Genomic DNA, 62768 nt, shown 5'->3' with positions numbered 1-62768 from the left:
CATGTGAGTTTATTTTCTTGGATTTATTTATTGGTTTACATAATATATTATTGGTTTACATAATATATGGACTTCATGATGGCTCAGACAGAAAGACTCTGCCTGCAATGCAGGAGACCTGGTTCAATCCCTGGGTTGGGAATATCCCTTGGAGAAGGGAATGGCAACCGACTCCAACATTCTTGCCTGGAGAATTCCATGGACAGAGGAGCCTGGTAGGCTACAGCCTGGTATGGGGTCACAGAGTCGGACACAACTGAGCAACTAACACTTTACATAATGTATTAAGTATAATTTATGTGCAGTTGTTCAGAATACTGATGAACCTATCCTTTTATCACTATGAAACTGGCCTAGTTACCTCTGGTAATACTCTTTGATTTCAAGTATATATTTTCTCATTTTCATATAGTCATCCAAGTTTCTTATATTTAGCATTCGCAAGCTATAACTGTCCAATTCTTTACATACTTTATTAAAATGTTTAATGAGATAACTGTAGAGTCACATACAGCAGCAAGAAATAATGTAATGAGAAATTGTCTGCACAGTACCCATTTTACCCCATAGAAATATTTGCAAAAGTATAGTATATATTAGTACTAATTTATTGATAGTGATACAATGCACTAACCTTATTCAGACTTCCCCAGTCAGCTTTACCTGTACATTTGTGTGTGTGTGGCGGGGGGAGGTACTTGGTACCATATAGCTTATCACCTGTTTGGCTTTGTGCATCCACCACCACAGTCAAGATACTAGAGATCCATCTCTACTGATATGCATATATATGTGTCCCTCTTGAGTATATAAATATACTCACCTCACACCTGCTCCTGTCTTTCCCTTTGCTATCTTTGGCAATTACTAATCTGTTTTCCACTTTAAAAATCTGTCATTAAAATATTGTTATATATGAATAAAAATATGGGGAAGTGAAGCCATTAGGATTGTGACATAGGTCATTCCTATCTGAGTCCTTCTCCATAGATTAGCTAGCAACTATCCTCAGACAAGTCATCGCTGTGAACATTCCAGAACTTGAGGACAAAGATGAAGCAATCTCTGAAGGACAAAGAGAGAGAAAAAACACTTAAGAAGAAGGACAAGAGGAGTGACTACACTCTGACCACATTATTCCTCCCCCCAGCCCAACACAGCACCACACCAAGAGGGCCCCCTTGAGCTTACAGTTTCTCTAGAAAGAAAAAAAGGATCCAAGTGGACATTCATCTGCCATAGAATTATGAGATGCTTCCCAGGAGGCCCAGTCAGGTCTGACCTTGTGGGAATCGCTAGGGGAATTCCCAGGCTCAATCACTGGGAATCAAATTGAGATGAAGAAGTGGGCAGAGCTCACAGTAACCAGCATTCAAGTTTTGGTGGGCTGCATTTCTGCTTGCCACGGAATCCAAGTAAAGAGCCCAGCCAGTGGTTCTGTTCATCTGCAGAACTGAGCTGGTAGCCAAAGAGCTCAGTTGGAAATTCTACCTTATTTGGATTTCCAGCCTACAAGCCATACTAGGCATGGTGCTGGCTTATGGCCCTGCCTGAGCAGGGAAGCAAATTCACAAGTCTGCCTAACTTCTGAGTATAGCTTCCATTTCCACCCAATCAGGAACCCTGCCCAGAGAAGCCACAGTACCCATCTGTGGACAGGAAGTCAAGCCAGAAGTTCTGCTCTACTTTTAAGAATAATTTCTGAACCCATATAACCAAGCACCTTGAACAGTGATCCTCAGAGCCCAATTATGGTACTACCAAGCTGCAAAGCCTAGAAAACAGCTTCACCTTGTATCACAACCCAGCCTATGACCCTGCCTGATCACTGAACATAGTCTGCAGCCTTATTCATCCCTCTTCCAAAAACCTCACCCAAGTGTAGAACATAGCCTGAAGCCCCACACAACAAGGAAGGTTGTACAGTGACCTTCCCTGCTGAAGCAGACCTTTAAAGTCTAGAAGAGGAGACTGTTTGCTCATAGCATAGATGCCAATACAAGGAATCAAGGATCACAGAAAATCAAATGGACATTAAACCACCAAAGGAATTAAAGCTGCAGGAACTGACCTAAAAGAAATGGAGATCTATTAACTGTTTGACAAAGAATTCAGAATAATCCTTTTTAAAAATTTCAATGAACTACAATAACATACACACAGACAGTTAAACTGAATTACAAAAACAGTGAATGAGCAAAATGAAAAATTCAATATAGAAGTGAGAATAACCCCCAAATAAAAATAAGCACATATCCTAGAGCTAACGAATACAACTGAACTAAAGAATTTAATACAGACCTTCTATATAAGACTAAACATTGCAGAAGAAAGAAACAGTGAACCAGAAGATGGGTCATTTGAAATTATCCAGTCAGAGGAGAAAAAAAGAAAACAAGAATGAAAAAGAGTGAATAGAAGCCGTGGGACTTATGGGACAGCACAAAGAAAACAATACATGCTTATGAAAATCCAAGAAGGGAAAGAGAAAGGGACAGAAAACTAATTTCAAGAAAAAAATGTCTTAAAAATTCCCAAGCATGGGAAAATAAATGAACATCAGATTCATGGGACCCAGACCCCAAATAAATTAAACCTGAAAGGCATTTACACTGAGACACATATTATTAAATTGTCAGAAGGCAAACACAAAGAAAAAAGTTTGAAAGCACCAGCAGAAAAGTGGCTTTAACTTAAAAGAGAGTTCCCATAACATTATGATCAGATTTTTTTTAATTTTCTTTCCAATTTTTTTGGATCACTTTATTAAGGCAGGATTGATTGGATTTTCAAATGTGAGTCCCCACCTTAGAGAACCAAGCCTGTCAATTTAGCCAGCAATGATTTTTGTCTCCCCCCGCCCCATTAAAAAATGTCATTTCCGATGTTGACAAACTCTGCTGGTGACTTGTCTTCAATGGATCACTTTTTAGACAATGAAATATCAATTCCTTGGCCTCCTGTTGATTCCTCTTTAGTGGCAAACAAAGCTGTCACCGAAAGGCTGCCTGGAGCTGGGTAGCTGACAGGATTTGCCAAGGCTGATGGACACTCAGCTGATTCTTTTCTGTATGCAGATTGTGTGCTGTCATGATAGAATGCAGATTTTTAAAAATTTATTGAAATGTAGTTGATTTACAATGTGGTGTTAATTTCTGTTATACAGCAGAGTGATTCAGCTGTATATATTTTTTCTCATTATGCTTTATTATATGATAATTTATTTTTACATCCAGGTGGGCCATATGCCTTGTGTACTTCCCAGATCCAAGCTGCTCAGGTTTCCAGGTGCTCTGTGAGGGCACAGTCCCAGGTGGGCCATGTGTCTCCTCAGAGGAGCTCGTCTCAGACTGTGACACTCCTGGCAATACAATATAAAGCCCAGAAATAAATCATTTACAAATAGACTCAACTAACATGTGACAAGTGTTAGTTGCTGTCATGTCTGACTCTTTGTGACCCCGTGGACTATAGCCAACCAGGCTCCTCTGTCCGTGGAATTCCCCAGGCAAGAATACTGGAGTGGGTTGCCATTTCCTTCTCCAGGGGATCTTCCCAACCCAGGGATTGAACTCTGCATTGCAAGGAGGAGATGTAAGAGATGAGGATTTGATCCCTGGGTCAGTAAGATCCCTTGGAGGAGGGCAGGCAACCCATTCCACTATTCTTGCCTGGGGAATCCCATGGACAGAGAAGCCTGGTGGGCTAGAGTCTGTAGAGGCACAAAGAGTCAGACACAACTGAAGCGACTTAGCATGCAAGCAATATTTGACAAAGGAGCTGAGAATATTTATTGGAGAAAACATAGTCTCTTCAGTAAATAGTGCTGGAAAACTGGATATTCATGTGTGAAAGAAAGAAACTGGACCCCTCTGTTATAGCACTTACAAAAAATAATACTCAAAATGGGTTAAGAACTTAAACACACAACCTGAAAATGTGTAACTCCTAGAAGAAGACATAGGAGGAAAGCATTTTGACATTGGTCTTGGCAATGAGTTTACTGATGATACCGGACTACAAGCCATATAAGCAAAACTAAACAAGTGGGACTGTATCAAATTAGAAAGCTACTACACATTAAAGAAATGATCCATAAATTAAACAGAAACTGTGGTATGACAGAAAATATTTTCAATTTACACATCTGATAAGAAATTAACATCCAAAATACTTAAGAAACACACATAATTTAATAGCAAAAAAAAAAAAAAATCCTACCAATATAAACAAAGCACGTGAATAGACATTTCTCCAAGGGAGATATTCAAAAGGCAAACAGATAAATGAAAGCATTTCAATATCACGAATTAACAGGGAAATGTGAACCCAAACTACAGTGAGATACTACCTCACATCTGTTAAAACAATTATCATATAATCATTAAAGAATAAGTGATAACAAGTGCCGGTAAGCATGAGGACAAAAATGAAAGGCGCGTAGACTGCTGGTGGCAAAGTAAGTTGGAACAACCACTATAGAAAACAATATGGAAAGTCCTCTAAATGCTAATAATATAACTATCATAAGATCTAGCATTCCTACTTCTGGACACAAAATTGAAAGAAATGAAGTCGCCGTCTTAAAGAGATATCTGCACCTCATCTCCAGTGTACATTACAGTACTATTTACAATACTCAAGACACGGAAACAGCCTAGCAGTCTGTCAATGGATGGATAAAGAATATGTGCTTTACATATAAAGTTCTCATCACAGAAAATTGTAGCTATGTGAGGTGTTGTATGTGGTAACTAAGGTTATTTTATTAATTATTTCACAATACATACATATATTTAATTATTATGCTGTACATCTTAAACTTACACAATGTTAATGTAAGACATATCTCTTACATTATCTCATGAAGCTGAAAATTGTAATTTTAACCAAATGATAATATTGTGTATAATATTTTGAAGTTGGCTTTCATACAAATCAACATTATACAGATATTCATTGAAGTTGCTATCAATAGCTTATTTCTTTCTGCTGCTGAATACGTGAAATGTAGATACGAATGTTAGTTTAATCCATCACCTGATGAAAGCCATCTAGATAGTTTTTCGGTTTTGTTATTTGTTTGTTCACAATTGAGATATAACAGATAAATAAAATTTATAAGATTAAGATATACTATGTGTTAATTTAATACATTGTATATTGCAATATGATCACCAACATAGTGTTAGTTAACACTTTATTCATGTCACAAAATTATCATTTCCTTTCTGTGGTGAGAACAATTAAGATCTAGGCTGTTACTAAGTTTGAAATTTATAATGTAGTATTATGGACTGGTTGCTCAGTGGTTAAGAACCCATCTGCCAATGCAGGAGACCCAAGAGATGCCAATTTGATCCCTGGGTCGGGAGGATCCCCTGGAGAAGGAATTAGCAACCCACTCCAGTATTCTTGCCTGGGAAATCCCACGTACAGAGGAACCTGGCAGGCTATAGTCCATGGGGTCACAAAGAGTTGGACACAAACACCAATCATGGACTATGAAAATCACTAACTGTGCATTACACCTCCAGAACTTATTTATCTACTAGTTGCAAGTTTATACCATTAAAATTTTCACGAACTCCCCCAACTTCCAGCCCCAATAACCACCGTTCTACTCCGTTTCCATGAGTTTGACGGGTTTAGATCTGACATCTGTTATACACAGAATGTGTCATTCTCTGACATCTCATTTAGCACAGTGTTTTCAAGGCCCATCCATGTTGTCACTAACAGTAAGATTTCCTTTCCTGGTGGGTAAACAATATTTCATCATATATATTAGATGTATGCAACTGACATGTGTGTGTGTATATATACATGGTTATCCATCACCAAGTGGTTGACATTTAGATGGTTTCCATATCCTGGAGATTGTAAATAGTGCTTCAATAAATGGGAGTGCAGTTATCTTTTTAATTTCCTCTTTTCATTTCCTTTGGGTGTATGCCAAGAGCAAGATCACTGGATCATATGGCAATTCTATTTTTAATTTTCAGAGGAAACTCCTTGCTGTTTTCCATAGTGACTGTACTAATTTACATTGCCATGGAGAGTGTACAAAAGTTCGCCCTTGTCCACATCCTCACCAGCACTTACTATCTCATGTCTTCCTGATGATAGCTGTTAACTAAAAATCAAATCAAAGGGGAAATAAAGAATTTTATTTGAGCCAAATAGAGGATTATAATCTCAGAGACAGTCTTTAGAAAGCTGAGAAGTGTTTCACTTGTTAGAAGTCAAAGGCACAGTCCTATACACTTTTGAGACAAAGGATCATACATGAAAATGACACAGACATTTTATGAAGTTCACAAAAAGCATCTAGTTCAGATCTGCACATTTGAAGTGAGAAGCAGGTCTCCATGATCCCTTACAGAATTAGGCAAACAGAAGTTAATCTTCTAAAGGGTTGCTGACATTGGAAGGAAAAGAAAAAAAAACACTGATGTTTATGATCAAACAGATTTTATCACCTTTCTGGAGGTCTGGTTAATGTATAATGCAGAAGCACATTGCACTATGGTTTGCAAATATTTTCCCATCTGTACTATGTAACATTACTTAGCAGTAAACAGGAATACGGTAGTGATACAAAGAAAAGCAGGCATGACTTTCATATACACTATACTGAGCAAAAGCCAAATGCACAAAAAACTAATTAGTCTGTAATTATATTTATGTAATATTATAGAATAAGCAAAAGTAATACCTACTGAAATATATAGTAGAGGAGAGATGAGGACTACGGGACAATTCTGACTAAAGAATGAACACAAAAGGTCTTTCTAGGGTGATGGAATTAATCTGCCTGTTTATAGAATTGTGGCTGATACTGATATATGAATTTATCCAAATACACTGAATTTTTTTTCTACTCCATACAATCCTGAACGTGCCCAATCTCATCAAATACATTGAATTTTGAACTTAGAATTCACACATGTGACCATGTGTGAATTTTATCTAATAAGGAACCATGAACAATAATAAAGTGATGTATATTGAAGTAATAACTACAAACATCTAGAGGGTGGTTTCTAATAAAATATTATTCTGGAGGGACAAATATGTGTCTTCTTAGTTACTAGTGTGTTACAGTTTGTAATTTTGATAGTAGTTAATAGCTACTATTATTATTATTTTTAATAATAATTTTTAAAAATACATATACACACATTTTATATACTTTTTTTTGAAGATAGTGAAGGAAAGGGAAGCCTGACATGCTGCAGGCCATGGAGTTGCAAAAAGGCTATAAAAAGTTAGATAAGGTTAGAGAGGTAAAGAGACAGAGGAGGCTAGATCTAATATTGAAGGTAAGAGTGTTGAATTTCATTCTGCATGAGATGGAAGCCACAAGAGATATTTGAGCTGAGATCTGGCATCACATGAAAAATTTTAAAAGACTTCATTGAAAAAAGATGTGTGAATTGGAGAAGGGAGAATAGTCCAGATGAGAAATGAGAGTGAATTAGACTTGGTAAGTAATAGTGCAGGTCGTTAAGGGCAGTCAGATTTTGAATGCCACTTGAAGAAGGTGGCTCAGACAGTAAAGAATCTGCCTGGAATGTGGGAGACCCAGGCTTGATTCGTAGGTTGGGAAGATACCCTGGAGAAGGGAATGGCAACCCACTCCAGTATTTTTGCCTGGAGAATCCCATGGACAGAGTAGCTTGGCGGGCTACGGTCCATGGGGTCACAAAAGAATCAGACATGACTGAGCAATGAACACACAAACATTTGGATGTGAAAATACATAAAATATTAGGATTTTAAGAAATTTGGTGGGGCCAAATGTATTATGTGTATGTCTGTGTGCTCAGTAGCTCAGTCGTGTCCTACTCTTTGCAAACCCATGGACTGTAGCTTGCCAGGCTCCTATGTCCATGGAATTCTCCAGGCAAGAATACTGGAATGGTTTGCCATTTCCTTCTTCAGGGGATCTTCCAGGGGAGGGAGTCAAAAGGGGTGGCCTTACAGATGTCTCCTGCCACCAGCTGACACCCAGGCATTATGAGACTTTACACTGGGCTTCCAGGGAAGGGAGGGCTGGAACTTGGCTCAAGCAGAAACCAGACCAGACCAGAACAGAATCAGAATTAGTTCTCTGACAACCAAAGGTGATCAGGCTCTGACCTTCATCTCAGGCTGAGGCCCTTTGACCAGACTCGTGGGTCCAGGACCAGGGCACTAGAAAAAATGGTAGGATAGAAAGGATTAAGAAGCTGAAAGAGAGAAGGAAGGGGAGAAAGATCAGTAAAGCCTCTTGTTCCTTACCCAATCAGGGCACTCTGGGGAGTCGTCTCCATTAGGAGGAGACCAAGGACAAAAGGATTCCAGTTGCATCCACTGGGCCTGGTCTATGGGCAGGTAAGCCCATTGTTGAGTATCCCAAGTGGTTAGGATGTCAATTGCAGGAAAGAAGAGTCCCCACCTGAGTCACCATTTGCTGTAGGAAAGGGAACCCCTTTTCCAGGGCCCGAAAGTAGGCTCTTATCTAACACTTGGAAATGAATTGTCTAAGGAGACACACAAACTGACAAAGCAAGAGGCTCTGTTGGGAAGGGGCAGCCGGGGGGAAAGTGGTATGATAAGGGAACCCAGGAGAACTGCTCTATGGAATGCATTTTGTCTGTGTGTTAGTTGCTTAGTCATGTCCAACTCTTTGGGACCCCATGGACTGTGGCCCACCAGGCTCTTCTGTCCATGGGATTCCCAGGCAAGAATACTGGAGTGAGTTGCCATTTCCTTCTCCAGGGGAACTTCCTGACCCAGGGATCGAACTCAGATCTCCTGCATTGCAGGCAGATTCTTTACCATCTGAGCTATAGGAAAGTCCTCCTGGGACTGAATAATTGAATGCATTATAGGAATGGTTAAAAATATAAATAGATGAGAAGAAAATGAGAAAGAACTTTTTTCTGTGAAAGAAATCCTGCCTAAGGACAGTCTTTGGATTCAACCTTCTGTTATCTTAAAATGTTAATTATGGGAGTAGACCTGGTCTTTACAAGGATGTATCTTGCCTGAGGACAGTGTTATCTTAAAATGTAAATTATGGGAGTAGGTCTGATGAGGTCTTTACACCCTCCAGACATTCTTTGGATTATATAACCTCATTGTTAACACTAGCAAGCGGGTACTCTTTCTGCCCTCTTCGATGCCTATGTCAGAAGCTTTCTCTATCTCCTTTATACTTTAATAAAACTTTATTACACACACACACACACACACACAAAAAAAAGAAATCAGAGAATAAGGCAGTAGCTGAAGAAGGAAGTGGGTTCATCAGAAGTTTATTCTGTTTTCTGTTTAAATTGGAATACCTCACTCCCTGTTTGTACATCAGGAGCCTGATAATTCTTAGATAAAGCTTATCTCATGATACAGAATTCTTCTATGTCCTGTATTTCCTCTGATTTCACTGATTTAGTAGAATATGTCTTTAGGATGAAGGCAGCATCTTTCTGGGGCATCTTTCTTGGGAAGCATTTTGAGGAGGCCTCAATTTTCAGAGCAGTCTTGCCTAATAGAAGTTTCTCATATTGTCTAGGTGCAGTCTGTCTCCACTAAGCAAACATAGATATGAACTCTGGTTTTGCCCCTTTATGCTGTTGAAGGCTTTCAATGAGATCAAATCAATGAAGTGAGCTGTAGCATATCAATGAAAAGGTCTTTTTGCATGTGTGGTAAGGTACTTTGATACTTTCCTCTTTATCTTTTTGTATCAACTGTCAGGTTTTCCTTTCTGATTACCGTAATTCTTGCATAAAATTTTTTCGAGTTTGGACAGTTTATTTTAACCTGATAACAATTAATTTGAATTGCATGCAAAAACTCTATGAATTTACTTGCCACAAACACATAGGCATGTGCTATTGGTGTCCGAATGTACATTTTCTTATTCTATATTTATAAAAAATTTATGGTCATGAATTTTTAATACTTTTGTATTTAACTTTTATGTCGAGGCTGAAAGGTAATTTACATACCACCATCCCAGTGTTATATTATTACTTGTCTTTACATTTACCTTTACCAGTGAGACTTGTCCTTTCTTATGTGTCTGTGTTGCTGCTTAGCATTATTTCTTTGCAACTTGAAGAGCTACCTGAACTTCTCTGAAACGATTATTTCGAATTATTTGTCAGGCAGTTCATAGATATTCATTTCTTTAGGGTCAGTTCCTGGAGCTGTATTTTGTTTCTTTGGTTGTATCATATTTCTCCAAGTCTTCATGATCCTTGTAACCTTGTATTTTTGAAGAAGCAGTCACCCTTTCCAGTCATTAGACTGGCTTTGGCAGGGAAAGTTTTACACCAGTCACCTTGGCCAGAAACTCTGGACAGGCCAGTTGTCAGGGACCCTGGGTGGGCTGCCTGATGAGGTCCACGGGCAGAGCCTGATGTCAGAATCCACAGACAGGCTTTCTCTTTCTTTCTGCCATGAAAGGACTTTTAGGCCAAAGGGATTTTTCTCAGCCCTGCTTGTGCTTTGTTGAGAGGAGAGTGACAGGAGGAAAGTGAAGCTTTTCTCCTTTCAAATGAGTCTTTTCTCATTTTTGTGCTGCACCAGGCTGATGAAACCTCTTGCCTGAATTCCGAGTATCTTAAAAAGGAACTTTCATCCATGGCTTTCATCCATGGGCAGTTGTTAAATTGGTGTTTCCATGGAATAGGAATGCTGGGGCATCCTCTTCTGCCATCTTTCTGATGCTGATCTTTTTTATCGTTTGGTCTTTCATGCCATGTTTAAGAAACCATTGACTAACCAAAATCATGAATATGTAATCCTATATTTTATTCTGAAAATTCACAGTCTTAGTTCTTATATTCAAGTCCAGGATTCATTTTGAAATTTGTTTGTTTATGGTCATGTCTGACTCTTTGTGACTCCATGTACTATAGCCCACCACGCTCTTCTGTCCACGGGATTTTCCAGGCAAGAATACTGGAGTGGGTAGCCATTCCCTTCTCCAGGAGATCTTCCTAATCCAGGAATCGAATCCCAGTCTCCCGCACTGCAGGCAGATTCCTTACCATTTGAGCCACCCAGAAAGCCCCATGGTATATGATAGAGGTCCTAAAACCTTATGTGTATGTATATCTTTTTCTTTAAGCATTATCTATGAAAAGTGCCTTTCTCTCACTGATTTTTCTGGTCCCCTTCATTAAAAATCAGTTGGCCATAACTTTAGGGTTTATTTCTGTTCTCTCAATTTTATTCCTTTATGTCAAATTCTGTTCTAATGCCTGAATCACACTGTACTATCAGTTTAGTTCAGTCGCTCATTCGTGTTCGACTCTGCGACCCCATGAATTACAGCATGCCAGGCCTCCCTGTCCATCACCAACTCCCAGAGTTCACCCAAACTCATGTCCATCGAGTCGGTGATGCCATCCAGCCATCTCATCCTCTGTCGTCCCCTTCTCCTTCTGCCCCCAATCCCTCCCACCATCAGAGTCTTTTCCAATGAGTCAACTCTTCTCATCAGGTGGCCAAAGTATTGGAGTTTCAGCTTCAGCATCAGTCCTTCCATTGAACACCCAGGACTGATCTCTTTTAGAATGGACTGGTTAGATCTCCTTGCAGTCCAAGGGACTCTCACGAGTCTTCTCCAACACCACAGTTCAAAAGCATCAATTCTTTGATCCTCAGCTTTCTTTACAGTCCAACTCTCACATCCATACATGACCACTGGAAAAACCATAGCCTTGATGAGACGGACCTTTGTTGGCAAAGTAATGTCTCTGCTTTTTAATATGCTATCTAGGTTGGTCATAACTTTCCTTCCAAGGAGTAAGCGTCTTTTAATTTCATGGCTGCAATCACCATCTGCAGGGATTTGGGAGCCCCCAAAATAAAGTCTGACACTGTTTCCACTGTTTCCCCAAAGTCTGACACTGTTTCCACTGTTTCCACTTCATTTCCCATGAAGTGATGGGACCAGATGCTATGATCTTAGTTTCTGAATGTTGAGCTTTAAGCCAGCTTTTTCACTCTCCACTTTCACTTTCATCAAGAGGCTTTTTAGTTCCTCTTCACTTTCTGCCATAAGGGTGGTGTCATCTGCATATCTGAGGTTATTGATATTTCTCCCAGCAATCTTGATTCCAGCTTGTGCTTTCTTCCAGTCCAGCGTTTCTCATGATGTACCCTGCATATAAGTTAACTAAGCAGGGTGACAGTATACAGCCTTGATGTACTCCTTTTCATATTTGGATCCAGTCTGCTATTCCATGTCCAGTTCTAACTGTTGCTTTCTGACCTGCATACATGTTTCTCAAGAGGCAGGTCAGATGGTCTGGTATTCCCATCTCTTTCAGAATTTTCCACAATTTATTGTGATCCACACAGTCAGAGGCTTTGGCATAGTCAATCAAGCAGAAATAGATGTTTTTCTGGACTCTCTTGTTTTTTTTCCATGATCCAGGAGATGTTGGCAATTTAATCTCTGGTTCCTCTGCCTTTTCTAAATCGAGGTTGAACATCTGAAAGTTCACAGTTCACGTATTGCTGAAGCCTGGCTTGGGGAATTTCGAACATTACTTTACTAGTGTGTGAGATGAGTGCAAGTGTGCGGTAGTTGGAGCATTCTTTGGCATTGCCTTTCTTTGGGATTGGAATGAAAACTGGCCTTTTCCGGTCCTGTGGCCACTGCTGAGTTTTCCAAATTTGCTGGCATATTGAGTGCAACACTTTCACAGCATCATCTTTTAGCATTTGAAATAGTTCAACTGGAATTCCATCACCTCCACTAGCTTTGTTCGTAGTGATGCTTTATAAGGCCCACTTGACTTCACATTCCAGGATATCTGGCTCTAGGTGCGTGATCACACCATCCTGATTATCTGGATTGTGAAGATCTTTTTGTACAGTTCCTTTGTGTATTCTTGCCACCTCGTCTTAATATCTTCTGCTTCTGTTAGGTCCATACCATTTCTGTCCTTTATCGAGCCCATCTTTGCATGAAATGTTCCCTTGGTATCTCTAATTTTCTTGAAGAGATCTCTAGTCTTTCCCATTCTGTTGTTTTCCTCTATTTCTTTGCATTGATCACTGAGGAAGGCTTTTTTTTAATCTCTTCTTGCTATTCTTTGGAACTCTGCATTCAGATGGAGATTGCTTATATCTTTCCTTTTCTCCTTTGCTTTTCACTTCTCTTCTTTTCACAGCTATTGTTAAGGCCTCCCCAGACACCCACACAGCCACTGCTCCTTGGACATGGGGTTGCTCCTCTCAACACTGTACTATAGCTTTGCAGTAATCCTTGAAATTGAAAAGTGGAAGTCCTCTAAGTTTTTCTTTTCCAATATTGTTTTGGCTAATATGTGCCCTTGAATCCATATTAATATTAATAACAAAGATATTACAAATTGACAATTAATGATATAATTGACAATTAAAGTAATTTTCTGCCCCAAAAATTCAGCTGAGATTTGGATAGAAATTGTGTTGAAGCTATAGATCAACTTGAGAAGCATTGCTTTATTGACAACACTAAGCTTTCTGATACAAGACTGAGAGCTATCTTTCCATTTATATATTAGGGATCTTTATTTTCTCAGAACACTTTTTTTGGTTTATAGTTGACAATTCTTACACTCCTATTAATTTGTTAACAGAAAATACATATTATAAAACAATGTTTGCTTCATGATGAGAGTAGAAGACTAACACTATGAGTCACTTAAAAAGTTCTGGAGCTCAGTCATAGAAATGGGATGAGCAGCTTTTGTATCACTCTGGGAGCACACCCTCCTGAGACACCCCATGCTCCTGCAGGACATGTGGGGCATAGCACACATGGGGAGCGTGTGGCTCAGGTCCTGCTGGAAGCCCAGGGAGCCTGCATGGTCTACCCAAGATGCTCTGGCCACGATGATCAAAGAGAAAAACCTGGGGTCAGAAGGGAATTTGTTCCTGGAGGGGCCAGGAAGGCTATAGCCTTGCCCCTCTCTATTCTGGAGTGTAGAAGAGTCTCCTGGGCTGATGGTCCTGGTTGAGAGGATGGTGCCCAGTGGCCTTATGCTGGGTTTGTTCCCCAGGTGTCTGTGCCAAGGAAAAGCTGAAACTTTTTCTAACATGGCCTGCCACTTCTCACTGGTGAGGCTGAAGTACCAAATGTATGTGTGGTCTCAGCATGTGAGGGCTGCTGGCTGAAATTTTTGTACTTTGCGTCCTGTCCATACTGGAGGAAGTGACCAGGGTTAGCACCTTAAGCAGCAGCTCTGAGCTACAGAAGAAGAGCAAGATGCTGTTCATGATGCTTCCAGGAGGATCACAGAGGTCTGCAGCAGCAGGTAATAGGAGGCCACCATGGTGGACAAGAAGGTCAAGACCACATTAATACCATGTGGCATCTTGCATTGGCAGAGACTTCCCTTTATACCAAAAAGTAGTCGAATTACTTCAGTTCCAAGATACAGGAAGAGCATCATCACATCCGGTACTAGGTTGGCTGTTGGAAATGGGAGCAGGAGATCTTTATACAGAAATACAAAGAGTTCTGGCAGGAAATAGGTAGCACAATACCATCCATTCAGAAAGGACAGGATTCCCAGGAGGGTGGAGGGCAATCATTTACCTCCACAATCTCACCTCATGGTACCATCTTCAGACTTCATCTATTAATTTTTTCTGTGTATTTTGTTCTCTGTGTTACTCTTTTAAATAGATTTTTATAAGATTGTTTTTGGATTGTCTATTGCTAGTGTGGGTCAGATGGTAAATAATCTGTCTGCAATGTGGGAGGCCTGGGTTTGATCCCTGGATTGGGAAGATCCCTTGGAGGGGGGCATGGCAACCCACTCCAGCATTCTTGCCTGGAGAATCCCCATGGACAGAGGAGCCTGGCAGGCTACAGTCTATGGAGTCACAAAGAGTTGGACATGACTGAGCAACTAAGCATAGCACACACATTGCTAGTGTAGAGAAATACAACTGAGTTTTACAATTTATTTAGTATTCTTCAAAGTTGGTAAACTCATTTGTTACTTCTGATGGATATTTAGTGGATCCTTGGGAATTTCTACATACAAAATTATGTCATCTACAGATAAAGACAGTTGTATTTTTTATTTTCCAATATATATATATATATCTTGTATTTATTTTCCTTCCCTTAGTTACCCTCACTAAAACTTTGAATATATTGTTGAATATACATGGTGATAGTTGACATCATTATATTTTTCCTGGATTTATGGTGAAGAAATCAGTTTTTCACCATTTAGGATGAGAATTTTTGTAGGTTCTTTATATTTTCTCTTAATTAGGGGTTATAGTTGATACACTCCATAATTGTACATCTTGTGGAGATTGTACATATGCATACACTTACAATACCATCACTACACTAAGGAACGAACCATACTATCTCCAGAAATTCCCTTCTGTTCTTTTGTAATCTTTTTAAATGAACACAACATAAGATCCATCCCTTTAACATACCATAAAATGCACAATACAATGTTGCTAACTAACTAACTAACTATATATATATCATCTTGATTTAAAAACTTTATACTCATTGGAAAATAATTTTCAACTTGCCCTATCCCTTTAGCTCCTGACAACTACCTTTCATTGTACTCTCTTCTTTTATGAATTTGACTATTTTAAAACCTTGTATAAGTAGAATTATGCTGTATTTGTCCTTCAGTAATCAGATTATTTCAGGTATCATAATGTCTATATGCTTATACACATTGTCCCAATGGCAGGATTTACTTCTTTGTTATGCACAAATAACATTGCATCTTAAGCAAGACTTAAACACAGACTTGAGACTCTAAAAATCTTAAGAAGAAAAAGATAGGGAAGTGGGGTGGTCCTAAGATGGTGGAAGAATAGGACGGGGAGACCACTTTCTCCCCCACAAATTCATCAAAAGAACATTTAAACACTGAGTGAATTCCACAAAACAACTTCTGAATGCCAGCAGAGGACATCAGGCACCCAGAAAAGCAGCCCATTGTCTTCGAAAGAAGGTAGGAAAAAATAAAAAAGAGACAAAAGAGGTAGGGACGGAGCTCCATCCCAGGAAGGGAGTCTTAAAAAGAGAGAATCTTCAAACCACCAGGAAACACTCTCACTGCCGAGTCTGTGGCAAGCCATGGAAGCACAGAGGGCAACATAACAGGGAGGAAAAATAAATAAATAATTAAAACCCACAGATTACAAGCCCAATGGTAACTCCCTCAGCAGAGAAGCAGCGCAGATGCCTGCACCCACCACTAGCAAGTGGGGGCTGGACAGGGAGGCACCAGCTGCATTGCTTAGAGTAAGGACCAGGCCTGAATGCCCCGAGGGCAGTCTGAGCGAACTAACTTGGGCTAGCAAACCAGAGCGCGGGATAGCTACCATGCGCAAAGCCCTAACCTAAAACACCGCCAGGCCCGTGCACAGAACAAAAGACTGAACAGAACTGCTGCTGTCCATGTCTGACTTCACTTCAGTCGTGTCCGACTCTGTGCGACCTCATAGACTGCAGCCCACCAGGCTCCCCCGTCCCTGGGATTCTCCAGGCAAGAACACTGGAGTGGGTTGCCATTTCCTTCTCCAATGCATGAAAGTGAAAAGTGAAAGTGAAGTCGCTCAGTCGTGTCTGACCCTCAGCGACCCCATGGACTGCAGCCTACCAGGCTCCTCTGTCCATGGGATTTTCCAGGCAAGAGTACTGGAGTGGGGTGCCATCGCCAGCTGCAGACCATCCCCCTCCAGTGACAGGCAGCCAGAGCCGGAAGGGGGCAATCACAGCCTCAGAGAGACATTATCTACCAAACTGCAAGCAGGCTTCTTTCCTAACTAAGACTTCTTGTCCTGGACATCAGCCTGTGAAGGTGCGCCGATTGTACACACAGAAAACCAAGCTGCAGGGATGGGGGAGGTGATAAGTTGCAGCAACCGGGCTCACCAAACACCTCATCACCTGAGCTGCTCAGACCTGGGAAGGGCACAAAACGCAGGCCCAATCAAGTCTGTGCCGCTGAGGACTACCTGAGTGCCTGAACCTGAGCGGCTTAGACCCGGGAGGTGCATGCAGCCCAGGGCCGGCCTTGGACGGTTCCCGGTGGAGCAACCTAGAGCCTGAGCAGTGTGGGCAGGGATGGCACACGCGCCGTGAGTGGGGGCAGGCCCAGTGTGGCTGAGACACAGAGAACACATGCCAGTGTTATTTGTTTGCAGTGTCCCTCCCTCCCCACAGCGCGACTGAACAAGTGAGCCTAAAAAAAATGTCCACCACCGCCCCCTTGTGTCAGGGTGGAAATCAGACACTGAAGAGACCAGCAAACAAAAGAAGCTAAAACAGAGGAAACCACCTTGGCAGTGACAGATGCAATAGATTAAAACCCTGTAGTTAGTCCCGACTACATAGGAAGGGGCCTATAGATCTTGAGAAATATAAGCCGGACCAAGGAACTATCCTAAAATGAACTGATCCCACACTGCCGACAAAGACAGCAGAGAAAATCCTAGATATATTTTTACTATTTTTACGACCATTCTTTTTTTTTTAATTTTTTCAAAATTTTAAGTCCTCTATTACTCCTTTAATTTTCACTTTTATAACCTACTATTACTTTGCAAAAAAAAAATACCCTATTTTTTAAAGCAAACTTCATATATATATATATATTTTATGATTTTTGTGACTTTTTTTTTCTTCTTTTCTTTAATATTGTATTTTTGAAAATTCAACCTCTACTCTAGAGTTTTAATCTTTGCTTTTTGGTATTTGTTATCAATTTTGTACCTTTAAGAACCCAATCTTCAGTACCCATTTTTACTTGGAAGCAAGATTACTGGCTTGACTGCTCTCTCCCCCTTTGGACTCTCCTTTTTCTCCACCAGGTCGCCTCTGTCCCCCGCTCCCCCCTTTCTCTTCTCTACCCAATTCTGTGAATCTCTGTGTGTTCCAAATGGTGGAGAACACTTAGGGAACTGATTACTGTAAGGATCTGTCTCTCTCCTTTTGATTCCCCCCTTTTATCCTCCTGGCCACCTCTGTCTCCTTCCTCCCTCTTCTCTTCTCTGTATAACTCCATGAACATCTCTGAGTGGTCCAGACTGTGGAGCACACATAAGGAAGTGATTATTGGCTAGCTTGCTCTCTCCTCTTTTGATTCCACCCCATCTCATTCAGGTCACCTCTAACACCCTCCTCCCTCTTCTCTTCTCCATGTAACTCTGTGAACCTCTCTGGGTGTCACTCACTGTGGAGAAACTTTTAATCTTTAACCTAGATGTTTTATCAATGGTGCTATATAGAAGGAGAAGTCTTGAGACTACTGTAAAAATAAGACTGAAAACCAGAAGCAGGAGGCTTAAGTCCAAATCCTGAGAACTGACTCCAGGGAACATTAATCGACAAGAGCTCATTAAACACCTCCATACCTACACTGAAGCCAAGCACCACCCAAGGGCCAACAAGTTCCAGAGCAAGACATACCATGCAAGTTCTCCAGCAACACAGGAACACAGCCCTGAGCTTCAACATACAGGCTGCCCAAAGTTACTCCAAACCCACTGACATCTCATAACACATAACACTGTACACTTCATTGCACTCCAGAGAGAAGAAATCTAGCTCCACCCACCAAAACACCGACACAAGTTTCCCTAACCAGGAAACCTTGACAAGCCACCCATACAACCCCACCCACAGCAAGGAAACTCCACAATAAAGAGAACTCCACAAACTGCCAGAATACAGAAAGGCCACCCCAAACTCAGCAATATAAACAAGATGAAGAGGCAGAGAAATACCCAGCATGCAAAGGAACAGGATAAATGTCCCCCAAACCAAACAAAAGAGGAAGAGATAAGGAATCTACCTGATAAAGAATTCCGAATAATGATAGTGAAAATGATCCAAAACCTTGAAATCAAAATGGAATCACAGATAAATAGCCTAGAGACAAGGATTGAGAAGATGAAAGGAAGGTTTAACAAGGACCTAGAAGAAATAAAAAAGAATCAGTATATAATGAATAATGCAATAAATGAGATCAAAAACACTCTGGAGGCAACAAATAGTAAAATAACGGAGGCAGAAGATAGGATTAGTGAAGTAGGAGATAGAATGGTAGAAATAAATGAATCAGAGAGGAAAAAAGAAAAACGAATTAAAAGAAATGAGGACAATCTCAGAGACCTTCAGGACAATATTAAACACCCCAACATTCGAATCATAGAAGTCCCAGAAGAAGAAGACAAAAAGAAAGACCATGAGAAAATACTTGAGGAGATAATAGTTGAAAACTTCCCTAAAGTGGGGAAGGAAATAATCACCCAAGTCCAAGAAACCCAGAGAGTCCCAAACAGGATAAACCCAAGGCAAAACACCCCAAGACACATATTAATCAAATTAACAAAGATCAAACACAAAGAACAAATATTAAAAACAGCAAGGGAAAAACAAAAAATAACACACAAGGGGATTCCCATAAGGATAACAGCTGATCTTTCAATAGAAACTCTTCAAGCCAGGAGGGAATGGCAAGACACACTTAAGGTGATGAAGGAAAATAACCTACAGCCCAGATTACTGTACCCAGCAAGGACCTCATTAAAATATGAAGGAGAAATCAAAAGCTTTACAGACAAGCAAAAGCTGAGAGAACTCAGCACCTCCAAATCAGCTCTCCAACAAATGCTAAAGGATCTTCTCTAGACAGGAAACATAAAAAGGGTGTATAAACTCGAACCCCAAACAATAAAGTAAATGGCAATGGGATCATACTTATCAACAATTACCTTAAACATGAATGGGTTGAATGCCCCAACCAAAAGACAAAGACTGGCTGAATGGATACAAAAACAAGACCGTTATATATGTTGTCTACAAGAGATCCACCTCAAAACAGGGGACACATACAGACTGAAAGTGAAGGGCTGGAAAAAGATATTCCATGCAAATAGAGACCAAAAGAAAGCAGGAGTAGCAATACTCATATCAGATAAAATAGACTTTAAAACAAAAGCTGTGAAAAGAGACAAAGAAGGACACTATATAATGATCAAAGGATCAATCCAAGAAGAAGATATAACAATTATAAATATATATGCACCCAACTTAGGAGAACTGCAATATGTAAGACAAATGCTAACAAGTATGAAAGGGGAAATTAACAGTAACACAATAATAGTGGGAGACTTTAATACCCCACTCACACCTATGGATAGATCAACTAAACAGAAAATTAACAAGGAAACACAAACTTTAAATGATACAATAGACCAGTTAGACCTAATTGATATCTATAGGACATTTCACCCCCAAACAATGAATTTCACCTTTTTCTCAAGCATACACGGAACCTTCTCCAGGATAGATCACATCCTGGGCCATAAATCTAGCCTTGGTAAATTAAAAAAAATTTGAAATCATTCCAAGCATCTTTTCTGACCACAATGCAGTAAGATTAGATCTCAATTACAGGAGAAAAACTATTAAAAATTCCAACATATGGAGGCTGAATAACCAACAAATCACAGAAGAAATAAAAAAGAAATCAAAATTTGCATAGAAACGAATGAAAATGAAAACACAACAACCCGAAACCTGTGGGAAACTGTAAAAACAGTGCTAAGGGGAAAGTTCATAGCAATACAGGCATACCTCAAGAAACAAGAAATAAGTCAAATAAATAACCTAGGTCTACATCTAAAGCAACTAGAAAAGGAAGAAATAAAGAATCCCAGGAAAGAAATATTAAAAATTAGGGCATAAATAAATGCAAAAGAAACAAAAGAGACCATAGCAAAAATCAACAAAACCAAAAGCTGGTTCTTTGAAAGGATAAATAAAATTGACAAATCATTAGCCAGACTCATCAAGAAACAAAGGGAGAAAAATCAAATCAATAAAATTAGAAATGAAAATGGAGAGATCACAACAGACAACACAGAAATACAAAGGATCATAAGAGACTACTACCAGCAATTATATGCCAATAAAATGGACAACATGGAAGAAATGGACAAATTCTTAGAAAAGTACAACTTTCCAAAACTGGACCAGGAAGAAATACAAAATCTTAACAGACCCATCACAAGCACGGAAATTGAAACTGTAATCAGAAATCTTCCAGCAAACAAAAGCCCAGGTCCAGAAGGCTTCACAGCTGAATTCTACCAAAAATTTAGAGAAGAACTAACACCTATCCTATTCAAACTCTTCCAGAAAATTGCAGAGGAGGGTAAACTTCCAAACCCATGCTATGAGGCCACCATCACCCTAATACCAAAACCTGACAAAGATCCCACAAAAAAATAAAACTACAGGCCAATATCACTGATGAACATAGATGCAAAAATCCTTAACAAAATTCTAGCAATCAGAATCCAACAACACATTAAAAAGATCATACACCATGACCAAGTGGGCTTTATCCCAGGGATGCAAGGATTCTTCAATACCCGCAAATCAATCAATGTAATACACCACATTAACAAATTGAAAAATAAAAGCCATATGATTATCTCAATAGATGCAGAGAAAGCCTTTGACAAAATTCAACATCATTTATGATAAAAACTCTCCAGAAAGCAGGAATAGAAGGAACATACCTCAACATAATCAAAGCTATATATGACAAACCCACAGCAAACATTATCCTCAATGGTGAAACACTGAAATCATTTCCCCTAAAGTCAGGAACAAGACAAGGGTGCCCACTTTCACAAGTACTATTCAACATAGTTTTGGAAGTTTTGGCCACAGCAATCAGAGCAGAAAAAGAAATAAAAGGAATCCAAATTGGAAAAGAAGTAAAATGCTCACTATTTGCAGATGACATGATCCTCTACATAGAATACCCTAGAGATTCCACCAGAAAATTACTAGAGTTAATCAAGGAATATAGTAAAGTTGCAGGATATAAAATCAACACACAGAAATCCCTTGCATTCCTATACACTAATAATGAGAAAGTAGAAAGAGAAATTAAGGAAACAATTCCATTCACCATTGCAACGAAAATAATAAAATACTTAGGAATTATCTACCTAAAGAAACTAAAGACCTATATATAGAAAACTATAAAACACTGGTGAAAGAAAAGAGGACACTAATAGATGGAGAAAATATACCATATTCATGGATCAGAAGAATCAATATAGTGAAAATGCGTATACCACCCAAAGCAATTTATAGATTCAATGCAATCCCTATCAAGCTACCAATGGTATTTTTCACAGAGCTAGAACAAATAATTTCACAATTTGTATGGAAATACAAAAAACCTCCAATAGCCAAAGCAATCATGAGAAAGAAGAATGGAACTGGAGGAATCAACCTGCCTGACTTCAGGCTCTACTACAAAGCCACAGTCATCAAGACAGTATGGTATTGGCACAAAGACAGTAATATAGACCAATGGAATAAAATAGAAAGCCCAGAGATAAATCCACACACCTATGGACACCTTATCTTTGACAAAGGAGGCAAGAATATACAATGGAGAAAAGACAATCTCTTTAACAAGTGGTGCTGGGAAAACTGGTCAACCACTTGTAAAAGAATGAAACTAGAACACTTTCTAACACCATACACAAAAATAAACTCAAAATGGATTAAAGATCTAAACATAAGACCAGAAACTATAAAACTCCTAGAGGAGAACATAGGCAATACACTCTCTGACATACATCACAGCAGGATCCTCTATGACCCACCTCCCAGAATATTGGAAATAAAAGCAAAAATAAACAAATGGGACCTAATTAAACTTAAAAGCTTCTGCACAACAAAGGAAACTATAAGCAAGGTGAAAAGACAGCCTTCAGAATGGGAGAAAATAATAGCAAATGAAGCAACTGACAAACAACTTATCTCAAAAATACACAAGCAACTCCTGAAGCTCAATTCCAGGAAAATAAACAACCCAATCAAAAAATGGATAAAAGAACCAAATAGACATTTCTCCAAAGAAGACATACAGATGGCTAACAAACCCATGAAAAGATGCTCAACATCACTCAGTATCAGAGAAATGCAAATCAAAACCACAATGAGGTACCATTTCACCCAGTCAGAATGGCTGCAATTCAAAAGTCTACAAGCAATAAATGCTGGAGAGGGTGTGGAGAAAAGGGAACCCTCTTACACTGTTGGTGGGAATGCAAACTAGTACAGCCACTATGGAGAACAGTGTGGAGATTCCTTAAAAAACTGGAAATAGAACTGCCTTATGACCCAGCAATCCCACTGCTGGGCATACACACTGAGGAAACCAGAAGTGAAAGAGACACGTGTACTCCAATGTTCATCACAGCACTGTTTATAATAGCCAGGACATGGAAGCAACCTAGATGTCCATCAGCAGACGAATGGATAAGAAAGCTGTGGTACATATACATGATGGAGTAGTACTCAGCCATTACAAAGAATATATTTGAACCAGTTCTAATGAGGTTGGTGAAACTGGAGCCTATTATACAGAGTGAAGTAAGCCAGAAAGAAAATACCAATACAGTATACTAACACATATATATGGAACTTAGAAAGATGGTAATGATAACCTTGTATGCGAGACAGCAAAAGAGACACAGATGTATAGAACAGTCTTTTGGACTCTGTGAGAGAGGGCGAGGGTGGGATGATTTGGGAGAATGGCATTAAAACATGTATAATATCATATAAGAAATGAATAGCCAGTCCAGGTTTGATGCAGGATACAGAATGCTTGGGGCTGGTGCACTGGGATGACCCAGAGGGATGGTACGGGGTGGGAGGTGGGCGGGGGTTTCAGGATGGGGAACGCATGTCACCGGTGATGGATTCATGTTGTTGTATGGCAAAACCAATACAACATTGTAAGTAAAAAAAGAAAAGAAAAAGATAGGGAAAACCTTCTTTGACATTATTGTTGACAAGGTTTCTAGGATTTGGCATGAACATCACAGGCAACAAGACCAAAGATAGAAAAGTGGGACTACATCAAACTCGAAAACTTCTAAAAAGCAAATGAAATAATCAACAAAGTGAAAAGGTATACATGCTCTTTGTTAGTGTGAAGTCCTCTCCTATTGCTCATTTCTCATCTATTTTCTAAAAGAGTTTGTGAAGGATTCATGTTAATTCCTTTGAAATATTTGGTAGAGTTCACCAGTGAAGCTAAATGAGCTTGAGCTTGAACTTGAGTTTTAAAATTACTAACTCAAGATCTTTAACCTTTATAGTCTTATTTAGATTTTCTATTCCTTCTTCATGTCAGTTTTGGTAAATTTTGTCTTTCTAGGAATGTGTCCATTTCATGAAAGTTATCTTTTTCTTTCTTCCGATGAATATTCCTTCCAATCAGTCCTGAATATGTATTGGAAGGACTGATGCTGAAGCTGAAACTCCAGTACTTTGGGCATCTGATGCAAAGAACTGACTCATTGGAAAAGACCCTGATGCTGGGAAAGATTGAAGGCAGGAGAAGGGGATGACAGAGGACGAGATGGGTAGATGGCATCACCAACTCAATGGACATGAGTTTAAGTAAACTCCAGGAGTTGGTGATGCACAGGGAGGCCTGGTGTGCTGCAGTCCATGGGGTCACAAAGAGTCGGACACAACTGAGAGACTGAACTGAACTGATTCCACTATTGTTTAGTTATTAGTTTGTACTGATTGTAATTTCTGTCATTTCATTCATCTAAAAATGATTGTTTCACATATTCCTCACACACTTTTTTTTTTTTTTTTTTACTTTTGAGGGACCTCTATGAACCCTTGGTTAATTTAACACTGAGCAGTTAGAGTTTTGATATTTACCTTAGTGCAGGCTGGCATATGCTAGTTTTTGGGTAGTGACCTCCAAGTTTTGCCTCATGTAAGCATTACAGTCTTAAAAATGAATGTACTTTGCAGCAGATCAAACATGTTTATGACTTGTGCTGTACCCCTATAGGGCTACCTAGAAGGGTCACTGTAATGAAATTTGAGCTCTCAAGAAATTACTATCAGTTCATTCATCCTGTAATTCATTTATTCAGTTAGCATTTCTTTTGTTAACTTTGCAACCAGTATTGTAGTAAATAACAAAAAAAAGGCACAAATAAATACTTTTCCTTATTTAAAGAAAGAAATTTTAAAGGCAAAAATAAAAAATAGGATGATGGAAGTGAACAGGAAGCAGAGAAATACATACAGTTGGTAACAAGACAGAGAGAAGATGAAGAGGGAGAAATTGTGAAACCATGCTCCATAGGATTAATGGAAGCTGGCACTTAACAGAACTCATTGAACATGTCTTACAGAGTAGAAGATAAGGGAACCGTTTCTTAGCAAACCCTATACTTGTAACCTGCCCTTACTAGTTAAGCCTACTTTAGCTGTTTTTTCCCCTTGTCTCTAACTACAAACCCTCCCAGCTTCATGAACCGTATGTAATTTATCATCAGACTTCTAACCACATACTTCTGATGTATGAATCACCATAGTAATGGGAGCTCAAGTTGTTTTCCAAAAATTTGGAGTCAGCTCCTATCCAATACTCACCTGGCTTCCCAGGTGATGCTAGCAGCAAAGAATCCACCTACCAATGCAGGAGACTGAAGAGACTCAAGGGTTCGATCCCTGGGTTAGGAAGATCCCCTAGAGGAGGGCATGGCAACCCACTCCAGTATTCTTGCCTGGAGAATCCCATGGATAGAGGAGCCTGGAAGGCTGCAGTCCATAGAGTCACACAGAGTTGGAAATGACTGAAGTGACTTGGGCAAGCCCTGCCCAATACACCTGCCCAAAACTAGTTGAGCCCACTGACCCTAAACACAGGCCTGCATAGAAATGAATTACCTCACATTTTCCCAGCCTCCAATCACCTTTCCAAATGCCTGAGACCACTCCTCTTCTTTGTATCATAAATATCTCAGGTCTCTGGCCTTTTTGGATGCAGATCTGAGATTTGTTCTGCTGTATCCTCACTTACTACCTCACAAATAACACTTTCTCTGTGGCAAACCTCAGTGACTCAGTGTTTGACTTGTTCTGCAGTGGGCAAACCTAGATGGATTACAAATTTGACAAGCAAGCCAGGAGATATGTCTAGACAGCCCTTTTGCCCATGGTTCTTTGGCCCCTTGACAGTATTGATAGCCTATGGATGAGTCCAAGCAGCTGCCTGGTACACATTGCCCAAGATTTCCCTCAGACATAAAAAGATCAATGTTTTCTAGTAACTTAGGCATATCCCAAACAGCTCAGTGCTTTTAGGAATAAAAAAAAAATTATCTAACATCCCAGAAGTTGAGTCACAATGCTTGGCATCCATCAAACATTACCAGGTAAGTAAAGTTATAGGAAAATAGGATACATGATGAGGATAGAAACTATAAATGAAGAAAAGAGATAAACTGAATAGTCTTACATCTGTTACATAAAATAAACTTACAGTTAAACATCCTCCCACAAAGAAAACTACAGGTATCTTCCCTGGAAATTTTACCAATTATTTAAGAAAGACGTATAACCCATTTTACCCAAACTCCTTCAGGAGTAGAAGAGAAAAAAATGTTTTCTAACATTCATTCTATGTGGGCACCATTGTTCTTATCATGGAATTATATTCCAAGAAATTGTGTGTGTGTGTGTGTGTGTGTGTGTGTGTGTGTGTGTGTGTATGTATGCTTAGTTGCTCAGTCGTGTCCAACTCTGTGACTCCATGGACCATAGCCCACCAGGCTGCTCTGTCCATGGGATTTCTCAGGCAAGAATACTGGAGTGGGTAGCCATTCCTTTCTCCAGGGGATCTTCCCAACCCAGGGACTGAACCCATGTCTCCTGTTTAATTGCAAACTAATGCCATGATTGTAAATGGGATTCATTTTACAGTACATTTTCTTGTTAGTATGTAAAGATATAGGAAAACTCCCATTTTTTTCCTTCATGTTTTTATTTTTCTCACCAGTCATCTCATGAAATCCACTTAAAATTTTGTCACTTTTATGTAGAAATCTTTTTCACTTGCTTCTCTTGAGACTGTTTTGCTGGAAAAACAAAACAGAAGCAAATCAACCAACCAATTAGCAAATAGAAACAAACATTAAAAAACAGAAAAAAAAAATAAGTTTGGATGCCCTCCCTGCACAAGTAAAAACTGATCCTCTAACCATCAGCTTCTTATAATCCAGTAAAATCCATGAGAGATTGACATTGATGCTGCAAAAGCTGTTGACAAGAAAGCAAATTTGAAGGATGCTACTCTCACTTGTCTCTTTAGATCTCTGGCCAACAACATCTTTGGAAAGTCAAGAGGCAAAGGGGAAATGTTAACCCCATTTGCTATGCATTGAAATGTGTCCCTTCAAAAATTCATATGTTATTTAAAGAGTTGTGTTAATAAAAGAAAAAGTTTCTTAAAAATGCATATGTTGAATCATCACATAGTACACCTTTTAAAATTCCTATTGTACATCCTAAATAAACAATTTTAATTTGTCAGTTATACCTCAATAAAGCTGGAAATAAAAAAAATGCATATATCCAAGTCTTAACTCTCAGTATCTAAGAATGTGACATTATCATATTTGGAAGTATGGTTCTTGCAGTTATAATTAATGAAGATGAGGTCATCCTGGAGTAGGCTATGTCTCTAAACCAATTTGACCGGTTTCATTATACAAAGAGGATATTTGGACATAGAGGCATACCAGGGAGATGCCATGTGAAGATTGGAGTTACGCTACCACAAGCCAAGGAACTACCAGCAGCCAGGAGAGACCTGAATCAGACCCTTTCCTAGAGCCTTCAGAGGGGGCGTGGCCCTACCAACAACTTGAGCTTGGACTTCTAAGCTCCCAAACTGTGAGAAAATACATTTCTGTTGCGTGATTCACTCAGTTTGTGGAACCTGATTATAGAAGCCCAATGTCACAAAGATACCATATTTCTCACATTAAAATACTTTTACCAGTTTCTTTTTCCTCCTATCCTTGATACTTTCATTGAAGTGTAGTGACAAAATTTGCCTGAATCTTACAGGCTCATAAACAAGATTAATTTCTTTATTACCATTTCTTTTTTTTTCCTATAATATGATTTATTTGTTTTAAACTATAATAAATACCAACAATTTCATACCAAGAAAAAAGTGTAAATAATCATTGTAATAGGATAATTTCTACAGCTTGTTCCATTTTTAATGATAATTAATTTTTCTCTCAAAGTTGTTGAATCTCTCTTGCTCAGAGAAAGAGATCTTATCTAGTTAGTTGAAATGCCTTAATTCAAATTAGGAAAATTGTTTTATGAAACAAAAAATCCAAATTTCTTCATGAGGTTAGAACCCATTAATTGCAAACAATAAAATATATGATGTTGGAAACACATACATTTAAATATGAGTTATTTTCATATCCCAGATCTATTTGACTCTGGGCACTGAATGATACAGCATAGAATGACTAACACATTGCACTTAAACAGGAATGGGAAACAATAAAGAAATGACCAAAACCTCAAAGAGTTCAGTTCATTACTTCTAACCAGTAGTGAAACTCTGTGAAATATTGCTTGTTATTATTTTTTTAAGTTGTCGCTTTGGTCCTCTGTCCCCCTCCAACTATCAGCCATTTCAGGTGGTTTTCCTAATCTCAAATGCATACAGTGAGATTTCTCTAAAGTGCTGTTTACACTTACTGTTTCCACTTCCTCATCTCTCATTATTTATTCAGTCTTCTCAGACTTCCGTCCATGTTTTTCCACTGAGATAAGACTTGTCTAGCTAAATATTTTGGTCAAGTTGTTGTTGATATAGCATGACACTCCCAGTCATTCTGTATGAGTGATCATGCCTCCAGATTAAAATTTCCTTTTTTATATCTCAGGCTCTTGTGGATCCCTGAGTTGGGAAGATCCCCTAGAGAAGGGAATGGCTACACTCTCCAGTATTCTTGCCTGGGGAATTCCACGCACAGAGGAGCCTGGAGGGCCACAGTCCATGGAGTCACAAAGAGTCAGATACAACTGAGCAACTAATATTTTCTTTCTTGTGGACTGAGTATCATTAAATACCATCATGAGGGCAGGAGGATATGCCATCACAATAGAGCTAATTATCATCTCTTTAGGACTAAAACTACCAACGAGAACAAGATATAGAGGATCTCTGCAGTCTAGACTGGAACTTGTAATGGATAGACATGACCTCACCACTCATGAAGGCAATGGCCCAAGATAGAAGTATTCCAGACAAGGCTTATCTCCCCCAGTGATCTGAAGGACCCACGCGGTGTGTTGCCTTTCTCACCCACAGATCCAAAGCACACAGTCCCTCCCAAGAGATGGTAGAAGGTTTACTCACGTATTTTCCACATCCTGGATAGTGTCAGACAGAGGCATATTTCTGGTTTCAGGTTGGAAAAGGACAACAAGACCAGCAATGATGGGAAAGACTCCGTAGATGATCCAGGGCAGGGTGGGTAGATACACCACTAGGGTCATCAGGAGAGGAGCCAGTGCTGCCCCACACCTACTAACCATTGCATCTAATCCAAAAGCTTTTGCCCTAAGGGGTAAGCAAGAATATATAATAATCCAGTAAAAATCCACATTTGTAACTTATGATCTATGTTTGATGTGTTATGTAACACAATAAAACATAATTATTATATATGTATGGGCTTTATGAAAAACACTTGATTTTGTGATTTGCTATGTGCTTTTCCATCTGTCTTTGACAAGATTGAGATGTGTTAGACCCATTTTCATAATTTTAAACAGATGCATTGAAATACTGTTCAGTATAGTACATGGCACCAAGTCATCTTTAACATTTATATTAAAACATCACTCTTTAGAAAATCCATATCCAAAGTCAACAGTAATTAAAATTAAATCCACATTTTGTTTTTATTTCCTAATATTTTTGGTACTTCACATTTCTTTTCTAGGCATTTATTTTGTCTTTATTTTTATGAATATTTACATTTTGTATAAAAATTCTGTAACCTATTTTCATTCATTATTTTTTTTCAGCATCTACTAAATTTTTTATTAAAATGGAAATTCCTAGGTAATAACTTGGCAAGGACTTTTGGGGGTAGATTTTCTCAATTTAATGTCAAAAAACTTCTTTGAAATCTTGCATTTGTCTCAAATTATATTCCAACTTTGCATGTAATTTTACCTCCAATTTGGGTCTTGGTGGGAATAGTACAGGAAAATGTCTTTAAAATGTTGTATTGGTTTTGGCCATACAACAAGACAAATCAGCCATAATTATACATATATCGTCTCCCTCTTGAGCCTCCTTCCCTTCCCCCCATCCCACCCCTCTAGATAATCACACACCAGGTCGCGCTCCCTGTGTTATATAGAAGCTTCTCACCAGATACCTATTTTACACACAGTAGCGTTACGTATGTTTATGCTACTCTCTCCATTTGTCCCACTCTCTCCTCCTCCACTGTGTCCACAAGTCTGTTATCTATGTCTGCATCTCCATTCCTTCCCTGCAAGGAGGTTTATCAATACCATTTTTCTAGATTCCATATACATGCCTTAGTATACGATATTTGTCTTTCTCTTTCTCACTTAGTTAACTCTGTATAACGGGCTCTAGGTTCATCCACCTTACTAGAACTGACTGATTCGGTATTTTGCATTTCTGTTTTACACTCATACCTGGAACTTAAAAATGGTAAACTATCACCTTCTTACATGTGGAATTAGAACATTTTCCTGGTCCCTTCCCTAAAGCACAAATTTTATTAAACTATTGGACACTATATATCAAGCTTTAACCAGGCTTCCCGAGATATAAAAAGTCTTATACCTGAGAAGAGTGGGCATGAGTTCATCACAGTGGACGCAGTAACTGGTGACAGCAGCAGCAACACAGCTGATCCCCACACTTGCCAAAGCCACACGCAGAGCCTGCATTTCTGGACAGAGGAAGATCAGTGGGGTTAAGACAACTGTGTGGAAACAATCAGCATCCAGCAAGTTTAGTCAACACCAACAACTCTATAGACTATTTGAACGTTGGTTGTAGAAAATATTACAGTAGCAGAGATCATGGAGTCTTTTATAATCTGAGAGATATAAAATTATCAACATAGGTTGTAAAATGTACATAAAATGATCCAGATTAATTATAGCAAATCTCTCTGCGTATCTGAGATTTGCCAGAGAACAGGAAGAAAAGGTGAGTCTGGTAGAAATTTGCATCTACTTATTCTGTCCAATACTTATTAGATTTTTATTGTAGAAGATAGGACTGTCATGCGGAAGACTCAGCTCTAAAGTTAAGGACTTCACGATTAAAATGTAGAATTTAAAGAGACCGGTCATCCTAGGTTCCTTGGGATTTAGGAGGTTTTAGCAATGTGGGATTCTCATGGAAAAAACCAGGAAACTCAGGCAAACCTCAGTGAGTCAGTTGACCTAGTGTAGAAACAGCATTGCCATGGGTATGACACCAGAGAGTAATAGGAAGACAGGACTGCTCTGTTAGTGGAAAAGCTAAAGAGAACCCAGGTCTACATCAATGTTAGACATGAGAAACCAAGAAAGGAAATTTTGTTTGGATAACAGGACCACTAAAAAAAAATTTGGAGAAAGAGTTTTCTGCACAGTATAAAAAGAAATCTAGTTATGACTTTATAATATTGTAAAGAACACTCTTGTAAGGGAATAAGTTTGTGTCATTAGTGACATTCTGAGGAGCACAGCCCTCTAATGCTGTGCAGCACATTCCTGCACTGGGAGATGGTAAAGTATTGTGCCCATTATGGTTCTCCTAATCAATACATATTTTCATTCTATTAACTTATAAAGTAATCTAACATGGAATGGACAGGGATTTTAATCTGCTTAAATCCTGTTCCTGCTGTTTACGGCTTCATTCCTTGGAAAAAGGAGATTTCTTTTTTTTTTTTTTTTTTTCATTTCCTGCTGCTGCTGCTGCTGCTGCGTTGCTTCAGTCGTGTCTGACTCTGTGCGACCCCATAGACAGCGGCCCACCAGGCTCCCCCGTCCCTGGGATTCTCCAGGCAAGAACGCTGGAGTGGGTTGCCATTTCCTTCTCCAAGGCATGAAAGTGAAAAGTGAATGTGAAGTCGCTCAGTCGTGTCCGACTCTTCGAGACCCCATGGACTGCAGCCCACCAGGCTCCTCCGCCCACAGGATTTTCCAGGCAAGAATACTGGAGTGGGGTGCCATTGCCTTCTCCCTTCATTTCCTGGGAGACTACCATAAACAAGAGCTGTAGTCATGGTGACTTAATAGCCCATTCACATGTGTATACTAGAGATGGGAAAGTGGAGCAGTCATCAAAGGTGCTAATGAAGAGTGCAAAACAAAGGGGTGACCATACTGTGTCCTCACCTGGGATATAAGTGCAAAGCCTCAGCCCTCCCCCCACACTTGTTATTCAAAGTGTGATTGGACAAAGGGCAAGAGAACAAGTGCTCCCTAGGGAGATAGTCTGGAATAAATGCTACCAGTTTATAGACACTTCCATGATCTGATGAAGATGAATATATGCCTGATTTGCCCTTCACTGACCTTTGTTTTTTTCCCCAAAAAAATATTAACAGAAAACCTCATAAATCATCAGATTGGTTTGGGGGAATACTTAGCTCAAAATATGAACCTATCTTTAAACCTAATTTCAGACAAGTGTGACCAATTACAGTCCCTGAAGGATGGGGAAAGACCCCTCCTTTCCCCAAAGTCCAGTCTCCTCTCACCTTGGGGCACAAATGTATTGGCCAAAATGGAAAGTCCCACCAGGAACAAGAAAAGCATCTGCGTTGGTCGACGGCCCTTGTAATTCAGTACTACAAGTGCAAGACATCGGGCTAAGGTGGTGAGAGCTCCAAAGATGACCTGGAACAGGAATATATTGCTTCCAAAGTGCTGTAGATTCATAGAGATGCCATAAAGGGGTACTGTGACAGCAAACCTGCAGTGAACAAAAGAAGAAAGACGCAAGCCATAAGATTTAGAGCCCAGGTACGGCAGTTGATGATTTTATCCACCCAGGCAGCTAAAGAATAAAGTCTCAACCTAGTTTCTTCAATTTTAGATGGTAAAGTTACCATAAATAATTACACGGCTATAAATGAAAACAATATTCCTTTTGTCCTTTTTGGAGTCTCTAAGCAAAGAGTTGTCAGTAAAAATATAATGTGACTCAATCGCCAAACTGGATGGTACCGAGAATTTGAAAACATAAGCATTAAAACTAAAAATTTAGGGAAATAACTTCTTTTTGAGGGTTGTCTGTATGCAGAGAGTCCTCCCTTTCTTCCCCCAAAGCCAATACTGTAAAGCACTTCCCTTTTCTCAACTAGTGACTGAAACTGCAAAGAAGCTACCTGTGTCCCCTTGACTTGGCAGCATAGTATGCTGGTGTCCAAACAGAATTCTGGGAAATTTAAAGTTCATATCAGATTTCATGGGGCTAAAAGAAAATGTAAGAATGCAGGAAAGCAAACATGCACCAACTGTACCATCAGATATGGAATCAAAGATTCCCGGTGAGGATCTACCGTTTAACCAAGGAGCATCTAAGGGAATGGAATCCACTTTAAGGATCTACTTCACCAGAGAGATCTAGACTTAGACATTGCAAGAGATATATATTTCATTGTAGTTTTAATTTACATTTCTCTACTAATGAGCAATGTTGAGGATTTTTCATGTGTTTGTTAGCCATCTGTATGTCTTTGGAGAAATGTCTGTTTAGGTCTTTTTCCCACTGTTTGATTGGGTTGTTTGTTTTTCTGGCATTGAGTTGTATGAGCTGCTTGTTTATTTTGGAAAATAGCCATTTGTCAGTTGTTTTATTCGCTATTATTTTCTCCCATTCTAGGCTTGCCTTTTCACCTTGCTTATAGTTTCCTTTGCTGTGCAGAAGTTTTAAAGTTTAATCAGGCCCCACTTGTTTACTTTTATTTTTATTTCCATTACTCTAGGAGGTGGGTCATAGAGGATCTTGCTTTGATTTATGTCATGGAGTGTTCTGCCTACGTTATTCTCTAAGAGTTTTATAGTTTCTAGTTCTACATTTAGGTCTTTAATCCATTTTGAGTTTATTTTTGTGTATGGTGTTAGGAAGTGTTCTAATTTCATTCTTTTACATGTAGCTGTCCAGTTTTCCCAGCACCATTTATTGAAGAGGTTGTCTTTGCACCCATTTTATATTCTTACCTCTTTTGTCAAAAACAAGGTACCTATAGGTGCGTGGGTTTATTTCTGGGCTTTCTATCTTGTTACATTGGTCTAGATTTCTGTTTCTGTGCCAGTACCATACTGTCTTGATGACTGTAGCTTTGTAGTATAATCTGAATTCAGGAAGGTTGATTTCCTCCAGCTCCATTCTTCTTTCTCAAAACTGCTTTGGCTATTCGGGATCTTTTGTGTTTCCATATGAATTGTGAAACTTTTTGTTCTAGTTCTGTGAAAAATGTCATTGGTAATTTGATAGGGATGGCATTGAATCTGTAGATTACATTTGGTGTATAGTCATTTTCACAATATCGATTCTTCCTACCCAGGAACATGGACTATCTCTCCATCTGTTTATGTCATCTTTGATTTCTTTCATTAGTGTCTTATAATTTTCTGTGTACAGTTATTTTGTCTCCTTAGTAAGTTTATCCCTAGATATTTATTTTTTTGTGTTGCAATGGTGAATGGGATTGATTCCTTAATTTCTCTTTCTGATTTTTCAATGTTAGTATATAGAAATGCAAGTGGTTTCTATATCATGAAATTTTACTAAATTCACTGATTAGCTCTGGTGATTTTCTGATAGTATCTTTAGGGTTTTCTATGTATAGTATCATGTCATCTGCAAACAGTGAGAGCTTTACTTCTTCTTTTCCAATCTGGATCCCTTTTATTTCTTTTTCTTCTCTGATTGCTGTAGCTAGGGTTTCCAGAACTATGTTGAATGATAGTGGTGAAAGTGGACATATTTGTCTTGTTCCTGAGCTTAGGGAGAATGCTTTCATTTTTTTACCATTGAGAATAATGTTTGTTGTAGGCCTATCATATATGGCCTTTACTATGTTGAGGTAAGTTCCTTCTATGCCCATATTTTAAAGGCTGTTAATCATAAATGGGTGCTGAATTTTGTCAAAGGCTTTTTCTCCATCTACTGAGATTGTCATACGGTTTTATCTTTCAATTTGTTAATATAGTATATCACATTGATTGATTTGCATATATTGAAGAATCCTTGCATTCCTGGAATAAATCCAATGTGATCAAGGAGTATGAACTTTTTGATGTGTTGCTGAATTCTGTTTGCTAAAATTTTGTTGAGGATTTTTACTTCTATGTTCATCAGTGATTTTGGCCTGTAGTTTTCTTTTTTGTGTTATCTTTGTCTGGGTTTGGGATCAGGGTGATGGTGGCCTCATAGAATGAGTTTGGAAGTGTTCCTTCCTCTGCAATTTTTTGACAAGAGTTTTAGAAGGATAGGTGTTAGCTCTTCTCTAAATAGTTGATAGAATTCTTCTGTGAAGCCATCTGGTCCTGGACTTTTGTTTTTTGGGAGATTTTTGATCACTGCTTCAATTGCAGTGCTTGTAATTGGGTTGTTCTTAATTTTTATTTCTTCCTGATTCAGTCTTGGAAGATTGAACTTTTATAAGAATCTGCCTGTTTCTTCCAGGTTATCCATTTTATTGCCATATCGTTGTTCATAATAATCTCTTATAATCCTTTGTATTTCTGCATTGTCTGTTGTAACCTCTCATTTTTCATTTCTAATTTTGTTTTGATTCTCCTTTCTTTTTTTCCTGATGAGTCTAGTTAAATGCTTGTCAATTTTATCTTCTCAAAGGGCAAGCTTTTAGTTTTATTATTCTTTATAATTGTTTCCTTCATTTCTTTTTCATTTATTTCTGCTCAGATCTTTATGATTTTTTTCCTTCTACTAATTTTAGGGTTTTTTTGTTGTTCTTCTTCTTTTTCCAGTTGTTTTAGGTGTAAAGTTAGATTGTCTATTCAATGTTTTTCTTGTTTCTTGAAGTAAGATTTTATTGCTATAATCTTCCCTCTTAAAACTTTTTTGCTGCATCCCATAGGTTTTGAGTTGTTGTGTTTTCATTTGTTTCTAGAAATTTTTTGATTTCCCTTTTGATTTCTTCAGTCACCTGTTGGTTATTTCAAAACATGTTGTTTAATCTCCATGTGTTTGTGTTTCTTACCACTTTTTTTCTGGTAATTGACATCTAGTCTCACAACACTGTCATCAGAGAAGACGCCTGACACAATTTCAATTTTCTTAAATTTACTGAGATTTGATTTGTGACCCAAGATGTGGTCTATCCTGGAGAATGTTCAATGTGCACTTGAAAAGAAGGTGTATTCTTCTGTATTTGGATGGAATGTCCTGAAGATGTAAATGAGATTCATCTCATCTAATGCATCATTTAAGACTTGTGTTTCCTTATTAATTTACTGTTTTGATGATCTGTCCATTGGTGTGAATGGGGTGTTAAAGTCTCCTACTATTATTGTGTTACTGTCAATTTCTCCTTTTATGTATGTTAGTGTTTGTCTTCAGAGAAGGCAATGGCACCCCATTCCAATACTCTTGCCTGGAAAATCCCATGGACGGAGGAGTCTGGAAGGCTGCAGTCCATGGGGTCGCTAAGAGTCACACGACTGAGCAACTTCACTTTCACTTTTCACTTTCATGCATTGGAGAAGGAAATGGCAACTCACTCAAGTGTTCTTGCCTGGAGAATCCCAAGGATGGGGGAGCCTGGTGGTCTGCCGTCTATGGGGTCGCACAGAGTCAGACACGACTGAAGCAACTTAGCAGCAGCAGCAGTGCTTGTCTTATGTATTGAGGTGCTCCTATGTTGGGTGCATAGATATTTACAATTATTGGTCTTCCTCTTGGATTGATCCCTTGATCTTTATGTAGTGTCCTTCTGTATCTCTTGTAGTATTCTTTAAGGTCTGTTTTTATCTGATATGAGGATTGCTACTCCAGCTTTCTTTTGCTTCCCATTTGCATGGAATATATTTTTCCATCCCCTGACTTTCAGTCTATATGTGTCTTGAGGTCTGAAGTGGGTTTCTTGTAGACAGCATATAGACGGGTCTTGTTTTTGTATTCATTCAGCCATTCTGTCTTTTGGTTGGAGCATTTAATCCATTTACATTTAAAGTAACTATTTTTTTAATTTAATTTTATTTTTAAACTTTACATAATTGTATTAGTTTTGCCAAATATCAAAATGTATCCGCCACAGGTATACATGTGCGCCCCACCCTGAACCCTCCTCCCTCCTCCCTCCCCATACCATCCCTCTGGGTCGTCCCAGTGCACCAGCCCCAAGCATCCAGTATCGTGTATCGAACCTGGACTGGCAACTCATTTCATGCATGATATTTTACATGTTTCAATGCCATTCTCCCAAATCTTCCCACCCTCTCCCTCTCCACAGAGTCCATAAGACTGTTCTATACATCAGTGTCTCTTTTGCTGTTGATATGTATGTTCCTATTGCCATTTCCTTAATTGTTTGGGGTTGCGTTTTTAGATCTTTTTTCTTTTCTTGTATTTCTTGACTATATAGGTCCCTTTAACATTTGTTGTAAAGCTGGATTGGTGATACTGAATTCTCTTAATTTTTGTTTGTCTGAAAAGCTTTTTATTTCTCTATCAATTTTGAATGAGATCCTTGCTGGGTACTGTAATCTTGGCTGTAGATTTTTCCCTTTCAGTACTTTAAATATATCCTGCCATCCCTTCTGGCCTGCAGAGTTTCTGCTGAAAGATCAGCTGTTAATTGTATGGGGTTTGCCTTGTATATTACTTGTTGCTTCTCCCTCACTGCTTTTAATATTCTTTCTTTGTACTTTGTCTTTGTTAGTTTGTTTAGTATGTGTCTTGGTGTGTTTCTCCTTGGGTTTATTCTATATGGGAGTCTTTGTGCCTCTTGGACTTGATTGACTATTTCCTTTTCCATGTTGGAGAAATTTTCAACTATAATCTCTTCAAAAAATTTCTCATAAACTTTGTTTTTTTCTTCTTTGGGACCCCTATAATTCAAATGCTGGTGTATTTGATATTGTCCCAGAGGTCTCTGAGACTATTCTCAGTTCTTTTCATTCCTTTACTTTATTCTGCTCTTCAGAAGTTATTTCCATCATTTTATCTTCCAGCTCACTGATTCATTCTTCTGCTTCAGATATTCTGCTATTGATTCCTTCTAGAGTATTTTTAATTTCAGTAATTGTGTTGTTTGTCTCTGTATGTTTATTCTTTAGTTCTTCTAGATCTTTGTCAGTTGATTCTCGTATTTTCTTCATTTTGTTTTCAAGGTTTTTGATCATTTTTACTATCATTATTCTGTATTGTTTTTCAGGTAGTTTGCCTATTTCCTCTTCATTTATTTGGACTTTTGCATTTCTAGTTTGTTCCTTCGTTTGTGTAGTATTTCTCTGCCTTTTCATTAATTTTTTAAACTTATTGGGTTTGAGGTCTCCTTTTCCCAGACTTCAAGGTTGAATTCTTTCTTCCTTTTGGTTTCTGCCCTCCTAAGGTTGGTGCAGTGGTTTGCATAAGCTTCATATAGGGTGAGATTTGTGCTGAGTTTTTGTTTGCTTGTTTGTTTGTTTGTTTTTCCTCTGATGGGCAAGGCTGAGTGAGGTGGTAATCCTGTCTGCTGATGATTGGGTTTTAGCACTCACAGGGTGCTACTGGTGATTGGGTGACGTGGGGTCTTGTATTCAAGTGGTTTCCTTTCTGCGAGTTCTCACTGTTTGATACTCCCTTGGGTTAGTTCTCTGATACAAGTCTAGGGTCTTGGAGTAGGTGCTCCCACTCCAAAGACTCAGGGCTTGACCTCTGGTCAGGGACAAAGATTTCACAAGTGGTTTGTTATGGAATTAAGTGAGATTAAAACAAAAATGCAAAAATGAGAAACAAAAGATGAACCTCAGACAAATGGCAGTTACAAAGTCAGGCAAATAATAATCAAAATAAAGAAATATACACATATACATATACACCCATAAGCAAAGTGAAAACAGTCCAACAAAAATAAAGAATGCAGTAGATTGACCTGGCAAACAAAAGAAATAAAAAAATTAGATTTACCAGTTAAGAACAAAACTAACTAAAAGACAAACTGGAAAACAAAACTAAAGCAAGGTGCCAAGTGGGGAATAAAGCAATGAAAACAAAACTAACAATTATGTTGAGAGGAAAGGAAAGAGAGACAGGAAAGAAAGAACAGATATGCAAAGTTAAATAGAGGTAGATGAAGAAGATTTGTATACATTAACGATTAACTGCAAGGGGAAAAGAGTAGGAAAAGCAAACAAAGGAATGAATGTAGAATAATAGTTATAGGTTTAAAAGATTAAAATTTTAAAAAGAGGAAAAAAAAAAAAAGGAAAACTTCACAGAACTGCAAAAGCCCAATGTAGAGGCAGAGGTTTATATCAATAATAAAAATATGTCACTGAAAAAAAAAAACTCAAAAGCTTTATTAGGTTTCATAGTGCCAATAAAATTGACAACTACAGCAGAGCGGGGGAAAAGGGAAAAAGAAAAAAGGAAAAAAAATCCAAAAGAATCTACAGAACAAGTCAAAAAGTAAGAATAATAAATGTTTTTCTTGAGTCACTGCTGTCAGAGTCCTTTCCCTCGCTGGGAGTCACAGTCCACCTCACCTCCCTAGAATGCTCTCCAACACTGTGCTGACCTCTGGACCTGCTGTGGGGGCAGCTCAGATTCTAATCTGGTCCTACTCCTATGTGTTCTTGCTTCCAAGGTCCACAGCTATCAGAATTAGTGCATTTTCTTTTGTGAGAGCTCTCAAGAACATTTTATATACTCCATAGACACAGAGTCCACCTAGTTGATCATGTGGATTTAATCTGCAGCTTGTACAGCTTGTGGAAAGGTTTTGGGTCTTCTTCCTTAGCCACACTGCCCCTGGGTTTCAATTGTGGTTTTATTTCCACCACTACATGTGGGTCGTCCACTGGGGTTTGCTTCTGAGGTTGCCCTGGAGGTTTTGGGTTTGCCCCTGTGAGGGCCAGGTGTGGAGGTGGTGCAGCTGCTTGGATCACAGGGGTTCTGGCAGCACCAGGTACTCAGGGACGTTGGCAGCTAGAGCAGCAGGAAATATAGTGATCTGGAAGGGTATGGCAACCAATATTGGCCAATATGCTCCAGTATTCTTGCCTGGAGAACCACCTTCCCTGACAGGGAAGCCTGGCAGGCCACAGTCTATAGGGTCATAAAGAGTTGGACACGACTGAAGTGACCTTGTGTGCATAGACACAAGACTTTTTTTGCCTGTGGCAGTTCTGCCCCAGTGAGAGTTGAGCATGAAGTTGGCGCAGCTGCTTGGCTTGCAGGGACCCTGGCAGCACCAAGTGTGCAGGGACACGGACTGCCTCTGCTGCAGGAGTTATGGCCCTATCAGAGTCGTTCTTCGAGCCTCTTGTAGCTGATGATCAGAAGGCCTCTTTGGCCATTCTTTCCTCCTAGCTTCTCCTATTCAGGCCCTTGGAGGGCTCCCTTGCCTGGGGTCCTTCTCTCTTGTTCCATGTATCAGGCACATAGAGGGGTCCCCCTGGCCAGAGTCCTACTCTGTAGATCGGCACATCAGTCACTGAAAGGAGCACCCTGGGTGGGGTCCCGCTCTGCAGTTCAGTGCGTCAGGCATTTGATGGGCCAGGCTCTCTATTGTTCAGCTACCAATGCTGGCGTGCGGGGAGAGAGAGGCTATGGTGATGGCTTCACCCCCTACATGTGACTCAGCAGTATCGCCTTGCTTCCATGGCTGCCATGTTTTCTTCCATCGGCATTCCCCACCACAATCCATCCCTTGCCTAATCCCCTCTCAATCTGTCTCTCCACAATCAACAACAGCCCTCGCCCTGGGATCGCGCCACAATCCCCAACTCCAGGTCCCAGCCACTATGCCTTCCAGGGGACCCACATCCCTGTCCAGGGTATGTATGGCTGCAGCAAGGACTGTCTGATTCTCATTCCATTTAGGCTGCCACAGATCAGCTGTTTCACTCTCAGCCTTAAATGTTTCTCCTCTGACTCAGACAATTGTCCCATTGTGGGGACTGGACTCCTGCTTCAGTTTTCTCTCCCACCAAGGGCAGGTCCAGTCCTACTAACACTCCTATTTTTCCCCCTAGTTCCTTCATCCTACCGAGTTTTGCATGATTCTATATATTCTTTTCCTCTGGTCAGGTACTCCTGTCTGCTCTCAACTGGTATTCTGCATGCACTTCTATGTCTGAAGGTGTATTCCTGATGTATCCATGGAGAGAGATGCACTCCACGTCCACCTACTCCTTTGCCATCTTGTTCTCTCTTCCTCATCTTTTAACCACAAATAAGCCCTCCCTCTCACAACCCTGTCATAACCTTTTATAATAAGCAGATTCATGTTCCCATTCAAGTTGTCATACATTGTGGGTAGCCCACCTCACAAAGAGGAGGAGACAGATCCTTTTACGCAGGTTGGGTGTGCGGAAAAAGTCAAACACAGTAGTTTTGGTCTGTGCTCCCTTCAGCTCCTCCTGCATGGTCACTCTCAAACCCTTGAACAAAAGCAAACAAGTATCATGTGCCAGTAGGATAGGAGAGATGTGTGTCCTTTCTTTCTAGTGTAATATATTCAGGTATGACCAAAATCAAATCCCTTACAATTATACAGTGGAGGTGACAGATAGATTCAAGGGATTAGATCTGATAGACAGCATGCCTGAAGAACTATGGGTGGAGGTTCATAATATTGTAAGGAGGTGGTGACCAAAACCATCCCAAAGAAAAAGAAATGCAAGAAGGCAAAGTGGCTGTCTGAGGAGGCTTCCCAAATAGCTGAGAAAAGAAGAGAAGTGAAAGGCAAAGGAGAAAGGGAAAGATATACCCATCTGAATGCAGAGCTCCAGAGAATAGCATTGAGTGATAAGGAAGCCTTCTTAAGTAAACAATGCAAAGAAACAGAGGAAAATAGAATGGGAAGGACTAGAGATCTCTTCAAGAAAATTGGAGATACCAAGGGAATATTTCTTGCAAGATGGGTATGGTAAAGGACAGAAATGGCAAGTACCTAACAGAAGCAGAAGAGATTAAGAAGAGGTGGCATGACTACACAGAAGAAATACACAAAAAAGGTCTGAAGGACCCAGATAACCATGATGGGGTGTTTACTCACCTAGAGTGAGACATCCTGAAGTGTGAAGTCAAGTGGACCTTAGGAAGCATTATTACGAACAAAGCTAGCGGAGGTGATGGAATTCCAACTGAGCTGTTTAAAATCCTAAAAGATGGAGGAGGAGCCAAGATGGTGGAGGAGTAGGACGGGGAGAACACTTTCTCCCCCACAAATTCATCAAAAGAGCATTTAAACGTCGAGTAAATTCCACAAAACAACTTCTGAATGCCGGCAGAGGACATCAGGCACCCAGAAAAGCAGCCCAACTCTTCGAAAGGAGGTAGGAAAAAATATAAAAGACAAAAAAAGAGACAAAAGAGGGAGGGACGGAGTTCCGTCCCGGGAAGGGAGTCTTAAAAAAAGAGAGAAGTTTCCAAACACCAGGAAACCCTCTCACTGCCGAATCTGTGCCGAGCTGTGGAAGCACAGAGGACAACATAAAAGGGAGGGGAAAAAAAAAAATAAAATAAAATAAACAATTAAAAATCGCGGATTGTGAGCCCTACGGGAACTCCCCCAGCGGAGAAGCAGCGCAGACGCCTGCACACGGCATTAGCAAGCGGGGGCTGGGCAGGGAAGTGCGGCGCGGGCTGTGTCCCTTAGAGTAAGAATCGGGCCGAATGTCCTGAGCGCTATCTGAGCGAAATAATTTGGGCTGGCAAACCAGACTGTGGGATATCTACCACGCGAAAAGCCAGCCCTAACCTAAGACACCGCCAGGCCCGCGCACAGAACAAAGGACTGAACAGAGATAGCCGGCTGCAGACCTTCCCCCTCCGGTGACAGGCAGCCAGAACCGGAAGGGGGCAATTGCAGCCCCAGAGAGACATTATCTATAAAACTGTAAGCAGGCTTCTTTGCTAACTAAAACTTCTTGGGGGTCTGGACGGTCAACATCTGCCTGAGAAGGTGCGCCGGTTTTACACCCAGATAACCGAGTGGCGGGGAGGCGATAAGTCGCAGCATTGGTGCCCGCCAAACACCTCATCACCTGAGCTGCTTGGATCTGGGAAGAACACAAAACGCAGGCCCAACCGAGTCTGCGCCTCTGAGGACTACCCGAGTGCCTGAACCTGAGCAGCTTGGACCTGGGAGCTCAGCCCAGGGCCGGCCTCTGATTGTTCCCGGCGGAACAACCTAGAGCCCAAGCAGTGTGGGCAGGGAGGCTACACGCGCTGTGAGCGGGGGCAGACCCAGTGTGGCTGAGGCACTGCGAGTGCACGCCAGTGTTATCTGTTTGCAGCATCCCTCCCTCCCCACAGCGCGGCTGAACAAGTGAGCCTAAATAAAATAAAAAAAAATAGTGTCCTCCACCGTCCCCTTTGTGTCAGGGCGGGAACCAGACACTGAAGAGACCAGCAAACAGAAGAAGCTATAACAGAGGGAAACGCCTTGGAAGCTACAGGCCATAGATTAAAACCCTGTGGTTACTACGGATTACATAGGAAGGGGCCTATAGATCTTGAGAAATATAAGTCGGACTAAGGAACTGCCAAAAATGAACTGAACCCACAATACTCACAACAAAACCAGAGAAAGACCTAGATATATTTTTACTATTTTTACGATCAATCTTTCTTTCTTTTTTTTTTTAATTAAAAAAAAATTTTTTAAGTCCTCTATTGTCCTTTAATTTTCACTTTTATAACTATTACTTTGCAAAAAAAAAAAAAAAAAGACCCTATTTTTTTTTTTCTTCTTCAGCAAACTTCATATATATATTTTATAATTTTTTGACCGTGGTTTTTTTTTTTCTTTTTTCTTTTTCTTCTTTTCTTTAACATTGTATTTTTGAAATTCCAAACTCTACTCTAGATTTTTAATTTTAGCCTTTTGATATATGTTATCAATTTTGTACCTATAGTTTTTTTCATAATTTCTGTGACTTTTTTTTTCCTCTGTTGCTTTCTCTTCTTCTTTTATATAACATCGTATATCTGCAATTCCAAACTCTACTCAAGATTTTTAATTTATGCTTTTTGGTATTTGATATCAATTTTGTACCTGTATTTTCTTTATAATTTTTGCGACATTGTTTTTGTTGGTTTGTTTGTTTTCTCTCTTTATTTTTCTTCTTCTTTTTTTTTTTTTAACGTTGTCTTTTTGAAATTCCAAACTCTACTCTAGATTTTTAATTTTTGCTTTTTGGTATTAGTTATCAATTTTGTACCTGTAGTTTCTTTATTACTTTCACGACCTTGTTTGTTTTTCTTTGTTCGTTTTTTCTCTCTTTCTTTTCCTTCTTCTTTTCCTTAACATCGCATTTTTGAAATTCCAAACTCTACTCTAGATTTCTAATTTTTGTTTTTATGTATTTGTTACCAATTTTATACCTTTAAGAACCCAATCTTCAGAACCCATTTTTCACTAGTGTACGAGATTACTGGCTTGACTGCTGTCTCTCCCTTTGGACTCTCCATTTTCTCCACCAGGTCACCTGTATCTCCTCCCTAACCCCTCTCTACTCTACCCAACTCTGTGAATTTCTGTGTGTTCCAGACGGTGGAGAACACTTAAGGAACTGATTACTGGATGGATCTGTCTCCCTCCTTTTCATTTCCCCCTTTTATCCTTCTGGCCACCTCTGTCTCCTGCCTCCTTCTTCTCTTCCCTGCATAACTCCGTGAACATCTCTGAGCGGTCCAGTTGTGGAGTGCACATAAGGAAGTGACTACTGGCTAGCCCACTCTCTTCACTATTGATTCCACCTCATCTCATTTGGGTCACCTCTAACTCCCTCCTCCCTCTTCTCTTCTCCATGTAACGCTGTGAACCTCTCTGAGTGACCCTCACAGTAGAGAAACTTTTCATCTTTAACGTAGATGTTTTATCAGTGGTGCTGTATAGAAGGAGAAGTTTTGAAACTACTGTAAAATTAAGACCGATAACTGGAAGTAGGAGGCTTAAGTCCAAACCCTGACTCCAGGGAACTCCTGACTCCAAGGAACATTAATTGACAGGAGCTCATCAAACGCCTCCATACTGACACTGAAACCAAGCACCACACAAGGGCCAACAAGTTCCAGGGAAAGACATAACAAGCAAATTCTCCAGCAACAAAGGAACACAGCCCTGAGCTTCAAGATACAGGCTGCCCAAAGTCACCCCAAAACCATAGACATCTCATAACTCATTACTGGACATTTCATTACACTCCAGAGAGAAGAAATACAGCTCCATCCACCAGAACATCGACACAAGCTTCCCTAACCAGGAAACCTTGACAAGCCACCTGTACAAACCCACACACAGCGAGGAAACGCCACAATAAAGAGAACTCCACAAACTGCCAGAATACAGAAAGGACACCCCAAACTCAGCAATTTAAACAAGATGAAGAGACAGAGGAATACCCAGCAGATAAAGGAACAGGATAAATGCCCACCAAACCAAACAAAAGAGGAAGAGATAGGGAATCTACCTGATAAAGAATTCCGAATAATGATAGTGAAATTGATCCAAAATCTTGAAATTAAAATGGAATCACAGATAAATAGCCTGGAGGCAAGGATTGAGAAGATGCAAGAAAGGTTTAACAAGGACTTAGAAGAAATAAAAAAGAGTCAATATATAATGAATAATGCAATAAGTGAAATTAAAAACACTCTGGAGGCAACAAATAGTAGAATAACAGAGGCAGAAGATAGGATTAGTGAATTAGAAGATAGAATGGTAGAAATAAATGAATCAGAGAGGATAAAAGAAAAACGAATTAAAAGAAATGAGGACAATCTCAGAGACCTCCAGGACAATATTAAACGCTACAACATTCGAATCATAGGGATCCCAGAAGAAGAAGACAAAAAGAAAGACCATGAGAAAATACTTGAGGAGATAATAGTTGAAAACTTCCCTAAAATGGGGAAGGAAATAATCACCCAAGTCCAAGAAACCCAGAGAGTCCCAAACAGGATAAACCCAAGGCGAAACACCCCAAGACACATAGTAATCAAATTAACAAAGATCAAACACAAAGAACAAATATTAAAAGCAGCAAGGGAAAAACAACAAATAACACACAAGGGAATTCCCATAAGGATAACAGCTGATCTTTCAACAGAAACTCTTCAAGCCAGGAGGGAATGGCAAGACATACTTAAAATGATGAAAGAAAATAACCTACAGCCCAGATTATTGTACCCAGCAAGGATCTCATTCAAGTATGAAGGAGAAATCAAAAGCTTTTCAGACAAGCAAAAGCTGAGAGAATTCTGCACCACCAAACCAGCTCTCCAACAAATACTAAAGGATTTCTCTAGACAGGAAACACAAAAATTGTGTATAAATTCAAACCCAAAACAATAAAGTAAATGGCAACGGGGTCATACTTATCAGTAATTACCTTAAACGTAAATGGGTTGAATGCCCCAACCAAAAGACAAAGACTGGCTGAATGGATACAAAAACAAGACCCCTGCATATGTTGTCTACAAGAGACCCACCTCAAAACAGGGGACACATACAGACTGAAAGTGAAGGGCTGGAAAAAGATTTTCCATGCGAATAGGGACCAAAAGAAAGCAGGAGTAGCAATACTCATATCAGATAAAATAGACTTTAAAACAAAGACTGTGAAAAGAGACAAAGATGGTCACTACATAATGATCAAAGGATCAATCCAAGAAGAAGATATAACAATTATAAATATATATGCACCCAACACGGGAGCACCGCAGTATGTAAGACAAATGCTAACAAGTATGAAAGAAGAAATTAACAATAACACAATAATAGTGGGAGACTTTAATACCCCACTCACACCTATGGATAGATCAACTAAACAGAAAATTAACAAGGAAACACAAACTTTAAACGATACAATAGACCAGTTAGACCTAATTGATATCTATAGGACATTTCATTCCAAAACAATGAATTTCACCTTCTTCTCAAGCGCACATGGAACCTTCTCCAGGATAGATCACATCCTGGGCCATAAAGCTAGCCTTGGTAAATTCAAAAAAATAGAAATCATTCCAAGCATCTTTTCTGACCACAATGCAGTAAGATTAGATCTCAATTACAGAAGAAAAAATATTAAAAAAAATCCAACATATGGAGGCTGAACAACACGCTGCTGAATAACCAACAAATCACAGAAGAAATCAAAAAAGAAATCAAAATTTGCATAGAAACGAATGAAAATGAAAACACAACAACCCAAAACCTGTGGGACACGGTAAAAGCAGTCCTAAGGGGAAAGTTCATAGCAATACAGGCACACCTCAAGAAACAAGAAAAAAGTCAAATAAATAACCTAACTCTACACCTAAAGCAACTAGAAAAGGAAGAAATGAAGAACCCCAGGGTTAGTAGAAGGAAAGAAATCTTAAAAATTAGAGCAGAAATAAATGCAAAAGAAACAAAAGAGACCATAGCAAAAATCAACAAAACCAAAAGCTGGTTCTTTGAAAGGATAAATAAAATTGACAAACCATTAGCCAGACTCATCAAGAAACAAAGGGAGAAAAATCAAATCAATAAAATTAGAAATGAAAATGGAGAGATCACAACAGACAACACAGAAATACAAAGGATCATAAGAGACTACTATCAACAATTATATGCCAATAAAATGGACAACGAGGAAGAAATGGACAAATTCTTAGAAAAGTACAACTTTCCAAAACTCGATCAGGAAGAAATAGAAAATCTTAACAGACCCATCACAAGCACAGAAATTGAAATTGTAATAAAAAATCTTCCAGCAAACAAAAGCCCAGGTCCAGACGGCTTCACAGCTGAATTCTACCAAAAATTTAGAGAAGAGCTAACACCTATCCTGCTCAAACTCTTCCAGAAAATTGCAGAGGAAGGTAAACTTCCAAACTCATTCTATGAGGCCACCATCACCCTAATACCAAAACCTGACAAAGATCCCACAAAAAAAGAAAACTACAGGCCAATATCACTGATGAACATAGATGCAAAAATCCTTAACAAAATTCTAGCAATCAGAATCCAACAACACATTAAAAAGATCATACACCATGACCAAGTGGGCTTTATCCCAGGGATGCAAGGATTCTTCAATATCCGCAAATCAATCAATGTAATACACCACATTAACAAATTGAAAAATAAAAACCATATGATTATCTCAATAGATGCAGAGAAAGCCTTTGACAAAATTCAACATCCATTTATGATGAAAACTCTCCAGAAAGCAGGAATAGAAGGAACATACCTCAACATAATCAAAGCTATATATGACAAACCCACAGCAAACATTATCCTCAATGGTGAAAAATTGAAAGCATTTCCTCTAAAGTCAGGAACAAGACAAGGGTGCCCACTTTCACCATTACTATTCAACATAGTTTTGGAAGTTTTGGCCACAGCAATCAGAACAGAAAAAGAAATAAAAGGAATCCAAATTGGAAAAGAAGAAGTAAAGCTCTCACTGTTTGCAGATGACATGATCCTCTACATAGAAAACCCTAAAGACTCCACCAGAAAATTACTAGAACTAATCAATGACTATAGTAAAGTTGCAGGATATAAAATCAACACACAGAAATCCCTTGCATTCCTATACACTAATAATGAGAAAACAGAAAGAGAAATTAAGGAAACAATTCCATTCACCATTGCAACGGAAAGAATAAAATACTTAGGAATATATCTACCTAAAGAATCTAAAGACCTATATATAGAAAACTATAAAACACTGGTGAAAGAAATCAAAGAGGGCACTAACAGATGGAGAAATATACCATGTTCATGGATTGGAAGAATCAATGTAGTGAAAATGAGTATACTACCCAAAGCAATCTATAGATTCAATGCAATCCCTATCAAGCTACCAACAGCATTCTTCACAGAGCTAGAACAAATAATTTCACAATTTGTATGGAAAAACAAAAAACCTCGAATAGCCAAAGCGATCTTGAGAAAGAAGAATGGAACTGGAGGAATCAACCTACCTGACTTCAGGCTCTACTACAAAGCCACAGTTATCAAGACAGTATGGTACTGGCACAAAGACAGAAATATAGATCAATGGAACAAAATAGAAAGCCCAGAGATAAATCCACGCACATATGGACACCTTATCTTCGACAAACGAGGCAAGAATATACAATGGATTAAAGACAATCTCTTTAACAAGTGGTGCTGGGAACTCTGGTCAACCACTTGTAAAAGAATGAAACTAGAACACTTTCTAACACCATACACAAAAATAAACTCAAAATGGATTAAAGATCTAAACGTAAGACCAGAAACTATAAAACTCCTAGAGGAGAACATAGGCAAAACACTCTCTGACATACATCACAGCAGGATCCTCTATGACCCACCTCCCAGAATATTGGAAATAAAAGCAAAAATAAACAAATGGGACCTAATTAACCTTAAAAGCTTCTGCACATCAAAGGAAACTCTTAGCAAGGTGAAAAGACAGCCTTCAGAATGGGAGAAGATAATAGCAAATGAAGCAACTGACAAACAACTAATCTCGAGAATATACAAGCAACTCCTACAGCTCAACTCCAGAAAAATAAATGACCCAATCAAAAAATGGGCCAAAGAACTAAATAGACATTTCTCCAAAGAAGACATACAGATGGCTAACAAACACATGAAAAGATGCTCAACATCACTCATTATCAGAGAAATGCAAATCAAAACCACTCTGAGGTACCATTTCACACCAGTCAGAATGGCTGCGATCCAAAAGTCTACAAGTAATAAATGCTGGAGAGGGTGTGGAGAAAAGGGAACCCTCTTACACTGTTGGTGGGAATGCAAACTAGTACAGCCACTATGGAGAACGGTGTGGAGATTCCTTAAAAAACTGGAAATAGACATGCCTTATGATCCAGCAATCCCACTGCTGGGCATACACACTGAGAAAACCAGAAGGGAAAGAGACACGAGTACCCCAATGTTCATCGCAGCACTGTTTATAATAGCCAGGACATGGAAGCAACCTAGATGTCCATCAGCAGATGAATGGATAAGAAAGCTGTGGTACATATACACAATGGAGTATTATTCAGCCATTAAAAAGAATACATTTGAATCAGTTCTAATGAGGTGGATGAAACTGGAGCCTATTATACAGAGTGAAGTAAGCCAGAAAGAAAAACACCAATACAGTATACTAACGCATATATATGGAATTTAGAAAGATGGTAACAATAACCCTGTGTACGAGACAGCAAAAGAAACACTGATGTATAGAACAGTCTTATGGACTCTGTGGGAGAGGGAGAGGGTGGGAAGATTTGGGAGAATGGCATTGAAACATGTAAAATATCATGTATGAAATGAGTTGCCAGTCCAGGTTCGATGCAAGATACTGGATGCTTGGGGCTGGTGCACTGGGACGACCCAGAGGGATGGAATGGGGAGGGAGGAGGGAGGAGGGTTCAGGATGGGGAACACATGTATACCTGTGGCGGATTCATTTTGATAGTTGGCAAATCTAATACAGTTATGTTAAGTTTAAAAATAAAATAAAATTAAAAAAAAAATAATAAAATCCTAAAAGATGATGTTGCTAAAATGCTGCACTCAATATGTCAGTTAATTTGTAAAACTCAGCAGTGACCACAGGACTGGAAAAGGTCAGTTTTCATTCCAATCCCAAAGAAAGGCAATGCCAAAGAATGCTCACACTACTACACAATTACACTCATTTCACATGCTACAAGGTGATTCTCAAAATCCTTCAAGCTAGGCTTCAAAGTACACAAACTGAGAACTTCCAGATGTACAAACTGAATTTAGAAAAAGCAGAGGAATCAGAGATCAAATTGCCAACATCTGCTGGATCATAGAAAAGGAAAGGAAATTCCAGAAAAACACCTACTTCCACTTCATTTACTATGCTAAAGCCTTTGACTGTGTAGATCACAACAAATTGTGGAAAATTCTTCAAGAAATGAGTATACCATACCACCTTACTGGCCTCCTGAGAAACCTATAGGCAGGTCAAGAAGCAACAGAATGGACATGGAACAATGAACTGGCTCAAAACGAGAAAGGAGTACGTCAAGGCTATATATTGGGACCCTGCTTATTTAACTTACATGCAGAGTACATCATGCAAAATGCCAGGCTGTAAGACTCACAAGCTGGAATCAAGATAGCCAGGGGAAATATCAACAACCTCAGATATGCAGAAGATACCACTCTAAAGGCATAAAGTGAAGAGGAACAAAAAAGCCTCTTGATGAGTGTGAAAGAGGAGAGTGAAAAAGCTGGCTTAAAATGCAGCATTCAAAAAACTAAAATCATGGCATCCAGTCCCATCACTTCATGACAAATAGTTGGGGAAAAGGGGGAAAAGTGGAAACAGTGGCAACTTTTATTTTCTTCACTCTAAACTCACTATAGATGGTGACCGCAGCCATGAAATTAAAAGACACTTGCTCCTTGGAAGAAAAGCTATGACAAACCTCGACAGTCCATTAAAAAGCAGAGATATCACTTTACTGACAAAGGTCCGTATAGTCAAAGCTATGGTTTTGTAGTCATGTACAGATGTGAAAGTTGGACCATAGAGAAGGCTGAGCACCAAAAAATTGAAGTTTTGAATTGCATGCAAGAGACTCTTGAGAGTCCCTTGGGCAGCAAGGAGATCAAACCAGTCAGTCCTAAAGGAAATCAACCCTGAATATTCATTAGAAGGACTGATGCTGAAGCTCCAATACTTAGCCACCTGCTGCAAAGAGCTGACTCATTGGAAAAGACCCTGACGCTGGGAAAGACTGAGGGCAGGAGGAGAAGGGGGCGATAGAAGATGAGATGACTGGATGGAATCACTCAATGGAGGTGAGTTTGAGCAAACTCCGGGAGATAGTGAGGGATAGGGAAGACTGGCGAGGTGCAGTCCATGGGGTCACAAAGAGTTGGACATGACTTAGCAACTGAACAATATTACACATGCAATCACAGGTGTGATGTTGATATGATGGAGTAGGTAAGGAGATAAGGGATACTCCAGGAAATTAAATGGTAACCATTAAATTTTGAAAATGAGAGCACAGAGGGGTCAGGACATCCTGGAGAGTACATAGGATATACAATCAGTCAGGAAGTGAGCTAAAGCTGAAAGCTTCTTTTCTATGAGCTTTATGGCCTTCATGGCCATAAAGAACCAGGGAATTTGTATTCTCAACTAGTCTGCCCTTGTTAGAAAAGCAGCTTGTCTATCTCATTAGGAGAAGGCAGGTGTCAGTTTATGACTCACATTCAGCAGTAACCACCTTCCCTTTCTGCTCACCTCCATGTTCAGGGTTGCCTCGGCATTCTTCATTTCATTTCTGCGTGCAACTTTCTTAAGTTCCCTTAACCCTTGATCTGTTTTATTGGTGACAATCAGCCACCGTGCAGACTCCACCAGCCACCTGATGAAAGAAGGGCCCACAAGTGCAGTCAGTTCTCTCTTGCTTTTTTGTCATATGGTTAATTACAGCTAATGCTTTTTGCCTTCAATCCAATATTCACCACTTCAAGTATTGGGTTAGGAAAAGGAGCTCATGTGTTGTTACATACTGCAAGGAAAATACAAGAATGACCACTTTATGTAGTACATCTAAAAGATGTTCTACACGCAAAGGATCATAGAGTTTGCAGTCAAATTGTCTCTCTGCTTACTCAGCAGAAGGTTTTCCAAGAGGCCTAAGAAGCTTAAGTTTGAGAGTCCCTCACTTGCATAATTCCCTCCAAAGCTAAGCATGAGATCCAGCACATTTGTGCACATAGCATATATTCATAATATATATTATCTTGAAAAAAGAAACCCCCAGATGCATTTCAGTTCAGTTCAGTCACTCAGTCAAGTCTGACACTTTGCAACCCCATGGACTGGAGCATGCTAGGCTTCCCTGTCCATCACCAACTCCCAGAACTTGCTCAAACTCACATCCATCATGTTGGTGATGCCATCCAACCATGTATGCTTTTAGGCCAACAAATATTGTCAATACTCCTGCCACTTCCAGCAATGTCGGTGGAATGCAAATGTAGGGAAGCCTGGTGTGCTACAGTCCACGGGGTCATAAAGAGTCGGACAGCATTGAGTGAACAGCAACAGCTCCATAAATGGGGGTCACCTATTTACATCTGCCCCAGTTTCCTTATCAATAAACAGAGACAATAAACACACCTTCCTGGTTAAGAGGATAGAATGACTTAGCAGATGAGTCTGATGTGGATTATCCTTTTTATTTCTCTCTCTTTGTACTCATGTCACTGTACTAAATCCATAGCAATCTTTCTGGGATCTACTGAATATGACTCTCCCTAGAATGGTTTTAAGTGTAGGCATGAGATTATCCATAAATAAATGTTTGTTAAAATTACTTAAGGGAAGACAGAGTGGTGAACACATGATGTAAATCATCCAATCTGCATGTCATTTTCTCTTCTGGAGAATTTAAGCTGCTATTTTGTTAAATTGCTCTATGAATACATTTTCTGCCTCTTCCTTTATCCAATTTAATATGCAACATAGAAATTCATTGAGAACTTGATTGTATCATATTCATTCCAAAGCCAAAAAATTGAAGCTTTATCTTTCAAAAATATGTAAGTATATATTTTATATTAAGAAAAATAGTAATGGAATAACTCAATGACACAACACTGGGTAAGACTTAGGAAGCAAAATGGCAGAAAATACCTGGAACTCCCAGGCAGAAAGCTCATTGTTATTCTGTGTTCTGCTTCTCAAATCTCAAATTGAACAGAGTAAACAGATGAAAGACCCTGGTTTAGGCAGAAACAATAAGAAAGGGTTCAGGGAATAAGAAAATCAATATATCCCAATTCAGCAAGCATTTTCATCCCAGGTTCCCTTAAAACACAGTGAGAGAGATGCTCATACCTTGAGGAGAAAGAGAAGACAAAGAAAGGTACAGACACCACCAGCTGCAGGGTGCGCCACTCTCTAAAGGCAAAAGCCAGTCCTCCCAGCATCATTTGTCCAATACTAATAGCACAAGTTATCAGCATTATTACCATGGCTTTAGACTGGGACCTTGTCCACTCTGCAACTAAAGGAAAACCCAATTGGGATATTAATGTCATCTAAGGGTGAAATTTCAAGATCAAATTCAAGGCTTGGAAAATGAAGAAGGACAAAACTGTTGACTTACTGAGCATCCAGTTATTTGTTATGATGGCCACAGCAGAACAGCCTGACCAGAAGCGTAGCAAGCAGTAAACGAGGAAGGTGGGAGCAAAGGCTGTGCAGGTCCCAGAGATGGCGAGCTGGAGCAAACAGCACCTGAGAATCAACTTTCGCCCAAACCTAAGAAACAGGGAGTCAGCTTAGATTACGGAGGTAGTGATAATTTGTGGTGAAAAATTAAAAAGACATACTTTGACATTTAGAGAATGTTTTAATAAGTGATTCTTTGTATCTGGAAGCTTGAGTACACAAGAGCCAGGTCAACAATGGAAATAGCTTCAAGGTAACGTTCCTTGTTACCTAAATAAGTAGGTATAACGTTACCTAAACAAGTGTTATAATGTTTTATATAAAAAAAAATTACCGAAACTTCATCACGCAGTCACCAGGAGACCCGACCATGGGATCAAACCCAGATTTCCTGCAATGCAGGTAGATTCTTTACCATCCGAGCCAGCAGGAAGCCCATTAAAAAACTACAGTGTTAGATATTATAATATACTATAGCACTCATTGTACTAACTTATGTACTTAGCAGAGTAGAGAATCTCTATAGTGTGTAGTGCTGCGGCCAGCACAGCAGGTAGGGATCAAAAGCGGTCGACGCACAGTTTGGAAAAAAGAAACTAGAGACAGGATTAAAGTTTTAAAGATGGGACTGGGGGACTCAAGACCTCTTGGGTCAAGAGCCCTGTTTCTCTGAGCCACATCACTTTTATTTAGTGTCTTGGCAAACAGAAAGTATCTATTGTGTTACAATGAAGTCAGCTTCCTGTGTCCCCGGTCACATCTCCCGTTTTATTGATTACTCTCAACTGTCTTTGTTATTTTCTTGTATAAGGGTTACCACCTAACTGGAGGTCATAGACCCACATATGCTTTGGGAAAACATCTTAGTGTGTGCACAAGCAGTGTTCTGAACTTGCGCTGACCCGGCGTTCCAAGGTCCACACTGTGTTTTTCCTTAGTTAAGCAGGGTATGACAGCCCCAACTGATGTACTTTTATTTGGGTTATACTGTACTGCTATATTTTGCTTTTATTCTTTTCCCATGGTGATTTTCTCATGGCTTAGCCAGAGCAACAGGCAGCTGACTGTTAACTCCTGCAGTGCAGGACACAAGAGGGCTAAAAGTGTACTTTGTTCTCTAGCACCAGACAGGTTAAGATGCAACTGATGCAAAAGATCAGTGAAACAATGCATCAAAGTTGTTAAGGTTTATGTAAGAGTCACACTAAATTTCCATGTATTTGTAAAAATTCCAATTTTCCTTCTGCTTCTGTTTTCTAATTTCATTCTGTTGTAATCACAGAAAATATTTTTTAAAAAGGTTTTTTAAATAACATTTGTTTCTTAAAAGTTAACACGTGCAAAAGAACTGAAAAAACTAAGTCATTCATATTCACAAGCAGTTTGCCATTTGATGTGTTCTTCTAGGTCTCATTTGTGTATTTTCACGATTAAGCATCCATTTTTATGTAATTAAGATCATACAGTTATGTATCATGCTATTTCACACATCTTGAATATTTGCATTAACCAGAAATACACTGGGCTTAGTCGCTCAGTCATGCCCAACTCTTTGCAACCCCATGGACTGTAGTCCAACAGGCTCCTCTGTCCACGGAGATTCTCCAGGCAAGAATACTGGAGTGGGTTTCCATGCCCTCCTCCAGGGGATCTTCCCAACCTAGGGATCAAACCCAGGTCTCCCACATTGCAGGCAGGTTCTTTACTGTCTAAGCCACCACTCAATCTTTAAGAAAAAAATGTAATCGTGCCTTTCTTGGTGACAAAAATTTCAGAGAAGACAAAAATGGCAACAGGTCTCTAGACAAAGATACTGGCAGAGCTATGATTGAAACACTACATTCACTTCATGTTCAGTTTAAAATGAGACATAAAGCAACAGAGTACACAAAGTATAATGCTTCTAAGAAGATTCATTATTCAAACTCAGCTATTAAAGTATTAGCAGGGAGGTGTGTTTTCATTGAATTAATTACTTAACAATGCATTCCTGTAGTACAGCCAGGAGATGCACACACATCAATGGTTATCATCAAAATACAAATATGAACACATCCACACACAGCCCTCCCTCTATATTTCCTTCTGCCCTTCTGCTGCCAACCTAGATGAATAAGTCGTGACTCACATTTCTCAGAGATGGTTTAACAATTCCACGTCTAAGATGTTGCCTTTTATTTTTATCAATTAGAACAAAAATATTTACAGATTGGTTTATTCACTAGTCCTACTTTTTATCATACATTGTCACCTCAGGACATCTAAAAAGCCTAGAAATCTTGCAAAATTTTCTGATTTTTGGCTTTGAGCCTCATACATGGTCAAGTCTGGGGAATGTTCCACAAACCGAATGTGCATTCTTTCATCAAGAAGGGAGTTCTATCCAGGTCTGTTAGCTCTAGCAGTTTGTAGTGCTGCTCACATCTTGTATTTCCTTACTATTATTTGGCTTAGATATTTAATCCACTACTAAAACTGAAGTACTGACGTTCTCAGCTATGAATAGAGAACTACTTTGCCCTTCAGTCATGTCAGTGATTGTTTCATATATTGCGAAGTTCTTTTCTTTAATGCATTGCTATTATTCTGTCTCTAAGATGTGTCTGACTCTTCTCAATTCTATGAACTGCAGCATGCCAGGTTGCCTTGCCCTTCACTATCTCCTGCCTGCAATGTGGGAGACCTGGGTTCCATCCCTGGGTGGGGAAGATCCCCTGGAGAAGGAAATGGCAACCCACTCCAGTATTCTTGCCTGGAGAATCCCATGGACAGAGGAGCCTGAGGGCTACAGTCCACGGGGTCACAAAGAGTCAGACACGACTGAGCGACTTCACTTTCACTTTCACTATCTCCTAGAGTTTGCTCAAACTACTCAAAGCGATCTACAGATTCAAGGCAATCCCTATCAAATTATCAATGGCATTTTTCACAGAACAAGAACCTCCTGTCTTGAAGCACCTTCCTCTTCTTCCCATTGGTAACTCCTTCTCAACTTTATAAATGAAGTTTATGGTAGTTCACCTCTAAGGATTATTCTGAAATTCCCCTCAGATGTTATGGAGGTGACATTTCTGTGTCCAGTACAGACAGCCCAGTGGCAACAAAATGTCATCCATCAGAATGAGTCTAATTCTACTTTTCCGTCTATAACTTCCTGGGAACCAAGGCAACCCACAGTGTAAATTGTGTATGGGAACTCAGTAATGACTTCTCTATGAAACAATCATAAACTGTGAAAACACACAGTGGAAGGGCAGCAGTGATTGGGAGACACTCACCTGTCTGAGAGATGGCCGTATATGAAGCCTCCCACCTGCATTCCAGCCATGAATACAAACTGAACCACTGATTTCTGTGACTGGTGATCACATATGAGGTCCCACTGGAAGAGAAGGAAACCAGCACAGAGGAGCACCACAGCATTTTAAAGCTCTCAATGAGTACATTCTGCTTTCGTTTCCTACATTTACTCGGCTATACTATTTAAGTCCCAGTTTAAGCATGGCTTTTCTAGAAATTCTCAACTCAATCTTTCAGATTTTATCAGGACCAATCTTTATATTCATTTAGGACTACATACCTCAGCGATTCTCAATCTTTTTGATACACTGAAAATAGTTGAGATTTTTTTTTTTATCACTGATATCTGGATCACACCTAGAGTGAAATACACTGATTTGTTTCTCTAACAATTAGTCAGGAAATGGAATTTTTTAAGGTTAATAGAAGTACTTCCAATTACAACTAGGCTGAGAACATGCAACTAAAAATAATTTTTCACACATTGTATCAAACATGTACTTATCTAAACATCAACCTCCTCATTAAATTTTAAGTTTGGTGACAGTAAAATTCATATCCAGTTTGCTGATTTCCTTATTCTCAATTGTAATTAAAAATGAAGTGAAACTGTTAGTTACTCAGTTGTGTCCGACTATTTGTGACCCATGCACCAGGTTCCACTGTCTGTGGAATTTTCCAAGCAAGCATACTGGAGTGGGTAGCCATTCCCTTCTCCAGGGGGCCTTCCTGACCCAGGGATCAAACCCAGGTCTCCTGCATTACAGGCAGATTCTTTACCATATGAGCCACAAGGGAAGCTGTGATTGTAATGTAAGTTCTTGGCAATTTAAAAAGATAAGCAAAACCAATACAATATTGTAAAGTAAAATTAATTAATTAAATAAATAAATAAAAAGGTAAACAACCACTGAAAGGATAAAAGAGAACTCATTACATTGTCTTCTCAGTAACTGAAGATTTGAACAGTGTCTATTTTATGTTATTCTAAACACCCACACCAAGTACTCAGAAGAGGAAAATGGGGCCTTACCTCAGTCACGATGGTGGAGGAGAACAAGCTGTGGTCATACACCCAGCCGTCCACACAGGGCTCCGTGTCCAGGTCAGTCATGTTGGCGAAGGTCCTATTCAGGTGAAGGAGCTGCCACTGGGGGTGGAGGAAGCGATGACACTTCTCTGGCTTTAAGTTTGAATCCAGTGGGATGGAGATTCTCAGGAGGACATCAGGGCTGAGGATCCCAGTGGCATTATCCAGGATGTAGACCCAGCAGCGATGACCAGGAATGGCAGCAGTGAAGTTCTCCAACAGTATATGACAGGCTGCTATCCCAACAAGAGGAAGAGCTAAAACCATCTGAAGGATCTGGAATTTTCCCAGGCCACCAACTTCATTAAGGAGCTCCTCAAAAGCCATTGTGATGAGGCAAAGGGAGGGAAAACTTTCCTTTCATTAATTCACATGGAATCTGTGTGACTTCACACCAGTTTGTCATCAACGGTTCTCGTCACCTCGCTGCTGTAAGAGAGCAGTGGAAGCAGGTTCCTCAGTCCTTCTGGAGTCACGAGGTATTGGCTTTTTAGTGAAGTCATAGAGAAAATTATTTACCAAAGATTGCTCTATCTGATGAATATTAAATCTGTTTAAAGGTTTACTCACTTAATGCACTTGTCCTCAGTGATTCTGTAAAATCATCACTGGACCTTGACATGAACATGGTTTTTAAATAATCTAAGATAAACCTGCTACACAGTCTTCGGTCATTTCTGGAAAACAGAATTTGAGAGATACAGAAGTGAATTGCTCTATGAATTTTCTGTGGAAAGAACAGAAAGTGAGTGCTTTTCTTGTTTATACTGACTTTAGGCTATAATAATTAACAAAATATAATCCCTTGTTTCTAATTAAAGCAAAGTGAATTGTGGTACAATTACTACCTTTTAGCAACTGCTATTGTGCTTCAGTTTCAATCACACTAGGAATACACGATGATTTTAAAATCCTTCAAATAAAGATACTGAAGAAAGACAGTGGTAAGATCACCTTAGGGTTTATCTTCTGAGATTTTCACTTACAGAATATATTAAGGGTCTTTTATGTGCTACCAGTCAGAACCCTGATGAACTGATCATTTTATCAAAATGTGCCCAGCCTTGTTATCTATAGTAATGTTCCGCTATACCTACATGAGTATGTATTTACTCACTTCAATATAACAATTCCAAGTTTCTTATACTTACAATTTACAAGCTACAACTTTCCAATCCTCTATGTTTTAAAAAGTTTTTATTCATTTATTTATTTTTGGCTGTGCTGGTCTTCATTGCTGCCCTCAGACTTTCTCTAAGCTGTGGTGAGCAGGTGCTACTCTTCAGAGTGATGTGTGGGCTTTTCACTGTGGTGGCTTCTCTAGAAGCACGGTCTCTAGGGCTTCAGCAGTTGCAGCACAGGAGTTCAGTCGTTGTGGTGCTTGGGCTTGCTCCACAGCATGTGGAATCTTCTTGGACCAGGGATTGAATCCATGCCCCCTGTATTGGCAGATGGCTTCCTATCCACTGTACCACTAGGGAAGTTCCCCGTTCATACTTTTCATTGAAATTTTTATTGATATTATTGAAGATTCATTGCAGGAGCAAGAAAAATATAATGTACATGCACTTCACTCAGTTTCCCCCAATAGTAATATTTATAAAATGATAATATGATAATCACAGCTAACATATTGACAGTTACACTGTCTCCTGATCTTATTCAGGTTTTCCCAGTTTTGCCTGTATTTGTATTTGTGTGTTCTTGTATTTAGTACCAGAGTTTTATCATCTGTGTATCTTTCTGTGCCCATCACCACAGTCAAGATACTAAAGAATTCCCTCTCCACAGGAATCCTTAATTTTGTACTATTAGAAATATGCCACCTCCCCTTGCTCCTGTCATTCCCTTTCCTACCTTTGGCATCTAGTAATATGTTTTCTGTTATTTAACCTCTGTCATTTAAAAGTTGTTATGTACATTACCGGAGAAGGCAATGGCAACCCACTCCAGTACTCTTGCCTGGAAAATCCCATGGACGGAGGAGCCTGGTGGGCTGCAGTCCATGGAGTTGCTAAGAGTCAGACACGACTGAGTGACTTTGCTTTCACTTTTCACTTTCATGCACTGGAGAAGGAAATGGCAACCCACTCCAGTGTTCTTGCCTGGAGAATCCCAGGGACAGGTGAGCCTGGTGGGCTGCCGTCTATGAGGTCTCACAGGGTCGGACACGACTGAAACGACTTAGCAGCAGCAGCATGTACATTACCATCCTCTCCTTCTTTCCCCTAATGGTAATGTATATAACAACTTTGAAAGGAGAAGAGGGTGACAGAGGATGAGATAGTTGGATTGCATCACCAACTCAATGGACATGAACTTGGGCAAACTCTGAGAGATGGTGAGGGACAGGGACGCTTGGTGTGCTGCAGTCCACGGGGTCACGAAGAGTCAGCCACAACTTGGTGACTAAACAGCAACATATATATTACCATATGCAAAATAGATAGCCAGTGGGAACTTGCTGTATGATGCAGGGAGCTCAAATTGGTGCTCTATGACAACCTAGTGAGATGGGATGGGGTGGGAGGTGGGAGAGAGGCTCCAAAGGGAGGGGACATATATATGCCTATGGCTGATTCATGTTGATGTATGGCAGGAACCAACACAATTGTGTAAAGCAATTATCCTCCAATTAAAAATAAATAAATTTAAAAATGATAATAAAAACTCAGAAGTATAAGAGATTAAATGTCCATCAAAAGAGAAGTTATTGGATCAATCATAATATTTCTTTCTAATAAAATGAAGTTATTGAAAAAAATTTTAATGCAAAAAAATTTTTAATAAATAAAAGTTGTCATAGAGAAGGGAGGGATCAAAGTGGTATAGTAGGAGGATGTGGAGCTCAGCTGTCCTTATAAACACATGAAAAATACATCAACATCTGGGACAATTCTTACAAAATATTAACTAGAAATTGTCAGAAGAACTCCTATACAACCGAAGATGCAAGACAGATTTCCACATAACAGAGGAGGACAGAGGAAAGGCGGAGGGTCAGGATCCCAGCCCAGGAAAGGAGTCTTAAAATAAGAGAAGTTCTTCAGGGGCAGACCCTCACTCTGGGGAGCTAGCTGGTTGAGTCAAAGCCTGGAAATCCCAGTCCAGGGGTCCTGCATGGATGGCACAAGCCCCCTTGGTTGCTGGGAGAACAACTGGGACACAGAGATGGGCTGGAGATGTCTTGTAGGGAGGTGTCCCTACACACAAGGGAGCACACGTTTTGGCTCCAACAGTGAAGATGGACAGAGAGCTTTGTCCTGGCACCTGCCTCCTCACCACACTCCCCAATCTGAGCAGGGCCAAGGCCCCAGACTGAATTACTCCACAGCATGGTTTAGTTCTGGATCTGGGGCAGAGAGATCCCGGGGGAAAACACCCAGGGAGGCATCCCATACACTGGAAAGCAGTGTGGCCACCACAGTGCCATGACCCCAAGCCCCAGCCCAGCAAATGGCCGGCCTGCGCACTCCACACCGCAGCCGTGCACTAAGTTCTGAGATGGACACGTCAGGGAAAAGGATGCAGCCTTGGGCTGCATCTGAGCAGAACTGTGGATGCCAACACAGGCAGTGCTTTCTCTGTGGGCACATGGGCCTCTGTCGCTTCAGTACTCCCTTTCTTCTGGGCAGGCATGCACTCATGGGGAAAGGGACCTGATTAAACCTGACTTTCAGGGCTTCTATTGCAAAAACTGGGGACATGTCAGACTTGTCCATGAGAGCATGTTGACAGGCATGGAGCGGACAGAATTCCTGCCTCACTGGGACAGGCTTTAGGTCACCCCAAAACAAATTCAACACCCTAAGGGAAGACAGGCTAGCATCCATTATAAACCTGTCCTTGCACCAAAGACTTTGGACACACACAGTCTTCCCAGGGATGCTACCACCTAAAACACCCCTTCAACAGCACAATAGATAACTGTTTCTCCTCAATTCAGAGAAAGAGGAAGTTAAGTAAAGTAAAAATTCAGAGGAAACTTCTGAAAGAATGAATAACAAAACAGACCTCACCAGTCTACTA

General features: G+C 39.6%; 1 protein-coding gene and 1 pseudogene across 1 annotated transcript; both read right to left on the bottom strand.

The window, feature by feature from the left end:
- Window positions 1–13705: 13705 nt before the first annotated feature.
- Window positions 13706–14781, bottom strand: LOC102412758 (annotated as a pseudogene).
- Window positions 14782–26759: 11978 nt separating this feature from the next.
- LOC102394063 (solute carrier family 22 member 10) lies at window positions 26760–59285 on the bottom strand. Its single transcript, XM_025286555.2, has 10 exons — window positions 58683–59285; window positions 57628–57731; window positions 54285–54439; window positions 54014–54182; window positions 52409–52532; window positions 41442–41557; window positions 32698–32912; window positions 30780–30888; window positions 29307–29510; window positions 26760–26991 (listed from the first exon to the last, which is right to left on the bottom strand). Exons 1-10 carry the CDS (start codon window positions 59064–59066, stop codon window positions 26931–26933), a joined length of 1641 nt encoding a protein of 546 aa, XP_025142340.2. The 5' UTR covers window positions 59067–59285; the 3' UTR covers window positions 26760–26930.
- Between the last annotated feature and the right edge of the window lie 3483 nt (window positions 59286–62768).

This window comes from Bubalus bubalis, chromosome 5 (genome assembly GCF_019923935.1).
Source record: "Bubalus bubalis isolate 160015118507 breed Murrah chromosome 5, NDDB_SH_1, whole genome shotgun sequence".
Lineage (NCBI taxonomy): Eukaryota > Metazoa > Chordata > Mammalia > Artiodactyla > Bovidae > Bubalus > Bubalus bubalis.
Note: the sequence above shows the minus strand (reverse complement) of the source record. Positions and strands in the feature narration are given on the sequence as shown.

Coding starts and splice junctions, on each gene's coding strand:
- LOC102394063 (XM_025286555.2), bottom strand. CDS start 59,066: ATGGCTTTTGAGGAGCTCCTTAATGAAGTTGGTGGCCTGGGAAAATTC. Junction 54,440..57,627: donor TACGGCCATCTCTCAGACAG/GTGAGTGTCTCC, acceptor CCTGTTTCTTAG/GTTTGGGCGAAAGTTGATTC. Junction 54,183..54,284: donor AACAAATAACTGGATGCTCA/GTAAGTCAACAG, acceptor GTTTTCCTTTAG/TTGCAGAGTGGACAAGGTCC.